Consider the following 72089-nt stretch of genomic DNA (forward strand, 5'->3'; position numbering starts at 1 on the left):
ATGACTCAGTAGCTGACTGATTGTCACCAGCCTGCTTGGTGTCTCACTGATCCACTGAATGGAGTGGATCTTGGGAGTTTTATTTGCACTTCATTAGTGTAGGGACACAGGCCCTACACTAAGGCCTCTACTGATGCAATTTCAAAAGCCTTTCAGGTCTGCTATACAGCTGCCCTATAATCCTTGCAAAATTTTAACGTCTCTCTGTGCCTCCTGTTTTCTTGAGAAAATTGCCTTATATCAGATCCTAAAAACCCGCAGAGCAGGCTATTTGTAGGCCTCAACATTTCAGTACTTTTACTGAAAGCTGTTGGAAAAGATAGATAGCATTTTTTGTAACATTCTCACTTACCAGAAAAGCTGGTTCTCATCACATGCAACATGATGTAGAGAGACCAAGTATTTTCAATAATTTTGCCCCATCATTCATTGTTCTTCATAGATAAACAAATCATACCCCAAATGAGAAGACATCCATGTAAACAACACTTTGGGTTCTCTGGAGCAGACAAGTCCCTTTCAGCCATAATCTCTATTTAGGAAGCATATGCAGTTATGTCACAGAAAATGTCCCTTCTCTCCTCAGCTAAAGATAGTGTCAAAACCGTTAAGGAGCACCTGGGAGAAGAGGCATACGCAGTTCTTTTAGCACCTCCTCAAAGCCCCTCTTGCACCCTTGCACTGTGTGGATTTCCTATGAGCTGCTGAATCCTGGGAGACTATGGGGTGGTGGGCACAGATCTGCAAATAATGGAGCCAAAGTTAAAACCTTGGTGCTTGCCAGTTGTGTGAGTCTCCTTCATCCAAATCATTATCCCCAGGACTTTCTCCCAGCCCACCCCAGTCCCAGTCCTGCCATCATGACTTGGGCTGCCTCTGGTACTCCTCACGCACATGAAGCCAAATCAACTGACTACACCAGCAGAAATCAAGTAATTTTTTGCAATTAAAGTGGTTGATGTGACTCAGAGGAGTCAATGGAGGGAAAGGTAAGCAGCAGGAATTTACAGCCAAGCATGAAGAAACAATGCAGTGGAGATGGAAGAACAAGGCTTTTCCTTCCATCAGTCAAACAGTTTACCTCACTTTATAGCCTTGCATCCTGTATTTCCGACAAAAAAAAAAATCCCTAAAATTTCAGTCAACTGCAGACTTTTTAGAGTGCTTTAGGATGTACTTGGATGAAAAAGTAGTGCAGAAATAGAAAGTCAGCAGCCTTCCAAATTTCCACATTCCATAGGGTTTCAGCTCCCACAGACACTCAAGGTGATGTTGGAAACCCTTTGAATGCATCTGCAGCTGAACTCACTGTATATCCTGATGTATCCAGCTGCACATGCATCATACATGCTGCCCTAGTCCACATGATACTTCTCCACTGATTTTATGCTACACAGCCCTCCAGAATTCAGTCTGTCTCCTCAGTACCCTCCCCTCCTCAGGCTCTGGGGCCAATAGCTGCAGTGTTACTTGTATATTTACTTAAGGCAGACTTATGATTTTCCGCTGTTGCCTTGCCTTGAAAACTTTATTACCTTTGATATTGCTTTCCAAATGAACATCCTGCATTAACCCACATGATGTTTTAGCCTTCACAACACTGAGCAGATTTGAACTCTGTGGAAAGACAGAAGATCTGGAGTTTACTGACCTTCACACCCCATTACAAAGTACACCTTTCTCTCAAGTTTATGTTTAATGAGATGACATGAAGGGCTTAAGTAATGGGATATAGTATTCATATGGATATAAACTACCCAAGCAAAGGCCTACTCCTGCATGTCTCTTCTTCCTCCTTTATCTTGCCCCTTGTGTCTCACAGCTTTGCCCCTTTGCCCTTGTTCTGGCTCCTTCCTGATCCTCCCACCAGGTGACAATTTGAATTTTAAAGCCATTTACATTCCAAAATGTGCATAATCAGATTTTTATCCTGTACTTTTCTGATGTGACTTTTTTATTATGACATCAAGTACTGACCCATAATAAGGATGTAAATGCCCACTTTAATGTCTATTAGCAGTATCTGCAGATGCATATAAAATTATAGTATCATCACATAACTACATATTAACCTCTTGAGCTCCATGACAAACTCTCCAGGGAACACTGTATTCCAATTTTCAATTACCAGCAGTAGTTCAGTGACAAGCAGTAGAAGTTGTACTCATCCATATCCTAAACACTCGAAGTACTTGCAGAATGACAGAGTAGACATATTCAAAAATAGACTAGTTCTGATGCTTCCAGTCGCCAGTTATTTGTGACAAGCATTTGGGTTCTTCCCAGGAACAAATACACAGTTACATTTAAGTATTCATATGGCTGGGATGTAACTTACCTGAAATAAACTTGTGGTTTTCACCAAAGTTGTTTCTGAGTCATATCATAGTGCATCATCATCACTTTACTCACAGTGATTAGCAGAGAGAAGATACAGCAACATACCATGTGTCCTCTTTTATGCTTCTGTTGAGCAAACAATGCACTTTGCTCAGAAAATGCATACTTAGCACAGGTGTGAGGTGTAATGTGTGAGCAAGGAATGAAGTGGACTGCAGTATTTTACTGCAAGGATAAGAAAATGACAATTGCAGTCCAGTCCCAAAATGGTATTAATAATGGAAATTCAAATATTCTGATTTTCATCTTTCAGGTTAATGGAATCTGTTTACATGAGAAAATGGGTATTCAACAGCAGAGCCTGACAACCCACATCTAAAAAATGAACACATAAAAACATGTAGAGGAAGGTTGTTTGTGTTTGTCTTTTTGTTTTTTTTAAAGATGTGCTAATTTCTCTAAATGGAGAGAACAGAACAGGATTTAGGATTGTTGAAAACAAGATTAGGATTGAAAAGAAAACATTTTCTCTTTGCACCCTTCTCCTTTTTACCAATACAGCTCAGTCAAGTTATTGATTCTGGTTCCAGAGGCATTCTTCCCAAAATATACACTATGACTTCTGATATTTTAAAACTTTGCTAAATTAGGCTTTAGAAGGCAGCCTATCATTTGTTAAACAACAGTAGACTTACATCACTAGACAATCGTTACTTTGTAGTTTAGAAAAAATAATCAAGAGGACAATACTTGAAATATCACCGTAAGACATGAGTCAAAATTCATGTCATCCTATGACATTCAGGTAAAAGTATATGAAGTGTTCCATAGCAAGTTTTCACCTACCTATTCTCTTTCTTGATATGTAGTAGAAAGTTATTTCACAGCAGATTCTCTATGATACTAAACATTTGGGGCTGCTCTTTCAATTCCTTTGAAGTTCAGGAATCGTAATATTTCCAGAGACAAAACATATCTGGAGAAATTAAAATACCTTTATAAGGAAATTCCAATACAAAGCGAATACATACCAACAAGTCCTGGCTCAAAAATAAATAATATATATACACACAGATATACATATATCTGGTTACAGATAAAAATACTCAAAAGGGAGGAAATCCCTTTTCTGCCATCCTAAGTTGTCCCTTGGTCCATACACTTTACAATAATGCTAAATCAAATGATTACACAGTTTATTTTTGAGACTCTAACTTTATACAGAGCATAGAAGGCATGCCTCCAGAGAGGTGAAGTGCAAGAACTGAAGGAGATGAGCACAAATGAGTCAGACCCAATGACAGGACAAAACAGGAGGCTGTCTGGGTTCTCAGGATGAAAGCAACTGTCCATCAGCTCTGGTGGAGAGATGCCTGCCTGCTGCCATCTCTCTCTTAGCTGAGAAGCCATAGAAAGACTTCAGCAATAAGGACAGTGCTCCTCACCTCATCAGTAATTGTGGCTGGATGTGCAGAAGCTCTGAGCACTCACAGCTGCTAAGGAAGCAAGTTGGAAATGTGATTTGGACCTACATAAGGGTACAAAGTCAGTCCCTGCAAATTATCAGTGTCTGTGTATCTCATCTTAGGCCACTCAAATTCAGAGATAACTCCTGGGTTTTGCTTCAGTCTCAAACTCCTCACTTATGAAATAAATGTGACAATAACATCCAAACTCTCAGCACACAAATTCATTAACATTCTAAGCTATCATAGCAGGAGGTACCCTGAAGATACTAACAAGGAAATTACTTCTTTCCTTTTCAGAGTGGAGTATGGATGCTGTGCAGTAAATAAAGCTTGAAGTCAGCATAAGGGGGAGAAAAAAAATCCAAGCTAGCAGCTGTACATTCAGAAACTCTCAACTGTCCAACACAAAGGCAGGAACCTCGTGTAAAAGGGGGCAGATGGACAGGCTGAGACACACAACCCTCAAACCCAACAACAAATCATGCAAGTGCCTGACTGCATTGCACTGTACATGCAGAAGGGCGCTGATTACAGCAACATGGGCCACTCAAACTGCAGCTTTGTCATTAGAACACAAATTTTCTGGTTTATTTGTTACTTATGGGGTGGGTGGGGTACTGAACAAGATTCTTATTTAAATGTCTAGATACATATGTAAGCAGATGGTTTAGAGTCATGCAGCCTATCAGTGTAGGGAGGAGGGTGAAATGTCACCTTCCCCATTTATCCCCTGCATTTTTTGAGTGCAGGACAACTGCCACACCTCATGGCCCCCTCTTCCCACCCACAATCAAATCCCGCATGGCTTATTCCCTCCTTCCTGTCTCCACAATATCTGAAAGGACCAGCAAGGGATAAAAGATTCATGAAAGCTCCCCTTGCTGTTCATGGATGGCTAGGAAAGAAAACACAGGACTTCTTTCACTCACCATACAACATTCAGCAGTAGGAGTGTCTGGCACAAAATGGGACCATGTATTTCCCCAAGGAGGAGGACTAGGTGAGTCCAAGCACTTGCAAAATATTTTGTGAAGCAGTGTGAAGAACAGCCCTAAGACAACACTGGTGAATCTTTCAGGAAGCTGGTGACAAAATTACTAGGGAAATATCAATGTCAGTGCTGGCATTAGTTTATCAGAGCCACTGGTCTGCTATCACTGCACCTGCAGGCAGTCTGTGAGCTATGACACTTTTCAGAGGAAGATTGGAGAAATCTTTAGGTACAACTCTCCAATCTCCAGATACAATTTTTAAAGTGTGTTTTGAAAACTCTATGTGCTGCATCTGCCCTATTGCAGCAACTCCTGAGATCTGTTCACATTCTCATATTTAGACACCTCCCTGTCCCTCTCCCACTAAAAAATGAATTAAATTAATGTAGTTTACTACTCTGAAACCCTATACTATATTTCATTAAAAAAACTAAGTATCTGTTCTTACTGGGAAATTGTTCTGTGACAGTAGAGAACAAAATTTGTACCCCAGATTTGAAATACCCTTTTCTTTATATGTGAGAAGTTCTCTATTAATACATAGCAAGTCTACTTGTATTCATCTGTAGTTTCAGTTTATTTTTATGAGCTGGAAAAGCATGAAGCAAGGTTTCATCATTTGAAAAATATCAAAATTGATAAATAGCATCATAGTCAGCCCTGTTATCAAACTTACCACCAGTTATTCAAACTGAACTGAGAAAATTCTCAGCCCTGGGATGTAAAATTAAGGACACGTGAAAAAGCACCATTCAGCTTTTCCTTTTTAAATAGAAATTAATCCAATTATCAGATGAAAGGCTTCATTACTCAAAATTTAAAAATTACAAAATTGCAAGTATAAGACTGAAACAGCTAATTTTTAGACATCTGAAATTTTTGACATTACCAATAATACGCCAAATCTTAGCCCTTCCCATAAGACAATCTATTGCTCCTTGTTCCAACTCCTTATATCTAACAAAAATCAGCATATTTCACTGGGAACACTTCCCAATTCTCACAGGTGCAGCTCATAGATGAGAGACAAAAAGAATCACTTTTAAAAACTGGACAACCCTCTACTCCCAATATGGTGTTAAAAACTTGAAGCCATTTCCAAAGGATCTTGATCTTCTTGTTTAAAAACATCCAGTCCACTTAGGATCTAATTTTTTTACAGTTTATTCATTAGAACAGTTGTGGTAAAGGAATTTCTGTGTTGCTCCTACCACAAATATGCATAGCTATTAATACTGGGACACAAGCATAGGCTAAAGAAAATTCAAAGTCCTCTGTTCATTTGATCTTTGAAGTCACTTATCATGGAAAAAAAGAATGATGCCAATCTATCTTAAAAGGATGTTAGTGGTGGCAAAATGAAATGATATCCATTAAACTATCAATTGAAACTGACCTGCTCATTTAAATGACATCCCATTTGGGAGTGGGCAGACCTGAAGCAGTGGCTTAGAAATGAAAGGCTATTTAAGAAATTCTGGAATTGTTTCAAATTCCAAACAGAGTGCATCTCACTTGTCTAGAGACAATGTCCTGACAAACTGGGAAACAAAATCATTGCAAAAAAACTCCAAAGAACGGACATGATAAATTACCTCAAACCCTTCACTCAGGTTTGCAATTCAAAGCAAGAAAAGCATAGAAACTCCCTACAGACCTTCAGATCACAGTTTATACTTTATACTTATGGAAACGGTCAAGGAAGCATGCAGATTAATGGAGAGCCCAATACTGTAAATCTAGTCAGATGTCAGCAAAACCTCTCTTCTCCCACTCTCAACTCAGTTCACTTTATATCAGATAAAACACTTCCTTCATATATTGATTTATTTCCAGTTTCTATAATCAGAACAGAGATTCTGCAAGAGCCTCATTCAGAGAATACACATCTTATTTAAAACAGATGAATACAAGCAGGAATCTTTCTTATTTACATGTTAACCTTAAAATAGAGTCCCAAGAACCCAGAGTCCAAGCTCTATCAAACAGCTAAATCTTATGACCTCATAAAATATTTGGGACATGCACAAGGCAGCTCTTCACAGACTTGAAGTAGACCTGTTTGTGAGCTATCTCTACGAGAGCCCTCTTTGACAGCAGGAGGAAGCTAAAATGCAACTGATGGTAGCTTTGGCTGTCTGGTGTTGTCAAAACCTGAGGGAAAATTCAAGGACTTCAGCCGTGCCCAAGGGCTCTAGTCAGGCCAGACCAGTCTCAGATCATGGCCCTCTCTAGAAATGCCTCCAGCAATGAAATCTCACATGCACCAATCTAGGGAACCTAGGCTTTAGCTCCAAGTTCATCTTTATGCTCATCTGCAAGACAAAAGATGGTTTATTACATAGTATTTCCAATGTCATAAAGGGTTTTCTATCACATAGCCATGACACCTCTGATTCTCTTCTGATAAAACTAAACAGACTGAGCTCTTAAGTATTGCAAATTACAAATATGATCAGTACAAAATTAAAATTGTGCTATAATGCTGCTAAAGGAAAGGCAATAAATTTTTTTAATTAAAAAAAATTAAAAATTCTTACTTTCTAGGACCTTGTACATTGAAAAGCAGTGGTAAGAACTTCAGATTCAGACTCAACTGCCTAAATATCACCTCCTACAGTAGTGATAGAGCAGCACTTGGGCAGCAAAGAGAAGCAGCGTATTTGGATATAGGAATATATGAAGCCTGAATAGGGACATTAGAATACTCTATAAGGAGTACCATAAGTGACTCTCACAGTTACTCTGTAACTCTGAAGAACACTTTAAGTGTAGACATTAGAACTGAATGCATATGGATATGGAATACTGAGGATTTTCATGCAGGAGTACAATTAAAGGTTAAATGACAAGTTTTACAATATGAATTTTATGAAAAGTGATGTATATGGGTTAGTGGATTACATAGGACTTGTTGACTGGGCATACAAATACCTGTCAAAAAAGCCTCATTGTAAAGAAAGAACAAGACTTTTCAAACTTGCTGGAAAAAAGCATTTTAAGAAACAATGTCAGGATGTTGATATTAGGAAAAAATATTCCAAGAGATGCTATTTACTTATAAAGAGGATAATTACTAAGAAAATTGATTACAAACAAAGATATGCTAATCCTGACTTGATGTTTTCATCATCGGGATGTGTCCTTGTGAAAATATATTTAAATCCAGTTGCAGGATAAATACTATAACCAAAAGTTCAAAAATGTTTTCTCCAGCCTTGAAGAAGTTTGTACATCTTTTGTACATCACTGGGCTGAGAAAACACTGAAAAAAAGTATCACTATATTACTGCTTCATCATCATATACCCCCCAGGTATCCAAACCAGGTCACTGTGAGAGACAGACTACCAAGACAAGCAGACCTTTGGTCTGACACAATACAGCCTTTTTCATGCTGTTCATCCCATTTCCTTCAGAGGCTACAAGGACAAGAGGGCGGCTTTGCAAAACCCTGATCATCCTCATAATACTGGCATCTCTGCTTTAGGACATTGGACACTCTAGCTCATAACACAGGGTTCAGCAATACATTTCCTGATTATTGCCTGCAAGTATATATATTTTGCATCTTTTTCTGATGTAACAGGCTGTACCAGTCTATTTTCCAGTTTTACTAATTCTTTAAGTTGGTACAAGATTTCTCTTTATATAGTATGCCAATGAGCACATCTTTTCAACTCACTGGGCTCACAGTGACAGCCATGTTTGTTGTTGGGAAGGCATTCTAGCCACATTAAACTTGAGAAGGTTGTTGAAAGTTCCCTTTGTCTCCACAATGTAAATCTATATTATAAGTCATGTGACTGAGGCCCAGCCACATGTGGGACTCCAGGCACTGGGGCCAGTTTAGTCTTCCTGTACCTGCCTGTGGCACTATTCACTTTCTTTAAAAAGAGAGATGCTTTGGTATAATTAAGACATTATGTCCTCTGTAATGAATTCAAGCCTCGTACTGGTTAAAGTTAATGGCCTAAGATAATTTTGTTTTACCTCCTTATAGCAAGTGCCCCCTTATGCTTTATGCCTTAAGAAGCATTACTGTAAGTATTTTTTCCTGCATTTGATGGTACAAAAAGATGCCACAATCACAAAACACAAACTGGAACAGAATAGTGTCTTTCTGTGAAAGACACAGAAATGAAGTATCACAATGAAAACTGAAGTTCATCTTCCTCTGATAGTCTCCTAACAGACTATTAAAATACCTTTTCTGAACAAATGTAGCATCCTTCACTTTTGCTTTTCTGAAAAGTTCTCTGGTTACAAACTGTTCCTCAAGACAAAAAAGCAAAGTTCTTATCCACTTGACATAATTTCTTTTTTTTCAATATCTAGGCACACATACTGGCTTTTGTAGCATCTTCCTTCTTCAGTACAGAAGGGGTTACAGCAAGAATCACTCCATCATGCTTCTTGCTGCCCTTACTACAATTTCCCTTCTCATTCTCTACCCACTAAGCAGGCCTCTCAACATCCACAAAATAACAGCAAGAGCATCTACAGTTTGAAGGACAGCACTAACCTACTCAATGTCATCATTCAAGAATGATGCTGACAAGACACACCTCTGCATACCACAATCACAAAGCTAATCTATCATTCAGTAGCACTAGTCTCAGCCTCTAACAAGTTTCTCTCCAGCTCCTGTTTTGCTGCTTTCTTCACTTGTTACTGTACTAAAAAATCATAAATCCATCAGGACAGAAACTACATTCTTTTAATTCAGGCTTCTGCAGTACCTACCAAACTGCACATTAAGCCTGACTAGATGTCACTGGAACTACTTGAAATGTGCAAAGAACAACTAGAAAACATGCTTCTCTCAGCTCTGTATTTCCCTTTGACTGAATGTCCATCTTCTCCCTATATACAGAAGTATGTCATTTTGAGATTGGTCACTACTGTCTATGAAAAATTGTTGCAATTGCACGAGGTCCCCAGAGACAATAAGGTGTATGTATATATACATCACCTTTCTAAAAAGACAAGAAGGAGTACTGGTGGAGTGATAGGCTAGTCAGCCCTATCTCAGTCCCCTGCAGCTTAATTAAGTAAGTTTTGCAAGCCATTTCGAGGCACCCAAAGGACAGACATGACTAGGGACAGATTAAACGATGGAAAATCAAGCCTATGAACCTGTTTTCTATGATGGAATGAGAGGCTCTGAGGATGCACAGGGGGCAGCAAACGATGTCTCCACTGACTTCAGTAAGGCTCTCAATGCAGTCTCTCACAGCACCCTTATAAGCCGGATGGGGGAGGTATGGACATGGAGGTATGGATGGCATCAAGTAAGAAAGATCAGAGAGAAACCGGCCAAGCACGGTTGGTTTGAACCAATGGTTTGAAATGTGCATGATCGCCATTTATGAAAAGAATGCCTTAGAAGACAATACTGGGATTGATTGTGTTCAGACATGATTAGTGACCCAGTGGAAAAAGACAGGACATACTCTCAACAAGATCAGAAATAATGGCATGTTGAAGAAGGGAGCCACTGATATGCTGGAGGGTGGGGGTACCACCAAGAGGGACTTGGACAGATTGGAGGAAAAAAAAGACAGAAACATCATGAAGCTAATAATTAAAATAGAATAGTTCAATTGGAAGGGACCTAAAATTAATAACTAGTGCAACTGACTGACCATTTCAGGACTGAACAGAAATTAAAGTAAGGGCAATGTCCAAAAAATGTCTCTCAAAGCTCAACGGGCTTGGGGCATCAACCATCTCTCTAGGAAGCCTGCTCTAAGGTTTGACCACTCTCTCTGTATAGAAGTGTTTCCTAATGTCAAGTCTGAATTTCCCGTGGCACAGCTCTGAACCACTCCCACATGCCTGCAACTAGACACCAGGGAGAAGAGACCAGCACCTTCCTCTCCATTCCTCCCCCCCTCAGGAAACTGTAGAGAGCAGTCTCCTTTTCCCCAATCTAAACAAAACCAAATTCCTTCACCACTTCCCACCGGATATGCCTTCCAGCTCTTTCATTGACTTACTGTTTATTATTTGCTCTGTTTTAAAATTACATCATGATCTAGTCAAGGGAAGGGATTGTCCTACTCAGATGTGCTCTGGTGCAATCTCACCTCGAGTCCCACATGCAGTTTATGGTGTCACAATATAGGAAGGATACAAAGCTATTGGAGAGCATCCAAAGGAAGACTAAGAAGATGGTGCTGCTCCTGAATATTTTGAAGAATTCCTTTTTAAAGCACATCCAGCCTTCCTAAATTCCTTTGCCCTTCAGGACTGACTCCCAAGGGATTTTGTCAATCTCCTGAAGCGGCCAAAGTCTGCCCACTTGGAGTCCATGGTAGGAGTTCTGCTGGTGCCTTTCCTTACTTCCTTCACCCAGTATTGAAAACTCTTAATATTTCATGGTCACTATGCCCAAGACAGCCACCAATCACCACATCACCCACTACACCTTTTTTATTGGACTACATGAACCCTGTGGGTCCCTTCCAACTCAGGATATTCTATGATTTAAGAGACTTTAAATGCCTTTCAGTAGCACCCAGTATGATCTCCTATATAATTTTTCCAGGTACTGGGGCCAGACTAGCAGGTCTGTGTTTCTTGGGTCTTGCTTCATGCCCTTCCTTTAAACTAGAATATACCTTTCCCAGACTCCCAAAACCTTTGGTAGGGATTGACAGAGGTCATGCTACAACAACCACTAGCTCCTTCAGTACTCTGGGATGAATCCCATCTGGTCTCATAGACTGAGAAACATTCAACTGGTCCCTTACAATCTCCATATACACAAACAGAACATCACTATTCCCACAGTAACGGTCCTCCAAATCAGAAGATGGAGCAGTCCAAGGTCTGTTAGTATTCTAAGAGATCAAGGCAAAAAAAACGGACTGAATGCTCCCACTTTTTTTTCGCTCCAATTTGTCAGGTTATCATCTACAACAAATATCAGTCCAATGTTTTCCTTAGACCTCTTCTTGCTATTTATATACTTCAGAAAGCCTTGCTTGTCAGACACAACATTGGTCAGTTTCAACTCTAATTTAAAGTTTTGGTCTTTCATATCTTCTCCCTGCATATGCGAACTACAGCTCTGTAATTTTTCTGTGAAGCTTAACTTTGCTTCCAGAGATTTTACAGTCTCTTTCTCTTCTTGAGGTTCAAGAGGAGTTCCCTGTTCAGTTAAGCTGGTCTTCTGCATGGCTTGACTTTCAACACAGAGAGATCACCTGCTCTTGTGCTTTTAAAAGGTGATTCCTAAAAACTGACCAGCACTGAAGGGACAGCATACTAGTAACGAGCTCACTGAGTCACCTAAAGTAGCTCTGCTGGTATTCAGGGTAGCAATTTTGCTGACTGTTTTCCTCATTACATCAAAAATTTTAAAATTACCCATTTCATGATCCTGTGGCAAATGCAGCTACCTACCATCATATCTCTCAAAAATCCTTTTTTTATTAATAAATAACAGGTTTAGGAGGGGATTCCTCCTAGTTGGCTCACTAAGCACTTGTGACTACAAATTATCTTCAACATACTTCAGGAATTTCCCAGACTTGCTTGTCACACCAGTATGGTATTCCCAGGTCCTGTCTGCAAAGTTGAAGTCTCCCATAAGGGCAAGGAGAAAGACAATTGGAGAGAAGACAAAACTGAAAAAAGACTGGGGAGTCCTGGTGGACAAAAAGTGGAATACAAGTGAGCTGTGTATACAGGAAGCAATAATCACATACTGGACCATCTTTGCAGAAGCACAGCTACCAAATCAAGGCATGTTATTACTCCTTTCTACAAGTAATCCACATGGGAAGCAGTATCCTTCACACTGAGTACTGTGTGAGCAGAGTGAGTTCTAAGTAATCTGCCTTAGATGAAAAAAAAAAGGCAAAACAATGGACTTATTCATCGAAGACTGCTGTAGATATTAAAAAAGTATGAAGTTACTGAAGTCTGAAGATACACTTTGATAAACACCCTGGAGTAACCAGATACATGATCCATTTAGCTTGCCTACCACTCAGGAGAATCAAATTCGGTTGAGAATCTGACTGACTTGTGAATGGATTCTAATCTAGAAATAGGAAAGACAGGGCAGCTGCAATAACTGGAGTGTCCTGGAGCTTCCAGAAAGTTGCCATGGCAAGAAGTATGGTTTGTCAAGACAAGACCTGCCACAGCTGCTCTTCACTACTGCCACCGGTACAATCAGCCTTTAAAGGCAAGAAATACCTCCTAGGAGCTTACAACCTAAGTAAGAGCTTAACCAGGTAACACTGCTACTGACCTTGATAGGAAAATCTGATAAATTCTCTTTCCCTGCCCCCTGAGAAAAATCACATGAAGCATTGCAATCCACCCCTCCACTACCACAATGAGATGAAGGCTCTTGATTCTCAAACACCTTTCTTGCAAAAGGTTTTAAAGCATCCTGACATAACAGAAGAGAAAAAAACACTCTGGACAATACTCAGAATTTAGCGAGATATATCACAAGTGATTTTTAAAAGGGAATACAATGGCTAAAATATAAAATTTTAGCTGAATGATTAGTAACCTGAGTCAGTCTGTTGAATAAACTCAGACTAAGAGGTTGTGGAGGATATTCCATGAGATCAAAACCACCCAATTTCTGTTTTAGGGAACCACTCTCTACCATTGGAACAGCATGCAGTTTAGATTACAAGGCTTCAAATCCTAAATTTTATCTGCAAGTTGTCAGAAGAACGTGACCACCTTTCTCATTCACTGTATTCATAAGGATTAGATAGTCAAGACTCTACTCTTCAGATTTACTTTCTCTTCAGATGTTCCAGATCTGCAACTCCTGTATTACCCCTTAGGCATCATTGTCTAAAATAGCTACAAATAAGACAAAGCCATGACAACTTTTAAACAGGAACATTTCTTCCTTCACAAACTGTTACAGCTTGTCCAGTAATTTAAATAGACTTCTGTATTCCTTCATTAAGGTAAAAAAGGTTTCCCTATTCTAATTACTTCTAAAATGTACCACCCAAAAAAATTAAATAAAAAATAAAGAGTTTTTAGAAGGATTTATAGTGACAGATCTGACAGTTTGCTTGTGCTGCAAAATATAAATCCAATTTGGATGTCTCTCCAAGAGTAAGTAGGTATTAAGGGATCAGACACAGTGTGTATGTAGTATAACTAACTATATTTGTCAATCCTGATTTAGCAAGTCATTCAGTTTCTGTTTCGTGTATATTATGACCACTTCCATTTTAACATTTAACCATTTTAACACACAGTTAATATAAATCACTCTTTCATATTCCCCCAATCAAATCTGTCCCTCAGTCATTTGATTCATAAGAGAGCAGAAAACTGCAAAATCACTAAAATGATGAAAATTTTGCTATCTGCTTAAGAGTGCTAAATGCTCCACCACAATCAAAATAGATTTTACAAGTTTAAATGGTCCTGTCTGAAAGCTCCAACAAGGAAAGGCAAAAGTTCTATTCATACAAAGAGATCCTATTTTAAAATTACTTAAGAAGCTGTGAGGCCACCTGTTCCTTGGCACATGCTATATAGGTACATATTCTGAAAACATAGTCCAAGATAAGCTCCAGATTTATTACAAAGAGAGAAGAAATCTTTGTCCATATATTCTGCAACACAGAAGGTAACAGCAGACCAAGCAGAAGTTCTATGAAGAGAATCTCTTTAGTGTATACTGCAGTGTAATGTGCAATCTCAGCAGGTGGAGACACCTCCAGTAGGTATAGCAGACAATACTTTTGAAGGGAGAGAAAGCATGATACAGGAGTCTGATCTATACCCATAATGCTCTGAACTCAGATGACAGTTTAAATGGCTTTTTTGTTCAATGGCATGTTAACTTCAACAAGCATCCTTTAGAAACATTAACACATTTTTTAGTTTATACACTGAGATATGGATGTTCTGTATAATCTTCTACCATACTGCAACAATACTCAAGGGTCCAGGTTTCTATCCAGGACACCAGCTTGCATATTTACGTCCAAGTAGTTCTCCCAAATCCTTATCCAGCAGGAGGTTTAAGAATGAACGTTCAATAAAGATTGAAGACATTCAGAACAAGGGAGAAGGAAAAAGTCTAATGGACAATGCTGCCAGTGAGCTAATGGCAATTTCTATGTAGACAAGCACCATATTTGCTTTGCCAGTAGCAGCATGATTTGAGTCCATTAGCACTTGGCCACAAAACATTCTGCTAATACAGGATTCAGGTTCCATGTTTCAATGTGTTAGTATTCCCTCCTCATTCCCCAGCCAAGAAAACCTTCTGGCCTGGAAGCAAGCAGAGGGAGACTCCTGCCTCCCCGAATGGCAGAGGGACTCCTATCCTGAAAATGCCAAATACACAAACAAGCAACATCTCCAGGTGGTGAATAATGATCTGAAAACCCAAAAGAATCTGTACATTACCCACTACATATGAGCTGGAATCAGGGAAAGAGATGAATTCATAATAAATACAGTGATAGCAGGAAAACTTCTAAAAGTCACTGCAGTCCCAACACTGATTATCTTTGCTTAAACATAGATTCACAAACATGACTTAGGTGTGTGAGGCACACAGACCAGTCTGGATGATGGCAGGCATTACACACCAATACTGAAGATACCACTACTGCCAAATAAGATGTTTGGTGCAGACAAACACCAGAATCAAGCACTTCCAAAATCAAGCAAGCTTTTATAGTTGCAATGCTTCCTTTCAGCTGTATCCAGGGCTCTTCTCTGGTGGCATTTTAAAAAGGTTACTGGAGGCAGCAATAGTAGATTTCTCAGCTGCTGGTGTTTTCCCAGTCCACTCAGAGTTCTGGGATCTCAAGGATGGTGTTGCTGGTAGCTCTGATTCTGCTGCATCCATGTGGACAGATAAAGTTGCTGGAATATAAAATTGCAGGAAAGGGGGAACAGAGGAAGACAGTAAGAAAAAGCAATAAAAAAAGTTAGAACAACTGACTTCATGGCAAATCCCTCATATATATAATTTAATTTATAAAGATATTGTTTATTGAATTTCTAAAAGTTTTTCATCCAAATTCCTTCGAAATAGAGGTTGTTGACAGCATTAGCAATTTTGTTCTAATTATTCACACATACAAAACTCTAAGTTCCCAGTCCACTAACTAGTTCCCTTAGTCAGAGTTCCTGTTGAAAATCAAAAGTTTTAGCTGTCCCATATTTAAAGTGAATCAATTCACAATCACTCATCTTAAAATAAGTTGGACTCCTTGCAAATACTCAATTAACCCTCTACTTGAGACTTTCAAAGTCTCTGAAGGCATGGCAAATTTGAGGTTGCTAAGACCATCTAAGGAGGAAAACATATCTCTCCTCACCCAGTAACGGCAGTACCATGAATCTCCACATATATCCAACATGGTAAATCAGCATATTATGACAAGAAACTCCTTACCAAACTAGGTGGAAATCCATTCTCATTTTCTCAATACAACTACTGCTTCAAAATGGGACAGGCTATAATACCCAGAGAGATTTGCAGATCCATAGTTCAACCCAATAGTCGCCCAAATTTCAGGAAGGATTGTCAAAAACCTAGAGATATGAGAGTTTACTCTAATTCTCAGCATCCTGAATCACTCAATCCTCACAAGTAGAACAGGACCAGGTAAAGAAAAATAATTGCCATAGGAGTCTTTGGGGCAAACAGGAATTTTTAAACAAGTAACTACTTCAATACAAAAAAACATTTCTTCATTGCAGTCTCACAAGAGATAATGGCTGTTCATGTGTTTTAGTAACAGGTTGCATCTGCTGCTCTGTAGTGGATGAAGGATAAAGAGGCCACAGCAAGCCTCAACTAGAGGACAGATTGCTTTGAAGTTTAAATAAAAAGTTGGTTCAATGCTTGAGGTTCCACATTAAGTAGATCTGGAACCCCAACAATGGTGTTTCTGGACATCCAAAATGGTGAGTCATTCTCATACAGCTACAACACAGCTGATAAAAGTACCTTGCAATTTTACATCCAGCCCATCATCTTCCTTCATCTGAAGGTCATCCAAAATGTGAAAAAAAAACCCAAAAAAACCCCGAACAACTAAGTCAGTCCTTAAACTCACAATCACCACCAATATTACACTATGTGCCCCTTACTAGCAGCCTCCCCATTTAGGGTCTACATTTTTCCTCATAAAAAGAAAAAAAGAAATGGACTGAAACTGGCTTCTTGTTTCTGAGTATGACAAAGAGTGAGTAATTAGCAAGAAACAGAAGAGGGAAAATTCACCAAATTGCTATTACTCATTGACTATTCTCTGATAAGCAGTTTCACAGGCTGCTAACTGTCACCTTTTTTACAAGCTAAGTGTGAATACATGCCAAGGCAGAAAAGAATCTATTTATGCAGATTTTTACCCCACAGTCACTGTAATAGATGATTAGGATGCCAGTTACCATGTGCACTGCTACATACATTATGAAACACATAAACATTAAAAACATGAGTGTAAAGATTGGTAGTTGTTCACCATTTATTGCACAACCATCTGTACTTGTGGCCTATTCTGACAAAATGAAGACAGACATGACAGTCTTCATCAGATTCCTTTCAAACCAGAGAATAAGAGAATATCTCCTATTTCATGAGAATAAAATTTTATGCAGTATTTCTCAGACAAGCTCTACTGTGCCACTGGGGATGTTATTCCAAATCTACTATACTGCAATGGAAAGTAACTAAACACAAGGACACCATCCTTGCCTTCTAAGTCTCAGATCACTGAAGGGTCAAAGGATCTTTACCACCACAGATCATCTTCCTCCCTATGCACTGGCTGTTGGTCACTGAATTGGACAAATCTCTGGTCTAATCCAGTACAGTCAGCCTTAACTTTCTCCAGATTTCCTTATTCTGCTGCCAAACTACACCAGCCAGATTTTTATTCTTATCTGGTGAAGGCCTCATGCTTTAGGGCTCACACTGTTCGATTGTGTAGTGTGGCAAACATTAATTTTCAGTCTCTCTGAATATTTGCGTAAGTTTGTCCAACTTAATTTTGATAAAAATCACTTCCTGAAGTGCAAATTTATTCTGAATTTTCTGCCCCCTTTTTGTTGTTCTCAACAGCTCATTTATGGTATTTAGGCCAGTTAGCCTCGAAGAGGAGCATTAATACCAGAACTTTAATACTATACCAATACAATAGAGACCCAAGGCACTTGTACAGTAATGCATTTTTTTGATGTTCATGCAAGGGTCTCTGGGAAAAGATACTGTACCAGAACTCATAAATACTCACAATTCATGAAAGTATGTGAGAAGACATGGAATAAAATTAGTTGTTTGGTTCCCAAATAAACATTATCTCTAGCTGGCTTTTCACATTTCTGCACTGAGGAGGGAAATAGCATCCACATCTCATCTGCCTTTTATTAGCATCTTCTGATTTCAGCCAAATTCAACTCAAAACTTTCTGTGGATGGTGGGGGGGTGAGGCGACAGGGGAAGATTTGTAGCTGCATGTTTAAGAAAGAAGCTAAATTCATCACAATGACAGGGGATAGTGTTGGCAGAGATTTGAGCTATTTATTCTTTTAGGAAAATCCTATAAAGAATGACACGAGGAAGCCTCTATCTGCAGTCTTGTTCATCACACTGGTGAGGAGTCCGATAACAGATGTATGCAGTAGCGTGATTTAGTGCCGGGAGCTGGCCCCTGATGTGTATTAATACAGCGGCAAAGCGGAACGAGCCCCTCTTCATCACTCATCTCTATAAAAGAGGTGGAATCCGAGATGGCCCGATGTTCGGCAGAGCAAGCCCATTTGTTCTGCTGACTGATGAAGCCAGCTCAGGCTGTGTCCTTCACCTCCACGGGGCACTCAGGTTGCAAAAAAGGAGATCACTGAAGCAGGACCTGGTCAACAAGTGAGACGAGAGCAGTTGGACTCAGAGAAGGAGCTATTTAAAGGTGAAGAAATCCAGCACTCTGTGCGTGCATGATAGGCATGGGCCTGCATTCTGATTTACCTGTGCTTCACCTTTTGCAGAAGTAAAACACCACAAACATAAAAAGCCTCAGAAGTGAAAAAAAATGAGATTGCCATGACTCCTCAGGCACACGGGAGAAAAATCTTTATCTCATCAATATCCAACAAATGTAAGAGTGTCCAATTAAGTCTACATTACTACAGAATAATATTACATATCTTTTTAGGTATTAGTAATTCCATAGCAAAATCTCCTTTGACAGAAATAACATCAGATTCCAGAAGTTTCCAAATTACATGTCCAGGTTATGCTTCAGCTGTAATTGGGAGTCTGTAGTAGGACGTCATTTAGGATATAGCTTCCGTTACCAAATCATAAAAGTTTCTTTCCACAAGTCAGTATTGCAGCAAACCCTGCCCACAGCTGTTCACTTGGCTGAGGATATTTCTAAACAGGGTCTGAGAAAGAGATCTTTACCATTTCTGACTGTTAAAGACTTTGCAGACCTTGTCTCTTGATGATCAGCAAAAGCATGCTTCCCGTACTCTACTAACTATGCTTCTTACTTATTTTGTAATACATAATAATCCTCTTTCCCTCATCCATAATAAGAAAGTTTTCCAAACCCCCGAGCTACTTTCCACAGCTAAGTTCCACTCCAGGTGCGCTCTCAATTCTTCAAAAAGTGTTCACTATACAATTTGCCTAATCAAGTAAGTACAACTTAAATAGTATTTTGAAACACGTAGGCATGGAAACAGAGACTTTCCTTACAGAAAGTGACCAGCAATGCAGTAGAGAATACATTCTGAATAATAAATAAATGGACAGGTAACAAAGGATGGTGGGACATTAATCATCACTTTATTTGGTCTTCCCCACTGTTTTCACATCTCCATTTTTCCCATCATCTTACCCACTACCTTGTTATTGGATTACAAGAATAGTTATTTAATAAACTAGTTGGAAGAACATGTGCAGTGGATAGTCACAAGATAGAGTAAGATGAAAGGACAGAAAGAAGCATCCTAAAACCCACCATGTTCACCAGATCAAAGCTCTCTCATATTCTGATGACTAATCAATGACTTCTCAGAAATTTGCCACATGAAAATAGACCAGGATTTTAATGACTACATCCCCATAACAAGAGAAAACTATTTTCATCCAGAAGAATAGGACAACCCCCAGGGAATAAACGGTTTCATCCAGTGATGATACAAAAATTGCCAGATTTTTGCTCCTGTGAAAGTGTCTACAAATACCCTGATAAAGGGCATCAGACCCACCAGCTAATGCCAGCCCAACACTGAAGGAACACACTGTACATACTGATCAACTGCCTATTACCATAAACTGCATAATTTAGGACAGTGGAAATAACACCTTATGAAGAAGCAATTACTATTCACAGTAAGGTGAAGCACTGCAAATTATATTAACTTAACATTGCTACATTGCCAAAAATTTGATTGTAGGCAGCTTTTGATGGTATGTAAAAACACATGATATGCTCTTTCACACATTTCATTAGTTTCAAACCAAAGTAATACTACTTTTGCCTTTGGCACTTTGCTCAAAAGGGACATGACTATAAAAATGCTGGCAGGTTACCTGATGTTGGGCTAGACATGGAGGCTGCAGCTGGCTTTCGTTTCCTCTTGATGTCCCTTGAACATGGTGGTCCCAGGTGGACATTTGCTTGCCTACAGAGAAAATAAAACAAATTAAACTCAGTTCCAAAATCACATTTCTGTAAGACTGAAGAGCCACCTCAAGCTCCTACCTCCCCATCAGCTTCTTGACTAGTAAGCAGCAAAACCCGAAAGTTTCTCGGGGAGTTTTGCTCACATTCTTTGTCAATATAAATGGTGCTCCTATTTCCTTTAAGAGCTCACACATAAACTGCTCAGAAGAATAATTATTTCTCAGCCTTTAAAGGATATGGTTTTGCATTAACTCCAAACTAACTCCTTGCATACATAAAGATGTGATCAAGCAGTGATATGACATGTCCTACCATTACTTCTATGCAAGAATAACAAATGTCTGCAAGATTGCTCTTTATATAAACTGTGCGATATTTGCTCCTTAGTCAGAAATTATTTTGCAATCTATTTAGTACTGTAGTCATCTTAGAATGTACCTATAATGCCAAATACCCGTGCACATTGTTTCCACTACAGTTGTAAGTTTGTAAAGTTAGGAATGCGAAACTGTCTCGTGCATTTTTAAAGTCATTATTTCCTTATCAAAGTGCTGTGTAAACAGCTGAATCTGACTTATGGCAGCAGCCTTGTTGCACCTCTAAAATGGATTGAAAGGCATAATCTGTACTGTTAATATCAAGTGTTAAGTCTGAAGCCTACCAATGGCCATTTCAGTTTAATCATTTGCCAATTAAGAAGAGGCCATTTGCCAATTAAGAAAAAAATCTGTACTGTTGGAGCCGACTTGAGCTGAGAACTCCTCCAAGTCATATACCTGTAGGAGGCAGAGAAGTTTAATTCAGAAGTAATAGTCTTTGCAGCAGACCAGAGAACTTCCTCAAATACCATCCATAATGAACATATATGCCTAATTTAGCAATGAAACTGGGTTCAAATCCCTTCTTTGTCCAATATAACAGACTTCCTTTGGCAAGTTCCTTGGTGACTCTTATTATCAGATCTGATGTGCAAAATGCAGAAGTACAGTGCAAATAAAATTAGTTAAAGACTGTGAAGAGCTTACATGGTGTAAAATTTGGAACCATATATGTTTTGATGATTAAGTGCTAAAAAGCTTCAGTATCTTCAAAGCTTGTTATTTTGATTTTTTTAAAAAATTCTTTAAATTTTAACAAACACTTTCATCATATACTAAAGCCTTTGAAATATAACAAAAGGAAAACTTCATAGGTTTTTATTTCCATGACAAAAATCTATTAAAAAAATCAAACCCATGTATTTACAATACGTATTATTTTAGATGCTGTATTTATGCAAAACCAAATTGTGCTATTGTATCTATACAGAACAGTGCAGAGACCACAAAGAAATTCTTATACAAGTCCAGTTTACAATGCTGCTGGGTCTATCTACTTACCTGAAAAAGAAGTGCAACCACAAAATAAAGGAAATACCTACTGTTCCATCTTCTCAACTAAAATACAAAAGTTCTACAAGAAGTCTGTAAGATCTGTCCTCTAAATCTGCCATTGAAGAACAGTTTCAAAAATTTTTAAATTGTGCTGCATTTCACAGCCAGTCGGTTTTTCAAATCTGGGAGCACATATTAATACAACCAGACAAAGAAGTCTCCTGAGGGGATCGATCAAGTGTACTCTCAGTAAGCTCATCAAGACCAAGTGCTGGGTTCTCCACTTTGGCCACAACAACCCCATTCATCGCTGCAGGCTGGGGGAAGGTTGGAAAGTGGGCCAGAGGAAAAGGGCCTGGGGGTGCATGTCAACAGCAGTTGAATATGAGCCAGCCTGGGCCCAGGTGGCCAAGGCCAGTGGCATCCTGGCTTGGATCAAGAATATTGTGGCCAGCTGAACCTGGGAAGGGATCATTCCCCTGTACTCATTGAGGCTGCACCTTGAGTCCTGTGTCCAGTTTTGGGCCCCTCACTACAAGAAGGACATTGAGGTGCTGGAGCCTGTCCAGAGAAGGGCAATGGAGCTGGGGAAGGCTCTGGAGCACAAGCTCTGTGAGGAGCAGCTGAGGAAGCTGGGGTTGTTTAGTCTGAGGGAAAAGAAGCTCAGGGAAGACCTTATTGCTTTCTGCAACTACCTGAAAGGAGGGTGTAGCCAGGTGGGGTTCAGTCTCTTCTTCCAATCAACTGGCAAAAGAATGAGAAGATATAGTCTAATGCTGCACTAGGAGAGGTTCAGGTTGGATATGAGGAGGACTTTCTTCAAGGAAAGTATTGTCAAAAATTGGAATGAGCTGCCCAGGGAGGTGGTCAGAGAAACCATCCCTGGAGGTGAAAAGCTTTCAAAAATACTGGCCTACCTACAGGATGCACATTCAAATCTCATGTTTGTACACTGAAGTGACTCACCTCTAAGTAACTTTGTGGAAGCTAAAAACTGCTTTTGTACATGAATATAATAGTGGCTATACAGTGTTTTAATATAGCTGTAACCATGTATTCTGAAACATCTAAACACACACAGCCTGAAGATAACATTAAGGTTTTCATTTTGCATCAGTGACATAGTATTATATTACTAACTACAAGACTACATAATTGTATATAATAATCCAATTAATTTTAAATAATATAACAATAACAACAAAAATAATTTTAAAATGTTCCCTTTTTAATTTTATGAACTTACAGCAACATTAGCCAGCTGACCCTTGGTGGAGAACCACTATGGACTAGGAAAGAAGTATGCATAACCATTTCCAAGAGACTTTATGCATTTTTTTTCCCAGCTCACAAATGTTACAGTTAGATTCTGCATAAGAGCTCCTGTCCCTCAGTTACATACTCAAACATCTACTCTTACCTGATGATTACACTAGGGGTAAAAAAACCCAGAAAAAGAGAATGAAAGAATCTCAAAATCTCTTCTTGTAGTGAAAGTAAAGGCAAAATCATATTTCAGTTGAAGACTACTAGCAAGAATGCTGTATCTAGTAGTCCTGCCTCTAGGATACAAATGCTCAGAGGTCATAAATTGTCTCTGTAACATGTTTTTCATTCAGGTTTATCCCTTATTGATCACCCACACTTCAGTTAGTAAATCAGGAACCTATTGATTACTCACTGGCTCTGACTAACCCAGTGGTAAAAGTGTCATTTCAAATGGCTGGTGCACTTTACAGGCACCATAAATCTGCATGCAGGGAATCTCCAGGTGGTACCTTGGAAGAGAGAAGAGCAGAAGACTGCATTCAGAGATGGTAGGGCTCAATAAGGCATGGACAGAAAGGATGCCTGAGGTATAACTTATGAAATATGCAGATTTTTGCTAGATATCACCCTTTTCAATGTAAATTAGAAGTCTAATTACTAACTTGCATGAAGGTCTGTATCAGTGAGGTAACAAAGTTAGTGAATTCCAGTTTAACAGCAGATTCCTATAGACTCCTACAAACACAACCACCACTAGGAAAATCAAGTCATGGATATGCCCAGCACCCAACATACCAGTGGACAGGCTGAATTATAAACCGTGAAAATGTCACAAGTTGCAATGATGAATTAGTTCTCCTTCCAAAGCTGAATTTTAACAACTCTTCTGAACAGTTAAAAATTACTCTAAAGTAGACTACAACAGGAAAGGCTGACGGAAAATGCATATTTGTGCATTGTCACAGCCCTCTCTGTGAAGAAGTTTGAGACCAAAACCCTGTGAGATGAAAGATCTCAGCCTAAACTTACAAACTAGAATAGGACTTAAGACTGTCCTTACTAGCCTTCAATCTCTTCTGCCAGGCCTCTGTGCTTTCTTCAATGCTGCATAAACAGTAATGAGAAAATAATTCCCTGGTTTCTTTTGGACTATGACAGGTTTATCATAAGAAAAAAACAAAATCACAATGCTTAGTCACAGATGGATCTGCCAGGTGACCAGAGACTAACATGAAAATGTAGTTTACAATCTAGAGATGACTAAAATTCTAATCCTGGAAGAGAAAAAGGAGAACACACTTAAAGAAACACATCGGGATCGAAAATGTGGCTGTTTTGTTGGCTGCAATATATTCAACTCACATAGCAGTCACTGCCAGGAGTTAGTGAATGAAAAATTACACATGTATAGGAAAAATGGCTTTCAACAATATGAAAAGTCTATAGTGTCTTTTTGACAGTGGTAATATTTTTTGTAATCACAAACTAAAGGAATTATTCAGGAAATACTTTTTGTCTTTTGCTTTTGTTTTTAACATAGTACTTATGGAAGCCAGTTGCACATGGAGGTTATGGTGGAGAAAAAACAGGCTTTGTTATGCAGAAAGATGAAATTCATGGTAGTCTCTAACGTGTCAGAAGTAATGCTTCCTTTCATTTCTTTTCTACATATTTATTCTATTACTTTATTTACGTGTTTTTAAATGACCAGTACTTGCATATACAGGACTCCCATCTCACTTCTACAGTTTGAGACGACTGTGCACTAGAGTTTGCCACTCTTTTACATCTACCACAGTACCTCAGCAGAAAATTAGGATTGGCAATATAATCTCTGGGAGACAACATAGAGCACAAGGAGACATCAGCCCACAAAGAATCTTACTGAACAGCATCAGGACCCTAAAAACTTCACTATCTATGAAGGCTAAATTGTAGGAAGATGTCCACTCTTTTATAAGTCAGGGTAAAAATCTAAATCTCACATCAAAGGTCTCTGAAAAGGCCATACAGAGCTAAATGTGACAACTTTGGTCTTCTTGGCGGCAAGAGGCACATTGCACACTTGTGGGTGTATGCCTCTCTCCGTCATCTCACATCATCCAGCTTGTCTGCTTACACTCTTTATTCTAACCCTATCCTCAGAAGAAGCAAAGCACGCGGATCATACAGTGAAAGTGAGAGGCAGTCATTAGCCTACTACTACCATAAAACCAAGGGATGTTATTATCCTCATGTTAAAAGTGAATATTAATAGAGACTGCCTTTTAACAAAGATACTGCTACTGAAACTCCACACAACCCAGCTGTTGCTGTTGTGATGCTCTATTCAGAGCAAACACAAACCAAATGAAAGGCTCTTTTCTCTAAGCCCTGAGGTGTTACCTGAGGCTGTTGATGGTGGCTTCACAAAATTAACAGTAAAAGCAGAATTCTTCCTCCTCTTTGACTACAGAGCCAGCTGGGCACCAGTCTAATCTGCACATAACATGTGTAAATCAATACAATTTGCTCATCCTATCTGCATGCAAAGCTCCTGCACACACAAGTGGTTCTTGCTATCACATCCCAGTGTAGATATTCCCGATGCACAGCAGTCTCCTATGCCCTGCAGAGCCTCTTGGGAAGGCTTCTAGAGCACATTTTCAGACTCCAAAATCTCTGATAGGTCAGTTCACTTCTTCAATCATCCAAATCTCACAGATCTTCAACAGCAGTAGCCTGTTCCCCAAATAAGCATTATAATGATGTGGAAATTCCATTCCTAAAAGTCTGTGCGTGGCAAATGCAAGTGAATGCATTTTCTTCTTGTTTTCCATGTAAGCACTCTAAGCAGAGAAGATGTGATCCCATATATTATATTCCCTATTTTCACACTGAATCACGCTGTATCTGTGCCAGAAAGACTCCCACTGTTTGCCAGATCTGCTGAGTACACAGATTTGAAATAGCAAGTAAAAAAAAAAATTCTGAAGCCAAGGGGAATTTATTTTTCACTGCAGAGAATTAGGATTCATCAAAATGGGTATATCAGGCCTCAGTCGACTGCATGTGACACTAGGTTGATAGCTGCTGCTCATTGCATGCCTGTCAGAAGAATTCAGTTATATTCCCAACTGGAATATTAGCCAGGCTTTAGCAAAGGAAGACATGAAAATCCTCCAGCTAAATGGAAAAAGGGTAAAGGAAAATAGGGAGAAAGGTTGCCTAGAATGAACTGGATACTGTCCTGCTCAAGCAGGAAAGTATGAAATTGCGGACATCTGTTCACTCCTTCGGCTGCCTCAGAAAAGGCCTGGCATTGAAGGCAATCCCTGTATTTCCATATGCTTGAGTAAGAGGCAGAAATATCAAGATCTCTCTGCACAGATACAGAAGTGACAGAACAGTATTTATTTTCACACAAGTATTTCTAGAGCTGAAACCAGAATTTGAGGCATTCAAGTCTGTTCAATTGAACAGCATCACCAAACCCAGAGTATGGGGCAACCAGCAGTAAATGAGGAGATCACTCACCCCTCTATATTTTCATCCCATGTCCCAGGCAAGATGACAGACTTGCTTCTAAATCAGATTAAATTCTAGATTTACAGTTAATATTAACAGAGTACATGCAAAGCAATTTTCTTTCTCTGTGTTGTTCCAAAGTCTAAGACAGTTCTCAAAGTCTCCACCTTCAACATCTACCTGCCATCTAAGGTCCACTTTTCCTATGACCTCTATGCTTTTTTTCACGCATAATCCTATTTTCAAGGCTAGGCAAATAATAAACGGCATGAGGGACAATTTATCTCCTACCTTCCTCTCTTATTCTGGCTGCCATTCAAATTAAAGGGAATGCTGGTTCTAGGCTCTTCTGAAACTCTTACCTTGCCTCAAGGGAATAGCATTCCATCAACCAACAACGTACAACATCTTTTCAGCTACAGAATATTTAATAATCAACATCTAATATGATATTCAACTTCAGCCTGTACAAAATCCTCTTAAGTAGAAGGAGCTCAACAACAAAATTCTGTTCAGACCACGCCTCCCAGAGAGGCAAACAGGCAGAGGGGAAAGAGGGAAGGATCCCTTGAGTGGCCCATGTAAGTCTCTACTTGCTTGCTTTTAGCAGTCTGCATCATGAAGTCGAAACCTTAGCAGACAAGACATGATTAGCAAACGTTTTGTGCTCTTAAAGGAGAGTAATTATAGGCATGTGAAAAAAGAAGAGATCCCTGAGGTACTCTTCCTTGCATGCCTCCCGAGAGGCAGCAGGGCCATTAAAAATTCCATGATGAAGAGGAAAAACAGTCTGGGAACAGCCAGGAGGCAATACAGCAAATTAATACACCAGCCATCCCTTGGGAGGACTGCAAGAAAGCAGAAAACTCTCCTTGCTTCACAAAATAAAATTATACCACTAATGATAACAGTCACCACACACACCAAACTGCTTCTAATGATGGGTGTGAAATTCCCAGTGCTGTGCATACACTTTGAATGAAAGCTCTTCTCATCACAGACATAAATCAAGAAAGGTAGTGTACGATTTATCCTGCCTTTCAAATAAGACTTCCCAAGGAACCTTCCACATAGGCTTGTCAGTGTCAAGGAGGAGGTTCTTTCTTAATTCTCAGCTGTGCTCAGTATTCTGAGCTCTGCCTTCAGCTCTGCTTAAACAAAAGTACTGAGTTGCCAGTCTTCCAGACAAACTGCACCAAAATCCACCAGTGAGACAAAGAAAACAGTTTCATAGCAGATAAAATACTCCACTTGGTAAATATACTCCACTGGACACACTCCATGATAGCAGAAACAAAGCAGAGAAAGGAGATTTTGCATGGCACAGCAGGCGTCAGGTTCAAGAAACTGGATGACCACAACATCAAGACCATGTCTTTTCTAATATATTTCATATTATTTTAGAGGATTTGCTTCCCTTACACACACACACCACATTCTGGCAAATTTTGGAGCAGAATTTCTCCAGGATGAGGTGCGAGCTGACAGAAGCTTCCTAAAGCACAAACTACTGAAATTTATTCCATACATGGCGAAAGCAGATGTTAACTGAGGCAATAGCTTATCTGAGCTTACAGAAATCAGCTGAACCTCCTGTAAGAAAATGGACCACTAATGAGTATGCTTGGCATGTAAAACTAAAGAACTACTACCAAGAAAATGTTTCTCTGAAGGAACAATCTCCTTTCTACGCCCTTAGCAGTATCTTTACATAAAGCAGGCTCCTTGTTCAACCCTTGCCACATACATGGGGCCACAAAACACATTCATTCTTTTCATATTTCTTTCTCCTATTGAAGTTCTTGAGCACATTTCACTATAAAATAGGAACTATTTTCTCAAATTCCAGGCATTTAAAAACACAACTGCATCTGGGCTAGTACAATTTCTCTGTCAACTCAGTAACAACTCATCAGTGATCATGTTTGTCAGGACACCAGCCACTTGTTCATTAGAGGAGGGAACCAAACATATATATTAACTGGATAACTAGACTATACACCCAGAAAAACCTAGCAAGCACAATCTCTCCAGGTTTAGAAATCCCTTGCAAAGAGCTTGGCTTTGGAAAGGGCCTTAACTGACCATCATAAAGGTAGAGATTTTGCCCAGTTTGAATTTGCAAGCAGGATTTGTCCAGCTCACTTTTGTGGAAGAGAAACTTCTATAAACCACCAAGTAAAACACTGGAGGCAAAATAAAGGTTATCCTAGCTGAAAATGAAGAGAGCATGCCATCTTCTTGCTTCACAGGCAGAAAACATCCCCAGAGTGGGGCAAAAGCACAGAGAGGAATCAATTTGCTGATGCACAATCTTCTAAATTCTTTTTATTCTCATCCAGTAGAACATTTAAGAGCTGATTTCTTCCTCCCTCCCCTTTTCCAGCTTTAACATGCTGGTTACAGCAGCATGAGGTCATGGTGCGACATCGCAAAATTCCCTGCAGAAGCCAGTGGGAAGAGAAGCTTTGCTGGGTGGGTGCCAAGCTTCTGTTCAGACACATACAACCTTAGTACATTTTTCATGCTCTATTTGCTAATTAACAAGGGAAAGAAAGCCATGAAGCTGAAAGTCCAGACATTTCTCTCAGATTGGGTCCCTGCTACAAGTACATAAGCAGAATTGTGTCCAAAGCAAGGCTTTGTCTACTTGCATGGGGAAAGAGCTCAAGGGCACCTTACCTTTAGATAGTCACCTGCAGCACAAAAACAGGAGTCACCTCTAAGGCCAACACTTGAATTTAATTTAGGATTAGTCAGCAGAAGGTGCCTGACTAGTATATTAACCCGAACTATGCAGCCTCAAATATACCTAACATCTGGCCAAACCAGATCTAAATCTCAGCTATTGCTGTAGAGAGATATCAAGCCATTAGAGGTCACTTCAGGTGAGTTCTTAATCTGCTCAGAGGGTCTGTATTAGACACCCAGGATACCAAAATGCTTCAGCATGTCGCCCACCAGTTTGTCAGCATTTTCCCTCTTATCTTGTTTCAATTTTAATAGTGGGCAATGATACTATGTCCATCTGTACCTATAAAACAGATTTGCAGCAACTCATTGCACGTTTTAGAACACATTACAGTTATTTCTAAAGGAACAGTATGTTCTGCCTGTCATACACCGTTTCATATACTGTAAGCACTTAGTCCATTGAAACTCTCATATAAATGTCTCTGCATTGCTACATTTTTGCTAAGTTTGGACATGGGCTGCCCAGGGAAAAGTGCATTTAAGTTCCAGGTCCATGAGGACTGTTCAGATCACACAGCACTACTGAAGACATTCAGGAGAGCGAAGTGAGACAACCCCGAGAGAGCAGAGCAAGGGAGTTACCTGGCAGTGCAGTGTGCTGGTGAGCATCTTCGGTGGGAAGCATCAGCAAGCACATCCAGAGAGTACAGAGGAGATAATGGATTGAACTGGAAAGTCAAGAGATTTTATTTAAGCAAAGCATTAAAAGAAATAGTGCCCAGATAAAGCTCCTCAGATCTGTTCTGTTCACACAGTATAAGCAGACCTTTCTAGCACCTCAAGGGGTAAAGACTAGATGAGAACAGGCTCACACTTCAGACAAAAGGCTAGCCCAAAGGGTGAAACAGCAAATCTCATAACCACCTTCTCACAACAGACAGCCTCAGCACACTCGTCTTCCAACGTGCATTATTAAAAATGCTGCTTGACTAAGAGCATAAGTGCTCTATTGCTGCATGCCATGAGAAAAAAGTCTGCTTCTCTTTCAGAAACCATCTTGTCTACCTTCACATTGCAGAGAAAAAAAAGTCACTGTTATGAGTTGTGCCAGCACAGAACTTTCCATGGAGCAGTTCCTGTATTCCCAAGGGTTGTGTATATCACTGAAACAGACCTCTAGAAGACTCAGATCGACCAGGTTAAGTTCACAATGAGCACCCAACTCGTTCCATGGTGAGTTGCTCCTTCCACTCCCCTCCAACCTCACAAGCTGTCTTTGCAAACTGCTTAAAACAAATTTTTGCAACAGTGCATGGTCAGGCTAATGTAAGATACTCTTTTGGACATACCCTCAAGATTTGTCTAGTGTATCAAAGCTGCACATGACAGCTTACTGTAGAAAATACAACGGTCAGGATTTTTGATGGTCAGGACAGAAATGGAATAATCTGGTCAATCAATGCATGGAACAAACTTTGCTCAATATGTATATAGAAGCTTTAGACTGGTAGTTTCTCTGGGGTACCTGCTTTATACTTCCATTTGGCATTTCCTCTTCATTTATAATTCACACCTCAAGGCAGGAAATGAATTTCCATCTGCTTTGCAAAGTACTAGACCAATCTCCTGAACACTCTTCTTTTATTACTAAGATTACTGATGCATTCTTAAATAAGGACAAAGGAACAATCCACACCTATAGCAGGACTCATCATACAAGCTATCTGCAACTTCAGAACTCAGTACTAGGCCTTTACCCTCCACCTTTCTGAGAAAGAAGATGAACCACAGAGCTGCTGCTATCAGGGAGCTCCTCCTTAAGTGGGACTGCTCCTTTACTGTCAGTGAAGTAACACTGCAACTGCACAGTAGGGGGAATCACCAAGAACCCTCTGTTACTGGAATGGCTGATTCAAATTCATTTAAGAAAAACTGAAGTTATTTACTTTTGGTCATTTTAAAGCTTATATAGTTACTCTTATCTTTAGCAATATAAAAATAATCTGTAAAATGTTCTCACTAATGGAAAATACACAATTGCATAAAAGCTTGAAAATTATTTCTTGCTATATACACATTTTCAGTCACCTGAAAGGTAAAAAAAATTCAGTCCTACTGCTCACCAACCACAAAACAACTCGTGTAGGAATAGAAAGGAGTGTGCATGGCCAGGAGCACTGTTACAACATGACTGCTCAAATGGGAGAGTGCTTTTTTTCGCTTTTTGCTATTAAGAACCTCAGCTTTTGTATCTTAAAGTAAAAAAAAAAAAAAAAAAAAAACAAACCTAGCACTGAAGCTATGAAAGACTTATTTGGAGAATATAAAAGTGTACACACAAGAGTTTCAGTCACAAGAATGCCTATTTCTCTTGCTTATCACCTCTTATATTTTCTTGTTACAGCTGCTATTTAACTACATCATTTAAGCTCACCATTTTTCCCTTCTCTGTGGATGAGACTATCAGGTAGAAGCCTGAGCCAAACAAGGCAAAACAAAGCATTTAAAAAGAGAAAAATGTTCTAATTCTTATGGAATTTTGAGGGGGCAAAGCTCCTCCTGTCAAGAGGCATTTTCACTCCCACTCACTGTCAGAAAGGACGGCCTACACTAACCTGAAACGGGGAGATAAATAAAAGGAGTTCCTGAGCTATTCAGTTTAAATAGACAACACAACTCCTGAGAAATGGGTTGTGTTCAAAGCCCAGAAGACATCAGTTAACAAAATGAGAAGGGACAGGACTGCCTTACCTCATGTGCAGAGTGTGGGAAATCAGAAGCCAGCATTATGTTATTTCTAGAGAGAAGGAAACCAAGAAAAAAAAAAGGAAAAGCAAAGTCACCTTACCTGGTTGCGATCTCTCTTCCCCATGGATGGTAACCAAAAACTGGAACGAGGCAGAGTCGAAAGGACAGGTAGGAGCAATGCCAAGGAACGAACATGGGGGGAAAAAAAAGAGGGTTGGGAATAAGAGAAGGGGAAGGGAAGAACAAAGATGGAGGGAGAAGGAAAAAGATTAAACATCATCAGGAGTCATATTAAGAACAAGAAATTTCAGATACACGGAAGAAAATTAGGCATCAACAGCTAGTAAAGGCTGGACGCACTGCACTACAGTCAAGATGTGCCATCCTTACCTACCCATTCCCCAGAACAGCATTAAGGAGATGCCAAAAGATAAGCACCATGACTATTTCCAGTGCTGACTACAATTTAAATACACTAACTGGGGAAGGAGACATAACACCAAAGAAAGAAAAAGTAATTTCACACCTGCCTTGTCAGCATCACTTCTGCAATCTGGGTATGCACCCATAGTACAGCTCCACAAAGAAGCATTTAAAATAATTAATATCTGGGGCTCAGTCTTCTCCTAATGTCCAAAAGATCTGCAGTTACTGCAATTGCACATTGTAAGGGAGGAAGAAAAAAAAAGCTGACTGCAAAAAACATCCACACACTGGGGCAGCCTTATATAAACACACACACATATATATATATAAAACAAAGGGGAAGTCAGCAATTACAAGTAAGAAAACAGAGAAGCCATCAGTAGAATACTGTCTCCCATTCCACAGGGTACCCTTAAATGTTCATCCAGCTCTTCATGTCCTTCACTCCCAGAAGAGAAAAGGATCCTATAGCTCTTTTTCCCCTCTCAAAGTTCGATACAACAGCTGTTAAGGGCCTTACTCTTTCTGACGTGGATCACTAACAATGTGACCTAGCCTCTCGGTGCTCAGAGTGCTCATGGAGGTCTCCTGAAACACAAAGACAGGCAAAAGGTTGCAAACTCTCACACAGTGAGCAGAGAATAGCTTGCTGCTGCCAGGAAGAACAAGTCTTATTCCCTTGGGTCATATCCTTTCCTTACCAGCCCATTTGCAGCTAACATGTTCACTCCTTCCTTTTAGAACTTCACCTGAGATGATTTAACTTATTAGAATAGCAGAAAATCGTGCAATTTTATTTCTGAGGCTTGTTTTTTATTTTTAGTGATTGCTTGCAGAGGGGCACACCATAAACTGGACTAGAACAAAGTATGCAGCACAAGGATGCATGAGAGCAGGGGAGATGGCTGGGAAGTGCTTCTTCCATGTTACTGGGGTCAGTTGGGCTAGAAACAGGCTGAGCTAGGACACTACACTGTTTCATTAACAGTGGGGATTCACCAACCACCAATGAATAAATTAAGGAGTAAAAGCATGATGCTTTTGCCCTTACTGAAAACAGCAATTCAGCAGCAGGACATCTAGCAACTAAAGACAAGGTAGGTCCTAGGAGAGAGGACTTGCTCTGGGAGCATGTTGCTTCCTGCGAGATGCTGCCCTGTGTATGTACTCAATGCTGGCATGCACGTACATACACAGCCTGAAGCACCAGCTGTTCACATCTGCATAGCAACTGCCTCCAAGAAAGAAGTACACTTTTCATCAAGGGACTGAAGATGAGGGCAAAAGTCTTTCACAGGGGAGGTTTGTTTGTGCCAGGTACATAGACAAAACACACTCAAAGTTTGGGGGCAGTTGTAGCAGCAGGGGCGAAAGACGGGCTATTTGTTACAGCAGGAAAATTATTAACTTAAAGTGCCATAATGTTTAAATTTACGGTTTATTACTGTGTAAATTACAAGCCATACTTTTGGTAATTAGCAGCTCGCTGGCGGGGAGCTCTGAATGAAACTCATTATTTATGATTACAATTTCGAGAGAGATGGGGAAGGGGGAGCAGTGACCTCCGCAGCAAATGACAAAGATCCCTTTAAGGTGATGAAGATAAATTAAACAAGTAAATATTATCCTTCTCATTTGGATCATTAGAGGTGTGCCGCCAGGCCCAGTCACTTGCAGGTGGCCTCAGGAACCCTACGTAAAGTCAGTTTCTTGCCAGCTGAGGATTCATATTTTGAATGCTGGTTACAATTAAGCAAGGTGAGTGGAAGAAAGAAGAGGCAGACAAGGATCTTTCAAGTATGACTGAACAGAAGGCAGCTGTCACACTCCTCTAGACTCCTGGCCCCCCTAACACACCTTGTTATCAGACTACGGCCAACCAGCTCAGAACTTATGCCAATGTTTCCAAAAGCACAGAGCACATACTAATAAAAAGAAAAGCCAAATACAGCCAATACCTTCCCTCTCAGAATCACCTTTTACAACAAACAGCAGCACTCAATAATTCAGACCCAACTAGGTGTGCCCCTCTCTTCTAGACAAACATCTGCAAAGTATCTTTCTATTACAAAAGGGACTGATATTTTGTTTGGTGTTTGCCCTACCTATAACAAAACTAGTCAATGGCTTTGGGGAGCTTTGTCTGCATTTACCATTTTACTCTCCTGTCTGCCCACTAAAAATGCAACTGCTAAAACCACCTTCCAGTGCTGCCATTCATACCAGTCTTCTTCCCTATACAAAATTTGGCCTTCCTTCACCTTTGAGCCACCTCTCTGCCCTTGTAGTCTCAGATGAGCATGCACAAGTCTCATGCCATCATCATTTTCTCCTATATTCTGTCTAAATCTTCTTGATATTTATGCTCCCTGTCATTCTTCTTCAGGCCTCCTTTCATACTGCTTTCAGTGCTGATCAGCTGTCTTTGCCACTCCAAATGTGCCTTAAAATCCACTTAGTCACTCAATCATCCTCTGACAGTCAAAGCAGTTAAACAAATCAAGCAATACATGAAACAAAAAATATACAGGACCACTTTCTGCAGAAAACAATTTACATGGTATCTTCAAATAGTACTTCAGGACTGATCAGAATTTGAAATACAAAATTACCATCTTTCAAAAGGGCATACCTTGCCGACCAGCCTCCTCCGACCTTTACGGAGGCAGCGGGCAGCAGCTCCTGGAAGGCGATTCAGGCGAGCATGAAATCCTGAAAACCAAATGCAGAAAAACTGAGCAATGAATACAGAAGATTCTTCCTGACAAAGCCACCAGGAAAACTCCTTAGTTCAGTAATCAAATCAGATCCTCTGTCTCTTGTTTGTCAGTCTCAAAGATGTAGATATGCCAATTTATTCACAAATCAAATAAAATCCTTACTTTTAAAAAAAGGAAAACTGCCAGTGGGCAGCTGGTATGACTATTTCAGTAAACTTGGCAATAGTGCAGCTTTTTCTTAATTGGATCTTAAAAAACAAACAAAACAGATCACCAATACCAGTTTAAATGCAACACCTATGAACAGAACCTACTCATGCCATCACATCAAAAGTTCTCAAACACAATTCCTTATGGACCTCACCTCTCTGAGCAGGCCGTGAGGGCAAAAGGAAGGTGGAAACAGAGAGCTTATCCAGGCCTGAGTCAATCCTCTCCACTTCAGAGCAGTGATCAGCTCCCCACTTGGGAAGAAGGTTGGGGACAGTGAATCCTTGAACACATTCTCCTTCATAAAACCAATCACTTTGCTCATCATCTCCTAAAGAAATAGGATGGAATTAGCCACAAATAACATCAATGTACCCTGTGACAGTCCCTCAAAATACTACAAGTAGGCATATCTGAATGTGAAACAGCTGAAGTCTCATTAGGAATTCGTTCTTGAAGAGCCTTATATTTGTATTCTGTTTCAATGATCCTCAGTAACTATGGGGCTTACTAAATGCTTTAAACTATCCAACTCATCAGTCTCCAGAATTTCCCTATAGAACAAAGCCTCTTTATAGACCTGCCTAGGGCAGGTTTAGCACTCTGTTGCTACTGCATCTCATCAACCTTAGTTCAATGTTGTGTGATGTCTTATGCAGAACTCTTTCTCTGAAGTAATTACTGCAACACCGGTAGAGGCCAATCATTTGGCACATGTTATAGGCTGTCACAGAAGAGACTTCACAAGAGGGGAAGACCAGGCTCACAGGGTAAACAAAAGAAACATACTGATGAGAAAGACCCCTGGTCTCCTAAGACAAAAACATGTAACTGTCAGAAATGGTCACTCTGAGTGTAAGTATTAACCATGCTGTGAGTTGCTCTCAATCAAAATTTCTTAGAATCTCTCAGAACTACAAGCCCTCCGCAAAACTAAAGCAGCAGCAACAGAAGTCATGACCAAAGTCTACACAGAGCTGGGTTGCTGTAGTTAATGCAAATGCAGTCTAAAACTGAACTGCATCAGACACTGTTCATAGTAAATCTGTCTGGCCAGAAATTCCCCGAGAGCAGTAGCACACATGAGCAGCATATGAAAAAAAAAGCAGGAGGAGAGCTAAGAACCTGACACACGTAGCATTTCAGCAGCCCAACTCATAAACAGTGCCATGTAATTGCAAGGTGCTCCATCTGCCTTAACAAACTAACCTGCCTACCTTAGAGTAAATTCTCATTTGCCTACCATTAAGTCTCAACTCAAGCAAAAAAACAACAAAACAACAACAAAAACTACAAAAGAAAAAAAAAAAAGGCAAGAAAGAATACAATAAAGTTAAAAAAAATTATCCTAGTGAGAATGCTGCAGTCTTGCACATAACAGAAGAAGCAACACATGAAACCAAGTCTGAACAGCAACAGGCAGGACAGACAGAACACTTTATCCCAAAGCTCTGACATTGTTTTTCTGTCATGCATCAAGTTGACTTACCACTTATATCTTAAAATATAAAAATCCCATCTCCACTTCACAGTAAATTAAAACTAAGTAACGTTGGATAGTTCCTCTAAGAGATCATAATTTGTGCTAAACTACTCCTAGAAATTTGGGTCTATGAACATAGTGCCCTGTCGTACCTCAAATCACTACTTACACAAGACCAACTTTAACAATCAGCATCATATGCTAACATGCAGTAAGTTTCACTGTGAGAGATCCCAGTGCACTTAACAAATATAAAACCAAAAACCCCACCTTACAAACAAATTATGAACTAGGATCATTCTCTGCTCACAGAACTGTGCTGGTATGTGCAGTTGCAAAGACGATTTATTTAATTAGCAACAGCACAAATATTACATGATGCGACCTCAAAAGAAAGAGGGGGAAAAAACTGCATTTAAGAATGCTGTCAGTTTAAATTTCCCATTATTAAGCTTGGAATTGTGCTGGAAAACTATTTATAAGGTGATGATCTGTGCCAAAAAAACCTTAAATTTTGTGCTCTCTCCATCTCACTGACATGAAAAGCTGTTGGTTTTTTATTTACTTAATGATTAAGAATTGCCAAGGAAAAAAAAAGGAAAAGGAGATATTTTTATTTAATCTGAAAGAGCAACAATATTTTTAACCCTTTTAATGTAACTGTAAGGTAAAACATCTTTGCCAGAAAGCTATCACAGTATAAACTGTTTGAACAGAGAGAGACCTGATGACAAGGATGTCAAACCTCTTCTCTTACCTAGACAGGGAAGGCTATAATTGGACTTTATTAATTTATCTAAGTCATATTTCTACATGTTCCTGTATATTGAGCATCCTACTTCTAGTAGCAGCCAAAAATTACTGTCTAAAACAGGGTATAAAATCAGGGCGAGTATATAGGGCAAGCATATAGACAAGTATATATATACACACTACCCAGTCTCCATCAATCGTGTCTCAGGTGATGAAGTAAAACACTTCAGTCACCACTCTGCTTCATCATCTGATATACAAGTGCTCACTAATTTCAGCTCCCCCTGAACAATCATCAGTAAAAAGAGAAGGCAAACAGTTCTTCTGTTGCCTTTGAAGAACTAGAGTCTGGAAACAGTTATTTTTCAGCAAAGGCCAAAGCTGATATTTGAAATCCCTACTCTTAAGAAAGTATTATATTCCCCTAAGATCACAGATTGGTCCTACAGCTGAAAATACCATCAGAAAACACATAAGAATGTTTGCTATCATTGTGTTGCTTTACACAGGTACCTGGGCCATTAACAAGGTAGTGGAAACAGCATATCCTATTGAGCTACTGGTGCTACTTCCTTTAGCACTCGTATATTCCCAGAAGAGATCTCATCCAAATCTTAGCTTGTGAAATGTGACAGAATCAGACTGCACAGAATTGCTGGTCTCTAGGGTCACATTCCACATGCTCCAAATGTAATAGTCCCCAATGCCTATGTGCCAACTACAACCTATTTCGCACTTAACTTCTGCCATATCCCCTATCCACTGAACACTGTGCTGTGGTTGATAAATAAAACCAGATTGCACTTCACACTCAAAACTCCTAAGATACCATTTCTACAACAGACATTCAAAATACCACATTCAACTAAAGCATATAACAGCAAGGGAGGAACGCACATTTAAATAAATGAAACCTATCACATATTACCATCATCTCATTAGCACAGTCTATTAGGTGACTTGTCAGTATTAAGTTATTTTTTTTCCCATTTTCTCTTCCTGCCCATAGAGAAAATAACTAGCAGATTCAGGCACTAATGGTATGTAGACAACACTTAAAACACCTAGAGAAACAAATCATAAGCTGCGCTTCTTCATTATGAAGAGCTCTCAAATTCCTCCTGTATCTCTGTGCCTTTCCACAATAACAGCTTCTTATATTGTAAATATTATGGATCTGATACACAAAGTATTTCATTAGGAAAAGTGTAGTGTTACGAAAATCATACATGTATAGCCCTCATCTCATTTCTTAACTTCTAGCCACTCCCTGACAGTGGTGTTTCCTCACACACTTCTCTCTCTGTCTCTCTTCAAACACAGATCTTCCTTTGCATTTGTAAAGAAAGTAAGAAACTCCCTAGCAGCACATGAGGAAAATCACAGGACACTTGTTACCTTGGCGGCCTTCATCATTGGTAAACAGGCCCGTATCACTGCTGCTGCAAACACTGCTGGTTTCACTGGAACAAAAACACAGAAAAAAAACCACATGGTTACAATTGCAATAAGCACAATACAAAAACCACTCTATTACATTTTACTGACCAAAATACTTTATGCATCTCACAAAAACTGAATTTCAGATACATGACTGGCTCTAGAACAGAACATAACTGCTTCCCATTAATATTTATAAATGCTGCATCACTTGAAAAAGAGTAGAATTCTGTATCTAGTTTAAAGTTATCAAGGAGCAATTAATAAAATGGCATTTGTCTCAGGTACTAGAATTAATAACCCTAACCATGGTATCATCTGGAATACTCTGTCCTTGGGTTACTTAACAGCTACTGAAAACCCTCTTAAGTTTTCTACTTCAGATTTCTTTACCTCAAAAATGTTACACTGTCACACAAACAGCCTTCCCCTCCCAATCTTTATTTTATATGGAGCAAAGGGCAGCTAGGCCATTTACAACTCTCCAGCTACATACCTTAGCACAGCATGACTTGCTGCTGCTGAATGCAACTTTGTCATAGCATGACATACATTTGCTGAAGTAGTTCGAGGAAATTTAATTCTTGAACAAAAGAATAAAGCTAGACATTAATGTGTAGAAAGCCATTAATTGACTGGAAAGCTAGACAAGTATTTGTAGCAGAAGTAAATGCTCATGTCAGTCTGAAGCATCAAAAGGCTTTAATGCTGACTTGAAATCATTGGACACTTCAGGCAATACCTCCTCTGATTTAGTTGAGAGATACTAGGACAAGCAGAAACTACTTACTGCCTACTCCCTGAGCACTAACACTTTAGATGAGAACACCAGGTGTAAGTCAGCAGTAGAATCAGTCTCCAGGCAGGGAATGCTGTTTGAAAGTATCTCTGGATTCCACTTTTCCAGGGAAACGGGATCATACTAGAGACCAGTATCAACTGGAAATCCCTTGATTTACAAGGCTAAATGATGCGGGACCACAAAATGTGTCACTCCAAAGAACTGCAGGCACAGAATAAAACTCTATTTTGTGAGCATATTATTGTTCTTAGAAAATGAACTCTGAAGTACAGCCAAGTCAATTCATCATGCTGGGTATCTAAAACTCTGCATCTTCATCATTGTATAAAGGCCATTTATACTTAAAGGATGAACAATCTGTACAGTATTCTCACCTTTCAGCATGTAAGTTAATATCAAATTCCAAATTAATCCATTATAAAGCTTGGCCATGAATTCATCCTCCCACATATATACCACAGCAATTAAGGCTAAGGACTGAGAACCACGAATTAATTGTTTCATCCCAAGCTCTCCTACCAACTCACTGTATGACCCTGGATCAATCTCTTAGAGTGCCTGCTTTCCCTTTTGATAGCCTGGATAAACAATCCTCACAAGCTGCAGATGTGAGGACTGAGTGACTGCTTCATAAGGGTTTTAGCATCCTCAGAGGAAAGGTGCCTGAGAAAGGAAAAAGCACTGACAAGAATCCAGGTCATATTAACAGTACTTTAAGCACCCTGTTGCACTGAGAACTCTTTAGTTCCTTATAGATAAGCATCACTGCCAGTGCTTTACAGGAACAAACTTTCAGGGATTTCACTCTCTTCACTACCCTTTTTTACACTGCAGGGCTGAACACAAACTAGACTCCTATGCAGGCCTTTCTGAAGGTCCAGTAAGCACTGATTAATGACCTCCACTTGCAAAGGAGGCTACTTACCTTAACCATGAAATAATGAATGCTATTGATCCGACAAGCTACTGCTATAGAGTGTTATTGATCACCCAATCTTTGGTTAAAATGGTCCTCATTTAGCAATTTCACTGTCGCAAACACCTGGAGCAAAGCATGCTTATAATTAAATAGTTTGGGGGAGTTAAACTGAGAGGTGATGGACAGAGATCTCAGGTTTCCCCCATTTATTCTTTTGCCTGAGCTATTGTTTGTGTCAGGAGGGATATTGATTTTCTATAAAAATAAGAAAACAAGAGGCACCGAGGGGCTGCAGAAGGTCAGGCTGGGCTGGAGAAGGAGGGGAAGCAGAACACTCTGTCTTTGTCACTTGCCTTCCAAGAGAGAGGATAATTTTTTTTTTTTTTTTTTTTTTTTTTTTAAATGGAGAGACTGGCCTCCAATTCATCAGCTTAGCCAGACTCATGAATGCAACTGCAGGCTGTCATCAAAGCAGCTCCCTTCCAAAGGATAAAGCAACTTAACTGCACATTCAGAACGAGTGATGGTCACATTCTCAGGCCAGAACATTGTACTGGTTTTGGCTGGCACAGAGTTAATTTTTTCTCATAGTAGCACTTTGGTTCTATGGTTTGGATTTGTGACCAGTGTTGATAACACAGGGATGCTTTAGCTATTGCTGAGCAGTGCTTACACAGTGCCAAGGGTCACACACTGCCCTGCCAGTGAGCAGGCTGGGGGTGCACAGGCAGGACAACTGACCATGACTAACCACAGTGATATCCTACATTATATAATGTCATGCTTAGCAATAAAAGCTGGGAAAAAGAAGAATGAAGCCAGGGACATTTGGAGTTGTGGTGTTTGTGTTCCCAATTAATGTTACAGATGATGGAGGACTGCATTCCTGGAGATAGCTGAACACCTGCCTGCTGATAGGAAGTAGTGAATTCCTTATTTTGCTTTGGTTGCACACATAACTTTTGCTTTACCTACTACGCCAACTTACCTAAAGCTAAGAGTTTTCTCATTTTTACTCTTCCATCTTCATCCCTCATACCTGCAGTGGGGGTGAGCAAGCCAGCTTTATGAAGCTGAGCTGCCTATCCAGGTTAAACCACAACAAACACATCAGCACTAAACCAGTGAAATCTCACAGCATTGGTGGGTCAGTAGAATCCCAGGTTTGAAAGAGTCACAGTAAGAGTTTTGGTACTTGAAAACAGATGAGACCAACTGCATATCTTTCACAAGCAAACACACTACTCAAAGTGATTTTTTGACAGCTCTTGTACTATGGTTTGTTCTGCCCTCAAACCAAACCCAGACCATTCTGGAAGTATTTAGACAAACAAGAGAAAAAACTTCAGCACTCAATACATAATTTGCCTTTGTTTTATTATGGCTGCAGGGAATCTCAAAACATTTAGGGACAGAAAGGTATGTTACTTCTAACAGTCTTAGGAGCTGTCACCTTTGTACAAATACACAAACAATTGCTTAAACTAAAACCATTTGTTTCCTTTGTTGTTTCCACAATTATTTCTAGATCAGGTACTGGGTCATGTCATTACCCAATTCAGAACCATCATCATTTCCTCATCGTGTCCCTGCACATCCATCCTTCTCTCAATTTATGTTCACCTTTTGCCACATTTGACTAACAATTTCAAAGATTTCATTACATGCACGCTTGAATCACAATACTGCAGCTCATCTTCCTCCAGGAATGGATTAGGCACAGTCCCACAAGCAAACTAGAAAAAAATACTATTTCCTCATTAAGAACCCATATCCAAGACTTTCTCCATGAATGGGAGTTTATCAACTGAATAAACAGGTCTTTGACCTGACTTAGGGTAAGAAGTCTTCTAGAAAGCAGAGAAAATAATAGGTATTTTAGCATTTACAGATTCATTCCTGTGTAACAAACCGAAGCAATTGTCAGCGTAGGGGAGGAAAAAGAAGGTTAAAAAAAAATCCATTCCAAATACACAACTTAGTTTGCCTGAAAACCCATTTCGTTTTGCCACATCCCCTGCTCTTAGAGGAGTGACCAGTAGTGGAACCAGTTCAGTATAAAAGTTTTGTAAATCACCAGATCACCACAGATTGCTTCCAAGTCCCACAAGCAGCATCAGTCACCTTTCATCTCATCAGCTTGTGATGACAACCACACCATTTGCTCTCCCAGGCATCCAATTTTCTTCTCCCTTCCTCAGGATATGCCCTTGTCATACATCTGTGAAAAGTACTTCTCTTAATGTACCAGAAAAAAACAGCTAGAGCACAGTGGGAGTGAGGCAAACACAGCCACTTTCACTCTGCTCCTAGCAGCTAAGTGCTAAATTTAGAGCAGTAGAGACCAAAGCATGATCCTTCACTGCTGTGAGGGAAACTCTGCAGTGAAGAGGGCTGTGTGTATTCCTGCCTCCAACTGTGGCCCTCCCTAGTGAGTCACAGCACAGATCACACATGTGGTGTTGGAGAGGTCAAATATTCCAAGCACTAGCTTTCCAGAGAGAATCCCAAGGATTTGGCAGCAGATGGTAAGTGTCATTTGATGCATACACTTGCACAATAATTAGTCTGAGAGCAAGGGATGACTGAGACAGAACAAAGCCATTTCCCAGCATGGTCCTCAAGTAACAGTCTGGACATAGCTCTTTATTTACTCTTTCCGAGGCTGGCACAATTAAAGGCTGGATGAAAGCCTGCTGGTTTAAGTTCAAGTTTGACATGATGGAACAGACTCTAACTGGTGTTAAAAACAACAACTCAAGGAACACTGTCCATCACTGCCACATCTAGTAAGGGTATTTCTCAGTCCATCACCACTGATATGCACTATTCAGGGGCTACTTAGCACACTACTTTTCCCGGAAGTAGCAAACAGCCCTGAGAAGATAAAACTACTTTAACAACTAGTAACGAAAAGTTTCCATTCATAGGTTTCTTGTAAAGCCCCACTTTGCACCCATTTTTAGCAAGGACAGCCACTCTTAAAAGAAAAAAGGGACCACACAGTAAGAGTTACATGCTACAAATCACAACTGACCCAGTAAAAACACAATAGTGGTTTCCTGGACCACAGTGAGGACTTACTACAACCCAAGCTATCACAGTGTCCCAGAAACCACTACTGAGAAGTTCGCAATTCCAGGTATTATCCACAAAGCCGTAATAATAATGAAGTGCCAACTGTCCGCTCTGACAAACTGCAGGAGCAAGACTGTCACAACACTTAACTGAACCTCAACATATGAACAATCATACTGTATTGAAGAGTTAGACTTTCTCCCAAATTTACTCTCCTCTGACAGTGACTGTTAATTACAGTGCCTGAGAAAAGAACATGACAACATGACAAATGCACACTTCTCTGTATGTTTCTCTAGCTTTTAGAAGTCAGCAGTTTAAAAACTTTCTGAGCAGGATCTTTCATCTCTGGGCTGTAATGTTTAACAGCCCCTGATATATCTAAGCTCCACATCTCCCTTTTTGAATATATCTAAATTTTGACCTCTAAAATGTTCTGCAGTAGAGTTCCAGACCTCATGTTTCATGAAAAAGAATACTTTTTGTTTGTTTGTTTTAAATGTCTCCTCAATGTCTGCTGTTCTTACACAATGGTAATTAGAAATTCAGCAATCACATTTGGTTTTTGTATGCCATTCATTAAGAAATTTCCTCCATTTGATTCTTAACAGTTGCCTCTTTTCTAACCTGAAAAACCTCTTTGGACAGAAGCAGTTTTATGATCCCAAACCTTCAACAGAGAGAATAAAAGTCACACTTGGGGAAAAAAATTCTCAAGGGCAACGCAAATTTAGACCATGACATTTACATGTCTCATTTTAATCCCTTGTATGTGATTCTGCCACAAATTCACTGAAGTTCTCCAAAACTGGACACCAAGACATCAGACTCCATTGTTTGCACAGGCTTATCCTCTAAGTAACATAAGTTCCCCTCAACTTCTTCGTGGTCTCACCACATTCTCCCCAGAGCTAGGCTTTGACAATCAGACCAAGAGCAGAAATGTAGAACTACAAGCGAGGTTAGACTGAGGTTCACACAGCACCTGCACAGAGGGCTAGCAGTAATGATGGAAGATCTAATCTGTTATCCACTACTACTTATAGGAAATGCTGAAAACAAGAAACTGAGATCAGTTCCTATCAATCACGCAACACAAGTGCCAGCTGTGGGTTTACTCCCCAAACCATAGGCCACAAGCATGGCACATCATAGCTGCAAGGCCACAGACATTTCAGTGGACTCCTTGTGCAACAGGAGCCAGAAACCTACCAGCTTGCCAACTTTTCAAGGAAGCATCTTGGGTTATCATACAGTACTGACAGGAAAGACTTGGTAAAACTCTATAGTACAGAAGCAGCTGAGATATTTCTCATCTTCAAAAAGAGAGCAGCACTGAATATTTTTAAGAACTTCAAAAACAAGGCACAGCATTTACAAGTAGCTGCAAGCAAAGCGGCCATCTGACTAGCACAGAGAAGAAACCGAGATCTCACCATTCCGACATGTTTTCATCTGAACCTTGTTTCTGATCATCAGCTTCACGCTCTATCCGCTCCTTCCTGCCCCCGTTGCTGAGGAAGGGCCTGTTCTCTCCTGACTCGCAAAGGCCATGACTGGATGATGTCCAAGGGGCATTCTCTTTCCAGCGTGAAAGACGCTGTTTCTTGGCTGACTTGAACCTGCAGCCCCTCTCACAGTTCCACTCTGACACCCTGAGCTTTTGCTGGAGACTGGCAGCCACCTCTGATGTCACACGTTTGACCTTCCGTCGGCGCCTGAGAGGTCGACAGGGTGCATTCTCTGTAAAGGAGTCTGACTCATGCCACAAGTGTTGCTTGCTCCTCAGGGTGGCACTAAGAGCTGGATGTCGCTTTACCACTGCCATGTCATCAGAGTCACTGAAATTAGCTGTCAGCACCTCACGGCAATCTTTGACAGCTTCGTCCAAGCTCGACTCTGAGGCCTCGCTGTAGCAGCAGGCATGTTCTGCCTGATGTGTGAAGTCTGAGCGTCGCTTACGACCCCGTCTCTTGCGAAGCTGACGCCGCTGCTGCCGTGGGCTTAGGGCCATCTCTTCCCATAGTTCATTCAGTTTGTTTTGCTCTGAAGTCTGCTCTAAAGCTGAGGCCAAGTCATGCACCAGTTCATCCATTGGCAATGCCTACTAAAAAGGATAACAAACAATTAGCACGAGGCATAAATGCTGCTACCAACACATCACTGGACTGTAATATGCCACAGCCTTTGTACCTTTGTAACATTAATGGAGTTAGACACTTACTTTGAAGTTACCTGGGAGGACCCAATGCAGGACAACTGCCACTTCCTGGACTAACACTCGCTTCTTCTTTCTGCAAGGGTTAAATCCCTCTTCTAGCCATGGTGGCACAGATCTCTCTCTACTGCAGCAGTTGGGCTGAGTGGTCTCTGTCTGAAAAGGCCTTAAGGTTCATCTTCTGTGTTGAAGCAGCATGCTCAATTACACATCCCAAAGGGTACTGAAGCCTGCAACTAGTTTTTGCTACCCAGCGTCAGTAAAGCCACAGAGAATGATCAGCCTTCTTGACAAACAGATTGAGTCTTCCAAAAAGTAGACAAGCAGCGAAGCTGGGAGTAAAACAGACGGTAAAACAGGTAGTTTGCAAGCCAGCGTCACTTCAGCAGCAAAGCAAGGTGCGCAGGACCCTGGGCTCCTTAGAACAGGGTGTAGACGACCAAGCCTCAACTCCCACTACCGAAAAACACCACCCCTACACCTCAGGGCTGTCAGTGTGCCAATCCCAAAGTCGTGGCCAAATCCCTCACCTCACAACACCCCTGTCCCTACCCGTGCCTTGCAGGCGTGGGATTTCTCTCGCCACCAGGCTCAGAAACACCCGCACCCCCAGCCCGGCGAACCGCAGGCCGCCTCCCTTAGCCCTCAGCGACCCGGCCGCACTGACTCCCTCCTCTGGGGAGACGCCGCTGTTTCCGCCCGACACCCCCCAGCTTCCCCGGGAAAAGCCGGGAAAACTGCCCTCGCCGCCCCGGAAGCGCAGCCTCCTGCCGGGCCTCCCGAGGACCCCACTCACCGGCCAGCGCCCCGCTCCGCCAGCCCCTCCTCAGCGCCGCTTCCGGCCTGCCCGGGCCACTTCCTCCGCCCGCCCCGCCCCGCCCCGCCCGCGGGCGGGGCCGCCGCGCCGCCGCCGAGCCCTGACAGCCCGGCCCGGCCCGCCCCCAGCGCGGGTGCTGTGCTCCGGGCTCCCCTCTGCCGGCCCGGCCCGCCCCCAGCGCGGGTGCTGTGCTCCGGGCTCCCCTCTGCCGGCCCGGCCCGCCCCCAGCGCGGGTGCTGTGCTCCGGGCTCCCCTCTGCCGGCCCGGCCCGCCCCCAGCGCGGGTGCTGTGCTCCGGGCTCCCCTCTGCCGGCCCGGCCCGGCCCGGCCCGCCCCCAGCGCGGGTGCTGTGCTCCGGGCTCCCCTCTGCCGGCCCGGCCCTCCCTCAGCGCGGGTGCTGTGCTCCGGGCTCCCCTCTGCCGGCCCGGCCCGCCCCCAGCGCGGGTGCTGTGCTCCGGGCTCCCCTCAGTGTGTCTGCGCTGTGGCCGCTGCCGGCACTGGAGTCCTTACAGGTCTCTCACCTGCCAGCGGGGCAGCCCTTGCCGTATACGTGACCTTCAGCTGCTCGTTTATCGTATTTCCTTCTTAATGGACAACAAATAAACTTGGTATCAAAGCTCTTCCATTTCGTTGCTGCCACGCTAGTTGTGTCTATACTAAATTAAACTTCACAGTGCTGCTCCCCTCTCCTTTCCCATCATGACAATTTACACATCACCAGCAGCCACCAGAATCAAGCTAGGTGTGAACCTGCCACCATCCAGTTTTGCGTAACATTCCGGTTTATTTCTCAGATTTCATGATGCTTCTCTAGGGTTTTTTTTTTTTTTCATCGTCGGGGGTTTGTTTGTTTGTTTTCGGGTAGGGTTTTTTGCTGGGGTTTTTTGTTTGGGTTTTTTGGGGTGGGGGGGTTGGGGGTGTTTGGGGGTTTTGTTCTTTAGTTTTGGGTGGGGGTTGGGAGGGGCTTTTTTGTTTGGGTTTGGTTTGGTTTTATCTTCTGTTGTTTTTTGGGTGGTTTTTTTTTTCAGAAGGATATTTGGAGTTTTCTTAACCAACGTAGCTGCACTCACATTCAAGCCAATACTGGTTCGTTTTTCATGTAATGTTTTACAATGCAGGATATTGAAAGTTTTGCCAGACTCCATATTTATATTATGTTTGAGGTATTCTCTTCACTGATTTTGTAAATTAAATCAAAAGAAAGTAATCAGATTTATTTTGATGTGATTTATTCTATAGAAATATATACTGCTGCCTGCTGCCTAAGAATCTCTTATCCTTTATATTCTTACTTTTTCCCCTCATTTCTGTTTATTCCATCACGTTTCCAAGAACAGAAGTTACTCTGAAAGAGTGATACTTGCCAAGACCACTGCTGCCTCCCTGCTCCCACCACAAAAGACCAGCACTGTGTTTGCTCTTCCTCAGTCCTCTGGCACCCTCCTTAGTTTGTCAAGACACTTCAAAAATAACTGAATCCTTGAGTTTGCCATTGATTCCTACACCCCAATAGGACAAGCTTCATTTAGCTTTGCTGAGCTTTCTTCATGCTGTTTATCTAACCAGTCCTTTATTCCAGTCTTAAGCTGTCATGTTAACATTTTCATTTCCTTGTAATTCTCTATTACTTCATTGGAAAAGAAATATTAAAAGAAGAAAAGCAGTCATTAGATAGACTTTTTTTTCATCCTACTTCCAATAGCTGGCTTGATTAAAGTTACTTTATGTGCACCAATTTGTCTGTGAAAATCTGTCCTTTTGGTTTTTTAACCCTTTCTGAGGCAGTAACTCACCTTACTTGCTAGCAGCATTTTGTTTTCCCTGCCAGTTTCCTATTTCCAATACAGGGGTTTTCTTTTTACTCTCAGATCTGAGAGAAAATCCCTACTAAAATCTAATCCTGTTTCACCGCTGCAATCCTTTTTCATGCTTCAGGATATAAAACAGCTACAAAAATGTCTGGGTTAGAGAGAAACTCCCCTGATGGGAAGGTTATTCTGTAAACATCACTTCAGAGCTTCTTACCCCTTCATTTCAAGCACTCAATGCTGGCTGCCGTTCCAGGCAGGATAACAAACCAGACAAAAAACTGTGTACAAGAAATCCTGTATTCAGATGTCCTGGGGAGATGGCAGCAGATGCCCACTCTAATTTCTCTTCCCCTCATTTCCCAACTAGTTCTCTGCTGTTTCTGTAGGTCAACAAAATGTTCTGCAACTCGAATAATTTTTACTCCACCTGTCCATTATTTTTTTCCACATTCAACACTCAACCCCAAATTTCTGCAGATGTTGTCAACATTTGGCCTGAGTGAAGACAACATACTGGCATGCAGGGTCTGTTTTCTGTAAGAGAGATAGGGCAAAGGCAAGAGACGGGATAAAAGGGCTCTCGCAATTGCAGGAGTCATAAGAACTAAAAAGGGTGCCACAAAGGAGCACTGATGTGTATGAGGGAAAATCAGAAAATTTGAATTAAGAGTTCAAGAAACATAATGAAGCAGTTGGGATAATCTGGTTTTGAGCAGTTTATGGTATTTCTATCCAGTCTTACAAGGTTCACCCTGACACGTGTCAGCAAAAGCAAATTTTGAATCCTTGCCTGCATTCAACTTCATCCCACATCCCTGGCAAATTATTTACTCTCTGTGCACTTTGTGGGTTGCCTGAATGGGAACTGGCCCAACTTCTCAGCACTAGTTTTGCTCATTAAATGCTTCAGGGATACAAAATGTTCAGCACTCTTATCCCACATGGATTGCTATCCATCACTGGGCTTTGTAATGATGGGGGTATTTCCTGCCCAGAGGCTGCAGTCACCTGCGCAGAACTGCTGCTGGGCCCGGAGGCAGGAGAGGGTGTGTTAGCAGTGAGGGACATTTCTGAGGGAGGCAGGAGAGGGTGTGTTAGTGGTGAGGGACATTTCTGAGGCAAGCAGGAGAGGGTGTGTTAGTGGTGAGGGACATTTCTGAGGCAAGCAGGAGAGGAAGCTTGGCTGGATGCTCTCCGCTGGCCGTGGCAGTGTCTTGGCCCAGCTCCCTCCCCGGTGGGCAGTGCAGCCATACAGCCCAGAAGGATGGGGAGAGCAGCAGGGTCATTGCTCTACCCCAGCAAATGCTCTGCCTAGTCCCATGGCAATTTTCAGCAAAACCTTCCAGGGGTTAAAAGGAAAAAGAGACACAGAAAGGGGACAAGAGACAAAGGGAGGAATAAAGTCAAAAAATGTGCCGTGAAGCTTCTTGCAGCAAAATGCGGAGAAAGTCATTTCCAACTTCTTTCATCTCAGAGATGAAGCCACTAAATAAAAGGGCAGCGCAGAACACAAGGGCTTTTAATCTGTCTCATCTCCTTCATAATAACTGCAAATTTTCCCTGGGCTCCTGGGAGTGAGCCTCTTTCCTCTGTCTTTGCCTTATCTCCCCCCTCCATATTTCACAGCCGGCTCGGCTCCCCTCACTCAGCTGCCCCCGGCCTAGTCTCCGAGAGGCCTGTGGGAGCCGCCAGCTCCCAGGGCCTCATTGTTCCCGGCTTGGGAGGAAGCTCAGGGAGGGAATTGAAGGCAAGTCAAAGGGAAACGGCATCATCGCTGCTTCATTAATGGGAACCTTTCAGCAGAAAACATATCAGAGCGAGGTCTTTTCAGAGGCAGTAATTAGCAATTTGGAGCCTTCCCCCCTCAGGAGATGCAGCTGCGATCTAACAAGTGGGAGCAGTGCTCGCCTCCTTTTACGCTTCATATTTATTGTTTTTCATTTTCTCCATCTTCCTTCCATTGTCCAGCCTCCTCCTCATGGCCAGATAAGGGCCCTTTATTAATCACTCTCTTTTAATTCTTCATTAATGATAATAACTTTCTCTGGTGTGCGAAGAGGAGTTAATCTTTCCTGGGTATTGAGAAAGGACAGGGCTGAAAGGAAGGGAGGGAGGGAGGGAGGGAGTGAAGGAGGGAGAAGTGCACAGTGGACAAAGCTGTACTGCCATTCTTCCTTCCTGCCCCACCACCTGGAAGGAGTTTCTGAAGACTTTGGCTATCAAGTTGCAAGTTGCCCACTGGAAAATCTTGGACTGTCAGTTTGGCTCCAATGTGTGGGTGTGGTGGGATGTACCCTCTCTCAGAGATCCAGTCCTTACCAAAAATAGGTGTACATTGGCCAGAGGAAGAGACCTTCTCTGTGCATCTTTGCCAAACACTCACCAGCATCTTGATGTGACTAACTGGATGTGTCTACTTGTCTTGGAAGAACGCTCCCTCAGATGCCTTCAAAGCCCAGTTTTCGAAGTCCAAGTTGAAACAGCACCTGAAAGTGACTGAAATGGCATCTGGGAGGATGTGCACATGTCAAGACCCTTCTAGGAACATCTCCCTGGGAGCTAGTACGGTCTGCCTTGGATTGTTCCCATCTGGAGGTCACAGTCCACCAACGTGGATATTTGTGTGAGATGACCAGTGCCAGGCTGGCTCAGCATGGACAGCCCAGTGACAAAAGCTGGGTGAAAATGGCAAGGAGGAGGAGGAATCTGTCATGGAGGCTTTGGCTACGTGTGTAAGGCAACAGTCACTGAATACCAGCTCCAAGAACATAGCTAGGGAGGATCCAAACACACTTACAGAGCTCAGCTTCTTTTCTTTTGTACCACTGGGTTCATACAAACCCCTGCTAATAAAGTCCATGCAACCTGATCTAGTAATAGCTTTAGTGGTGGATCTCATGGTAGCCCTTTCTGAGTAACTGGGCATGCCACTATCAATTAAGAACATTTTAGAACTACCAAATATGATGAAAAAGGGGAAGAATTCCCCTGTCACCTGGATGGGTGGTTCCACAACATTGTGGAGGATTATCAGTTTGGTTTACAGTGAGAAACACTGAGGGAAGAGAACAAATGACATGTGGAGAACCCAGCAAATTCAGTGCAGAAGCTCAAGCAAATCCTTTGATTGCAGAGAGAGCTTTGTGTCCTTCCCTTACAGAGTGGGTCATATCCTAGCTTCACATTCCCATATAATTCTGTGGATGCTGCCAAACAAGCCAGTAACAGTTCAAATCAGTGACTCCCATGGGCCTGGAAATAATGAGTCACCACATGCTCCTGTGACACAGGTTACCCCAACACCACCAATATCACTGCATGCTGATCAGAGGCATTTGTTTGGCAGCACTGGGAAAGGGTGAAAAAACCAAGCTGGTGAGGGAGTCAGGGCTGGAGTGGGGAGAGACAGTAGGAAAAAAAAAAGGAAATTTGGTGTTTTCTCTTTGGTGTCATTTGCAGGGCAAATATCCAATTATTTTATAGACCACAGCAGTAAACACTTTTTTCTCTACAGTCAAAGCTCTTGCTTTTGGCTCAGCATCAGAACTCTTGCCAGAAGCTGTGGAACAGACAGGGTCAGTTTATTTCTGGTTACTGTTCTACAAGCATCAGGTGGTGTTTCCCTAATATGCTCTGGTTCCCAAGTGTCTTTGACAGCACAGTGAAACTGAGGCCTATATTTATATAATCTGCTGCCAGCATCTTTGGTATCCATTTCATATGGACATTAAGGATTCCTGATAATCCTGATGATTAGGGATGACCTGTATTTCAACATCCTTTAACAGAGCTGTGCCTAATTTCCAGTGTCTCTAATACACTCCATGGAGATATCTAAAAGAACTTTCTAGCTATGAACGTGAAGTAATACAGAAAGTGGGGCCGGCTTGTCTGCAAAAGTTGTATTTTAATCTTGCAGTGAGTCAGTCTAATTAAATGTGGACTGGATTTTTTGTTTTCCCACACCACCTCTACGTAAGGCCAAAAGACTTCACTTGTGCCCAGCAAAAGAAAGAGGTTTTCCCACTGTACAGCAACAAATTGATTTTAAAACATGTGTCTTTTCTTCAGACTCACTGAATCAGATCTTCTCTGGTCTAACACTGCTCCCCTGCACTGGAAGGCCAGTAGGGTCTACCGAATCCTTCTCCACCCTTTCTGCCCCAGTAGATGCTTTGGACCTTCTGGGACTCGTGCCTGCCTGCACACATGTGGCGGTGGATGGACAAAGTCTGCATGGTGGAGACAGAGTGAGCTGAAGTGAGGGGAGCCAGAAGGTGTGTGGGATCTGATGTGTATGAACCCTCCTTCCAGTATTGTTTGCTGAGCACTGAATACCGATGCGGATCCTACCTCAGTGAGGATTCATTGGGACTCCACCACTGCTAGCAGCTGGCTGAGCAATTACCATGGACAGGATACAGTGTTTGAACCTGTGACAAGGTGCCACTCCTGCTGATACAGGCAAGTCAAACTCCTGATTGCTCTGAAGAGTACACTAAATATAGGTGTGAAGCAATGTAAAACAAACGTGATTGTTGCTGTGACAGGTGAGAGACAAGGTGTCACAGATGCAGAATTCCTCTGGAAAGAAATTAGTAAAATGAAATCAGCTTTACTTGGATTCTTCCATGGAAAGGACAGCAAGACGGATGTTAATGCTGTAACTTGAAAACAAGAATTAAATATAAAGAGAAACAGAGGGCAAGGAAGGCAGGAACTAAAGAACTACTAAATAAATTGCAGGATTCCCTTCAATCTTGCAACAGAAAGTCTGGTCAGGAAGACACTCATCTCTTATCTAGCATGTTGTGTTTTACAATTTTGCTTTATTTGGCAGTTGATCAAGGACTTCTGTAGGACTGGAATGATCTGGGTTCTTACTGGAGTTCCTGTCTACCTGCCATTGCTGGTGTAAAAACAGCAGCCTCAGAGACACCCATAGTAGTCTACCAACCAGCCACAGGGAGCTGACTAAATCCCCTGAGGATGCTTTGATGCTCAGAAAAGAAATAAATATTTGCCAAGGCAGCAGAGAGCAAGCCGTGGTACCAGTGATGCTGGTGAGTGCTGAAGCACTGTGGATGCTAATGTGGTTGGGCAGGAACTGAGTGCTAGCTTGCCCTCAGCAAGAGCAAGCAGTGCTTCAAAATCCATAGGCCTCAAAGCAACCCAGCAGAGCCAAGTGTGGGGATCACCCACAAGGGCAGGCAAAGCCTCAAGGAGGCTGGAATTATGTCTTTTGCAGTTAGAATGATTGCCGGTTTTGCTTCCTGAAAGTCCTCTACGGCCTGTCCTGCTCATTCCTCTCCTGTTGCCCTTGCATCTTGTGATTATCTGCCTGTTTGTTTCCGTGCGATCAACTGGTACAAAGAAGAACAGCAGGTCTTAGATATAGATAGATCTGCGGGGCATGTCACAAGTCTGCATGAAGTGGGCAGGCTAGAAGTTGCTAGAAGGCCTTATTGACTGCATTGTCATTCCTTATTTTACGGGAATGCAAAGGTGTCCTGTTCCATGGGTGTGTGAACTGGGCTGGGTGTTTCAGCCAGGAGTACACTTGTTGGCTGGCATCTGTAGGTTGGGCTGGGCCAGATGGCCTGTTTTTAAACATGGAGCTATTTTACATATGGGATCCATAAATGTGTAGTTTTAGAAAGCAATCAAGAGGACAGCATTTTCTGAGTCACATGCAACAGCAACTGCACTCCTGCCCCAGGCTGTACTTAACATCTCCCTGCCCTCCAGACCAGCCTGGAGCTAGGGCTCGCCTCCCCTATCTCCATGTAGCTGTTTATTCCTCTACCACTGCTTTCTTTCAGCACAGCATATTTGTATTTGTCGACTCCTTGCCTCTTGTTGCTCAAAACCCAAGTAGAACTGCTGCAAGCCCCTGCCTCTGGAGAAGATCCTGTTTGCTGTCTTTCCTGGCTTTTGCCTGCTGGCCTTCCACAGCCATTCCCAGCACTGAGCCCAGGCACCCCCTTCCCCTACCTCATACTGCGGCTGGGGGAGCCTGGGGTGCTGACATTGCCAAGCCTTTCGGAGGGTTGAGAGCACTTCGTGGTAAGGAAGAACGCAACAGCATAGATCTGTGGGGAGGGGGAGGGGAGCAGTCCTGACAATCCCCTTCGAATTATAAACATATCCTCTTTAAATACATTTCTAAGGATAACATTTGTATTACTGCGTCCTGTGGCTGCTGATAGGGCCCTGCTTATCGCCTCGGTCTCTCCTCCTTTCTCTGGGCTCTGCTGGGAAAGGTCCCTATCTGGAACCGAGCTGGCAATCCTCCGCCAAGCAATTGTTTCAGTCCAGGGGAAAAATTAATTTCTGCCTATCGTTAATTGAGAGAATTGTGTGGAGAACTGAAAGGGGGGTTGATGGGGGAGTGGGGGATGGAGTGGGGAAGAGAGAGATCGTGTTATTAACAGTGTCCCTTTCATAACCAAATACCCTGATTTCCATCAGTGAGATGAGAGGCTCATTACAGCAAGAAGGTGATTAAAGAACTTGGAGGAGCTATCAGGCTAAGCAGGAGAGTGGCAGGGAATTCGGGAGGGACTCCCAGCAGAAGGGCAGCTGCACCAACCAACCATCCCGTCACCCTCACTGCCATCTCCTCCACCCCTCTGCTCCATGTCAGCACCAGTGACCCCGTACTCACATCTGAGGAAAAAGCAATGAAGAAGTTCCACAGATCAGCAGTTTTAGTGGCTGAAGAGTGCTTTATGTGGTGGCAGAACCTGCACATTCTAAACAAAAGCCCACTGGAGCTGTTCGGCTCCTAAAGGGCTAGCTGACAGCTCATCTTAAACGCCTTTCCCTGATGGCCAAGGAAGAAGATGCACAAGTGTTGGCCTCCCTCCCAGCTACATGAGGTCATGCATAGCTGTTCAGAGTGTCTCACATTAGCTGATCCCTCAACAGGTGGCTAAAAACTAGGACCTCTGACTGAATCACTCACAGAAATTACGTACAAGGGGAGGAAAACTACCCCCTACTGTACTGTGATCCAACTTTTAGACTCCTCTTTCTGTGTGTGCCTCCTGAGGTATTTCCTCTATTCTAGAGGTATCAGTGCTGTGATATAGCCCACCGGCCCCCAAGCCATCTCATGTACCATGTTTATGTCTTCATGAATTTCCTGTCCTTCAGCTCACAATCACTCCCCTGACAAATAGCTACAGAATCCCCTTGATTCCTGACATTGCTAGAAATAACTTTCTCTCTCTTTGTGAAGGTAAGCAGCCTTGAAAATTCATCCAGCCCACATAAACACTAGGGGATGAGACTAGGATCAAAAGTTGAACTCCCACCTTGAATGTGAACGATTCTATGAAAAAAACCCCATCACTTTAATTTTCATTCCTTTATCAATATAAAAATTTGGTATCCCAGACAAATTTTGAGTGGACAGGAAGATAATAATGTTTCTGCTAAATTAGAGTAATGTAACCTATTACTCTTATAGTTAATACTAGTTAATGCTTTAGTTATTATGATTTTTGATTGTTAGTCTATTGCCAATAATGTACTTAAGACTGTCAAAAATCTGGTTTTGAGATGATAAAGGGTCTTTGGCAAGGTCCATATGAGAGAAAAAAGCTGCAACAAAGAAGTCAGAGTGTCGACTGAGCAGCTGCAGATTGAAAAAAACTGTGGAGTCTGAACTCTCCTCTTCCTCTGACAAAGGCCTTTCCTCTAGAGTCAAGATGAGGGGCAGATTGTCCCACTCTATAGGCTGCAGAAAAATCAATCCAGTATAAGACTCACAATAAATTGATGTAAAACCAGAAATACTCCTCACCTGGATCACACTGGGGACCACGAAGGCAGATAGAAGTGCTCACTGTCACAGTGTATAAGGTTCTGCATACAGTAACACAAATCATCTTTCCCAACTCCCAAATCAGGGAGATCTCCTACCCCTTCTTAGCTTAATCCCATCTATGCATGACCATGTCTTGAGTTCTATTAATCTCCAGCTCTTCAGGGTGATCCAGACAGGAGGAGAGAGAAGCAGACCCTCCACATAAGGGAAGGCCTCCCATTTAGCATCAAATCTTATTGCTGACAAATAGGAATGGACATGTCCAGGAATATATGGTCTCTTGAAAAGCAAGCTGGAGGCATGGCGATCACCAAGATCCATTCAATCCTTAGCAAGTTCTCTTCATCCACTTATTCCCATAAAATTGTTGGCAATGAGCAAATCATTAACAGACAGTTAAGAGTAAGTCCAGAACCAGAGTTAGAAATCTTTGAAGCCAGAATGATTTATGGAAGTCTGTATATTTAGCTTTTTTTAATGAAGTGTACATTTCCTGCTGTTTTCTTGTGCAAATCACCAGTAAAATGGAAATGGAGAAGAATGTTTGCCATAAAAAGCCTGTGTGTTGAAATTCTGGGTTACTCATGTTGTCTTCTTCTAATGATGCTGACGGCTTAGCTTAAAAATTCTAGTATCACCAGTAAACTAATTCATACAGAATCTTCCTCTTAATAAAGAGGTAGCTCTGGACTGATAAAATTGATAATAAGGCCAACATAGGCTTCATGCCAGCCCCTCAGCTACTCTGACCTCTGGCCAGAGGGGTTCTGGAGACAAACTACAACAGCACAATAGACAGTCTGATCCAGGGGCTAAGCACTCTGTCCTCGCAGTTGAACCCAAATGCCCTCTCACCAAGCCTTAAACAGCTGAGACTCCACTGAGACTGCTATAGATTGGTAGCCTCCAGCTTAGGATATCCAGTCTGAACTACCATTCTGCACTCACATTGCCCAAGTTCTCTTCAACTGTGTAAGTCTAGGCCTTGCATCTCAAACAGAAAGTAATCAAGTATTTGAAAAACACTTTGCTACTATCTGTTTTCTTCCTTAGACAGTATTCTGTCACCAGCTTTGCAGTATTTTGTCATCTCAGCAATGAGATCTGAGGGAGAGCTTGTATGGCTGCTTCTCATCTCTCCCTCTCTCTCTGTTTGTCTCTCTCCCTCTGTAGCCCATCAGAAAATAGAGAAGGAGAGAGATTGCATGGTTAGCCTCCAGCTAAATCTATCCCAATTGAAGGCTCCGCACTGTCAATTCTATGACTAGAGTCAGCTTTAAAGAAAAGAGCATAAGTGAATGCCACCAAAGCATTTGGATATATTATAGCAAGTAAGAAGAAAGCTCCCCCCTGCCCTTCCTCCATCCAATCCTCTGAAACCCTTCCTGGTGCTCACACTGCTTGGAGACTGCTGGGTGATGTAGAGGCCCCAGCAATGGTTAGGTGAGCCCTTGGAGAGAAGGGGATAAGGGTGGTAGTACTGAAAATTAGTCCATAAGGCAACTCCATGCTCTGGTGACCTCTGCTATTCCAGGAAATCCCAGAGCAGGGCAAAGTGGGACAGACCCTATTCTGACATTGGGAACATGCCTTTTCCAGCATATTTCTTCCAGTTTGGTCCAGAGAAAGAAGTGAGATTAGCCAAAGTTATGGAGTGAAAGAAGGTATGACACCCATACAAAGAGGGAGAGGTAAGTAAGCAAAGAATGTGAGAGAACTTCAGGAAGAAGAATTTAAAAAACAGATATGTGACTACAAAGGGAGAAGAGTAAGGGTGAATTAGACAGAGAGAGATGGAGACATGGACTGTGTTTGGAGGAAAGAGCATAACAGGAGAAAGGAGGGGGCAAAGTCTGAGGCACTCAGTGAGTTCAGAACAATCTCTATTCTCTACAGCACTTTCTGTTTAAAAAAATAAAAAAGGAATGATGGAGAAGGGGAGAGAGTCAGACAAGTTTAATGATGTGTGTTCAAAGCTCAGATTGGAAAAATGACAGAGAAAAGCAGCCTGTTTCAGCTCTAATAAATTGTTCTTTGCTGTAAGAGACGCCTGTCGCAGCATTAATACAGGGCCCTAATACACGGGTCAGGGTTAAGTAATTTTCTCCGGCAACTTAAGCGAATAATGAAGCTGGCAGCGGCTAGTGGCGCAGTGGGAGAGATGGCCCGGGCCGCCGGCACTTTGTCTTCATTTATTATGCCAGCTCTCATGATTTGGGTACTGGCTGCAGCGACGGGAAGCCTCCGCCGAGGAGATATCGCTTCATTTCGGCAAGGTAATGAAAGCTGGGATGGGGGGAGGATAAACCAATTTGCTGGCTGACATGGGAAGGAGTGATTTGCAGACCTGGGTAGGGGAGGGGGGTGACCAAGCAGGAGGAAGCACAAGGCTAAACCAAGGGGGGTGCTCAAGGCCCTTCCTTAGATAATGGCACCATGTGTTTATGGGGAGGGCAATGGAGCAGGACCAAGCAGGAGGGGATAGTGGATCTGGAATGCAGCAAAAGTCAGGACCTGAGAGTGTGGGGAGTAGGGAAGAGCCACCAGGAGGAACAGTGGGTGCAGAAGAGACTGATAGAGGAGGAAGGAGCAGGTACAGGTCCAAGGGCTGATGGAAGTGGTTGGTGAAGTAAAGTAGAAGTTCATGTAATGGTGGGATGATGGAAGACAAGCAAAAAGCAGACATACAGGGGGAGGCAGGAACAAGAAGAAGGATGAAAGGGAGAGCAAGGAACATTGTCCTGTTACTGTGGGGAAGGGAATGCTCACAAGCAACTTGTTTAAGGCATAGATACTCAGGAAATACAGTACTGGAGCTTACTGAAGTCTCTCCCCACTTTTACATCAGTCTTCTCATGAGGATAAAAGCTCCACATGAAGTCGAAGACAACCCTGCAGCCACATCTGTCCAAAAAGAGAGGAATTCACTCTCTTGCATTCCATCCCCTCCACATGGACATAGGAAATCCATCTCCAAGTGTACTTCCTCAAAGCAGATTAGTAACAATTTTGTGGCTTAATTCCCAAAGCGTGTCACTCTGACACAACCTGGGCATACTATTTGCATGCTCACAGTTCCCTCTGATTACCCCTGCATTTCCATCCTCACTTCTTAGCCTAAGAGGTTACATTCCTAGGAGCTAGGATGGCATCTTAGTCCCTGCTTTAAAATACATGGATCATTCAGAGAACATCCCTAAGTCCTTCAACCTCCATGCACCCCACTCCCAAAACATTGAAGGGAAAGGAGGCATCAGAGCTCTGGCAGAATCAAATCTGGAACTCTTACACTTTCCTTCCCTCCCCCTCTTCTCGATGTGGGTTAAGGATTTCCAAAAAGGACCAAGTGTTGAAGGCTTAACACTGCAGTCTCTGGAGAAGCAGGCCAATTTCACACTAATCTTCCCCATGAAGGGAGAGAGCATAGGAAGCAAGAATTACATCAAAGGGAAGTTAATGCTGAGAAGCAGATGACAAAAAGGAGCTGCTTTCAGTTTCAAATGAATACACACAGCTGGATTAAGAGATCATGCAGCTCAAAGCCTGTATCACAAGCTTTGGTACCCAGGATTTAGCCAGCAGGGAAGAGTTCTGATCTGGGCACTCTTTTGAAAGGAGAGGAGAGTCTTTATGGAGCACTGCAGGTATTTGAGAAGAGCTGGGAAGAAGACAGGAAGGCTGATCTCTTGTTCTGGCCTCCGTTGACCTCTTCTAATAGATAGTATGTCAGACTCAGGTAATGAGGTTTGCACAGCCTACATAACTCCTGAAGCCTTTTGGTTAGTGAACAGTTACCCCATCATCTCCCCCTGCTCTGCAAACCCCTCCTTCCCTCTTTGGTCTGGGGCATTGCAGGTTTGCATGGGGAATAGCCCTCCAGGTGCTGAAATGCAGGCAGTCCCTTCCTGCATAACAAGAGGTGTGTTCAGCTTCAGATTCAACTCACAAAGGCAGCTGAGCTCCCTTGTAATATAAAACACACCCTCCAGAGGACAGGGAAGCAGAGGGTGATTGCAGTAATGTGTCTGTTGTCCCATTTTAAGTGGTGCCAAAGTGAGTCCCAGCGCACTCCCCCCGCGGGAGGCTGACAGGTGTAAATCCTGCGATGAATGAAGGCACGGAGCCCTATAAAGCTGGTGTCTCTCCACGCATCTCCGCTCTGATTGACTTGTCGGCTCTCTAAGGCTGACTCTATCAGCTCCTTGCTGCCTCCAATTCCAGGCGTGATTTAGTTTGGAGATGAGAGGTGACAGTTAACATTGGTACTCGTCAGTGTAGATCAGACACAGTCACGCTGTCTTCTCCTGGCTCACTTCCTCACCTCCTCCCCCATGCTTCCCACCCCTCTGGTGTCTCCCACTCCTATCTGTTGCTCTCATTCTCCCTGCCTATCATCATCCTGTTAACCACCATATCCTTTTGCCTCCCATCACTACTGCCAGAGCTCATCATCAGTAAATTTTCCTTTTCACTTGTCTTTTCTCCTTTAGAATAAGAGACTCCTAATGCCTTCTTCAAGGAAACGTCTTTTGTGCAAAGACTAGGAACAGGTGTTTTGGCATGTCCTTTCCAGTCCCCTGTAAACCTAAGTGAGCAATATTCAGCAAATACTCTATTTGCCAAATTTAGCCCATTTCTCCACTGACAGCTTGTTTGTTGCAGTTGAATTCTCTCAAGTGTATTCGCTGTTTGAAATGCACCAAATATTTTTGAGGAATGAATCTGGGGTTTAAGACTAAAGAAAAAAGGGATTGTGCACTTAGCATACAAGATTACAACTGATTTGTTTGGTGTGGAAGAGGTCTTTCTAGTCCATATGCTGTAATAACCTAGATCAGCCCTACAACCCAGGTTTCCAACACAGATACTCAGATTTCACATCTGGAACTCCTCCTTGATTTAAAATTTTCAGTTCATCAAACATTTTCTGCCAGTGTCACTACCTAGAACTCTTTTAGAAAAGGAGGACAAAGAATCACACTTTTTGTATTAGAGTTAAGAATTGCAAATTATCTAGGATGCATTCACACAGGTTCTTTTAATCCAAGTAACTTTCTACTCTTTCACTTCTGTCTCGTATTTCCTAAGCCCATTCAGTTTGAGTCCCTACTACTTTAAGCGACAAGATTTCTTTAAGCCACACGAAAAAAGTCATCTGTTCCAGCATCACCAAATAGAAGGTGACTCAGTGGACACCATATTGGTCAAGTTCGTCCTTTTCAGTTCCCAGTTCCCACCCTTCAAATTTTTGGTATCTTCTTAGCTGATTTCCACTAAAATATAATACTTTGCTCTAATCCTTGTGCTCTCCTTAGTGTTATTAAAGTCTATATTGGACTTCTTGGCCCTTCCTTGTTCCTCACTCTTCACTGAAGTTCAAATAGAAAAGCACACAATCCAAAAGGCCACAGGAAAGTTAGAAATAATGGTCAGAGATCTAGAAAACCTGGCCTGCAGGGAAAAGGCTGTAACCAGGTTTGTTTAGTCTAGAGAAAAGAAGAGTGCAGGAGACATGAGGGCAATCTTCAAATCCATAGCAGGCTGCTTTGAAGAGGCAGGGTCTTTGGAAGGTAGGAAAAAACTGTAGCCTTAAACTCCATCAAGAGATGATTCAGAAAGCTCAAAGATTTTTTTATTGTATATGTAGTAAAGTCTAGAAATAATTTGTTTAGAAAGTGTATATTTTTTCTTGAAGACCAAGGTAGGGAAGAATTTGGAAGGAATCATGTAAGCATATTTTGGCTGGATTAGATGAATTTTTAGTATACCTTCCTTCTATATTTTCTCTGAATCTGTAAATACATTGACAACATTCTGCTAATGTAACAGAGACTACCCATAACCATAGTCCCTTCCAGAAATAATCACCTCTCTGAAAACCTACAGAGGAGCCACAGTAGCACATGAATGATGATAATAATATGAGGCATTAACTAAGTCCTGTCTATGCCTCCCAGCATGGCTGTGATGAAACAAAGCAGAGAGAAGAGGCACTATACACATACCATGATACTGCTGAGAATCTGAGGGAATGTGTCTGAAGGAATGCAGGAAATGTTAATTTCTCTGCATGAAAGGCAAAGATGCCTGGCAATTTGGAGCCTGAAGATTACCTACTGCAAATATTGCTGAGTTTCTTTCTAAGTTTAGGTAATTTAATGATAAATTAAGTTTTGAGCTTCAATGAGGTGTGACAGTAATTCTGTCCAGAGCTGGCAAGAAAGACAATGTTTAGAATACACTTATCTTTTAATTCAGACTGCATGAATAATATTTACCCTAGCTTACTCAGTGATATTTTTCCTCTAAACATAAATTATTTCTGGCCAATGGAATTTCACAAAAAAGTTCCATCTCTGCCTCTGAGAGACAACTAGAGCAGTGCCAATGTATATATTCACCCTAAGTATGAAGAGATGTCATTCCCTGTACTGTCAAAAAGAGTAATCAAAGGCTCAAAATGGCACCAGGTACAGCTGTCCACATCACTATTATCCAACTACAAAAATGTAGGGGAACACCTTAGTGATGGGGCACAGTGCCTGTCTCATGAATCTTGCTGTGACTCACAGATGACAGCTTCCGTTAGAGGATGGCCTAGATGAACCACACCTGCCTATCCTACTGGGTTATTCCTGCATCTCGCAATTCTGAGGGCATGACAGCACTGTATGTCCTTCACCACCTTCCCAGGCACAGTCCAAGAGTCTAATGCTAATCTTCAGGGTTATAATGAGAGATAGCCATGCTATTCTGTGGCTCACCAAGATAGCTTAAGGCATCAAAATCATGGGAACTGGAAGTGGTCTCATGTATACTCTTAGAGGTTAAGAGAGTATCTAAGTCCTAGCTTAGGAAACACTTTGATGACGTGGTTCCCAGCTACAAGACAAAACTAGAAATTCAAGTTTAAGCAGTGGAACCCTCGAAGGCACAAAGAGGATCCATAGCAGAATTTTAATACCCTGAAATTACCTAAGTCAGACTAGAGGCAGAAACAGTGAACTGTCTTCTCACTTCTTGCCCCAAGCCTCAGCAGTGCTGGAGTCTAACCATACTCAGAACTATGCCCACTGCTAAAATAATTCTAAACATCATCTTAGACTCTCCAGCCCGTATCTGCCAGCCAGTATTCTTAATCTTCCCATTGTCAGAATCTAAATTATTTCTCTATTTATACGGCTTTATGATAGTTTTTCTCCCGTTCCATCTAAACTCCTCTTTTTCAGGCCAGAGATATTTACCTTTCAGTCTGTCTTCAGCTACTTTTTCCTCATTATTTGCTGTGCTGAAGATCTCACCTCTACCTTGGGGCTCCAAGGGGACATGTGAAGACTGCATGGTATATCTGGGAGACTATTTATGCAGAAAGCCTCATCTTGTCCATAAAAGACTCCAGACAGGGGAATTGCAGAAGGAAATGAGCAGTGCCATCACAAGGCACTGGGTTACTGAGGCTGCCAGTTTCTCCATCAAATCATACCCAGAAGAGCACACATACATCTGATTTTTGAATGTCTGAAGGCACTCTTGTCTATGGTGTGTTGTCAGGGTTGGGATGCAGCAGTGGAAGGAACTTAAAATATTTTTAAGTGGCCAAAAGCCTCTCCAAACAGAGGGCTGGTTCCTCATCTCAGCAGCTTTCCAAATGCCCTTTCTGTCTTTCAGCAGGGAACAAGTTTTCAGTTTAGGGAACAGCCAGGGCTTTACACTTTCTGGTTTCTCTGGTTTCAGAAAGCCCCTGCCTCCTATAACCCTACTGCCCACTCTTGCCTTGTGTCCATCCACTCCCCCTCCCTACCTCCAGCCCGGGTGACGATCCATGAAAGCCCCCAGCAGTATGTCACAGGAGTGATAATTACATCCCCCCGCTCACATCATACCGCCTGCTGCTGACCTCTCACCCCTCCTCTCTTTTAATCACCCCCTGGCATCAGTCACTGTGACAGGGCAGCAGCACTGGACACGTGACCTGTCAGCCCAGGGACATGACTTATAGGGCCCGGCTGGTGGACAAAGGGAAGGGAGATAGGCCGCATAAATCTCCAGTACGAATAAAAGAGAGTGATGGGGCATTCTACCGGGGCCTGCGTTAGCAGATTCTCGGCCTCTTGTTATTCAGCCCAGAGTTATGGTGATGAGGAAGTGGCCGAGAGTGACACGCGCTGGTCCCAATCAACCTTGCGAAACCTGCTGAGACCTAGAGGAGCCTTAATGTCACACATGGCTGGAGAGCCTCAACGAGGCGGGTGAGGGCCAGGGGAGCAGCCAGAGCTGTCCCCAGCCACCAGGGGCATCTGACCAGGAAAAGCTTCGGCAGTCGGTAAGGCACTAAGTCACGCAGAACAAGGACCTTCTTCATCTCTGCCGAGCACGGTTGCAGCAGGAGTTGCACATCAGAGCACACACCATTGGCTCAGGATGCAGACTTCTCCCTAACTGGCACATTCCTCCAAGCCTCCCACCAGCCCTCTGCCCGCCTGCAGACTGCACTGCCGTATTTCTCTTTTCCATCTACTCCCTTGCACTCATGTGTTGCTTGGTAGGATCAGTCAGCTGCTTCCATCATGAAGCTACAGGACATGTGGAGTTTTCACCAAGGATCGGTCCTCCATCACATCTCTGCTGGGACGGAATTGCTCCTCTTGGGGCTGCAGAGACCTTTAATTTTATACAGAGCAGAGGAGGGAGTATGTTTTTCCACTAACACCTGCTATGACAGGTGCTGCAGCAGACAAAGGGCACCAGAAAGATCCATGTGGATCATCAGCTCCGTCCTATCACGGTCAATACCCAGGTCATCTTGTTCCCCTCATCCATGTACTCTTCAGGAGGGAAAGTGGCAAGGGAGAGCTGATGTCCCCAGTAGTGCTGTAACTCCTCTAGTACTTAATCTTCAGAGAAGAAAACTAAGGAAATTAAACCTAGAAGGAGTAGAAATGAGAAGGAAGCCCAGAAAGAAGGATTGGGGGCAGTTTTGAATATACTGGAGAAGAGATTAGGGAGAGGGCAACATGTGGGAGGAAGACAGGGAAATTTTAAGTACATTTTCTTTCTTTTGTTTGAAAACTGAAAGTAGTATCTGAAATTATAGCTCTTCATCTGAAAGCCAAATACTTTGATGAGTTTCCTTTGGGCATCATGAAACAGAGTGATGAAGTCCCTTTCTAGCTTTGGGTGCAGCTGTTCTGAGTGAACATAAGAAAGGTGAATCCCAGTAACTAAGAGGAATTTGGTTCCATAAACTTCTGTATCTGAGAACTACCATGTCTTGGGTGCTCAGAAATGTGAAAACACTGGGGGCAGAGTGGGAATGTAGTGGGCAGACCTTTTACACTGGTGCCGTGTCTCCTGTCCTGCACTGGCAGTGGCTCTTTAACTTCAGGTCTCATTTACATAGTGAAAACATCAACAACCAACTAATCTTGGCTCTTCACTCTATGCATAAGCACCACCTCTTGACCAACTTCTCCTACTCTTCCCTGAGACCTACAAACTCTATCGTTATGCCAGATATCTCATTTATACAACAGTTCCTAAAATGAGAAGTATGTACAGACAGCAATGGGTGAGAGTCTGCTCATCCCATTCCCTGAGTCAGAGCCTGCTTTTGTACACTAAGATGTCCTCTCACACGTCACAGGTGAGGGGCCCTAGAAAGGGCTGTACAAACCATACAGCTCAGTGCTGGTGCCACCACTAAATAAGAGAGTGAAGAAAGGTGCTGAGACTTTTCTTCTTGACCAAGCAGCCACACCAGCATCCTACACAAATGCTCCTCTCCCAGCAAGTACCTAGTGCTGCTGCCCTCCTCAGTTTCCCTACCACTGCTTGTAGCCTCCCAGTCCCTGCACAGCATGAGGCAGGTAAGGCTCTCTCTCACATAGAACAGACTTTATTTAGGAAGCTGAGGATTAGACTGAACGGGGCCCCACACTTCCCTCTCCATCCTCCCTGAAGGCTTCTTCTCCACTAGCAACTTCCTTTTGGGCCGAGGGCAAAACCCTGGAGCCCTCAGCCTCCTCACCAGCTGGGTCCTACCCTCTGAGACAGGAGCACATCACTCCCTACCCTCCTCCCCTGCATCTGCCTTTTAACGATGATGGAAGCTGCTGTCAGCATGCTGCGACAGTAATAAACACTCTTCTTAATAACACAGGGTGTCCCTCTTATTAAAATGAATAGACTTCAGTGGTAAAGCCAGGCTGCCTGCCTCACAGTCTGGTGTGGACAGCAACCCTCAAGCAGAGCAGTTTATCTGCTGTAATTACTACAGCAGCCTTGGCTCCAGGACATTCCTGGTTACAGCACTGTACTCTATCCCCAGGCAGAGACTCGGGTGCATGGAGATGCTACCAACACATGAGCACACAGAAAAATGCAGGCAGATAATTGCCTGTGTGCCTGCAAACATGTACAGTAATCTCTGAGATGCAAGGACACAGCAGAGCAGTGTTAAATATATCTACAGTCAGGCTTTTACTTCCTGAATCCTGTTGAAACCAGCAGCAGCAGCTGCTGTCACTCTTTTTGCTTCTCTCATACATAACAGGTATATTAATACACCTGTGCAATAACCACACTGCACTGAAAGCAGATAAAGAAAGGCAAGTGCCTGTTCTGTGGGTGGCAATCCTCTCTTTCCCCACCTCACAATATATCTGCTCAACTTTTCCAGTTCCCTGGTGGATGAGAGGTGGCAGGATAAATATATTCAGGCTTTACATGCCAGTGCACCACATTAAAAAGAACTGATGTGGCACATTCCTTGTGTCTACCTTTCCTGGGTCTTGGATCTCAGTTAATGTACTGGTTTCTCTCTCTTTGGGAAGCTGTCCATTTCCCATGCAATGGATTCACATGATCTTTGTATCTCAAGCACAGACTCCCTTTCACTGTGCATACTGTAGCCAAACACCAAGTTTAGGATCCACAGGACAGTGAAGGATACCATCTGACATGATGTTTTGCCAGAGGTTCTGTTGGAGGTATGTTTGAACTGGCTATTACACAGTGGCCTCTGTGCAAGAATTCTTGCCTGGGAAACCAATACACTTCCCTCCTCTGCAGATCTAGTTTATGTTCCTAGCCTTTACTAAGCTGGCTAATTCTGTAAATGTGCCCAATGTTGACCTGAGTGAGGCTACATGTATGCAGAAGAAAAGCTGTCCTAGGAACCATTTTCCTCCTTTTGAGCTCTTTCAAACAGAGATTATCCAAGGGGAAAATCTATCAGAAAGACAAATGACAGTAGCACATCCCAACTTTCACTCTGCTTCCAGCTCAGAGGAGTTCTCTGGTCTGCAGAGACCCAGCAAGACCAAATCTAGTCCACTGCATCTCACCTTTTCAGGAACAAGCACAAAGGAGCAGTGCACAGCTATTGCATCATTTCTCTCCCTCTTCAGAGCATTAAGACAGGTTTCCACATCACTGTCACCATCAGGCCTCACACATTTACAAGGATTCTAGCATTCAGAACACCTAACTCCATCTCACCTTGCAGTGCTCCTCACAGAAGAGCCCACAGCAGGATGCAAAGATAGCAGTGGGCAATTCAGGAAATTTGCCAAAGGGGTAGAATAAAAATAATCAATTCATGTACAGCTAGGAGAAACAAATGGCAAGACCTCACCACAAGGAACAGGACTCAGGTATGTCTACCGTTATTATCTATGAGAGACAGGCATTTGTTAGCTCTTCTTAGGAAAATACTCCTGGCATGCAATATTACAATCTCACTGGCTTTGCTGGCATTCAGCACAGCATGAGAGTAAAGGAGAGGATAGTAAAAAATGAAAAAATTGATGAATGAATCAGTCTATTTCAACCATTGTCTCGCTGGGCTCAGAAGTCCAATGCATCACAAGAAAGCTGCAGACGTGCTGTTTTGTCATGTTTCCCAAGTCACATCATGTTTCCCAAGTCACTCATATGCCATGTCATCAATTGTCCATCTTTCTGCTCAGTGGAAGGTTAGCAAGGATACATCATGGGAAGCAGATGATGAATGCAAAACAAGACAAAGATCTAATCTAAAAGACTTCCAAAAGGCCAGCAGTATTGCAGAATCAGTATCTCTAGCTTCATACAAACAGACTGCACCACCTGTGTCTATAGTACTTTCACCTTTCTAGGCCATGGCAGGGATTCTCTGAAGTTCACTTCCCACCACCAGGCCTAGATTTCCAGATCCACATAACTTGTCTTGCTGAAGCACTGCCACCAAGGGCTACAGGTCCTGTTGGGGGAGGCTGGCAGCAAGGCTGCTAGTCTGGGCTTTCAGAGCTGGAAGCCTGTGTTAATGAAGAGGGCTAAACCAGCAGTAAGCAGCTCAGAGGAGACTGGGAGCACTGACAGAGCTCTGAGGAGCAGCCTGGCTTTGCAGTCTACCTCATGCTTAAATGTCTTACTTAAGCACCAAATGCTTAAATGTCTTACTTAAGCACCAACATTTCATTCATTTCTCACCTAAAAAAATAAAAATAAAAAAAAGAAGGAAGAAAATAAAGGAGAACCTTGCACAACAGCTCAGCACAAGAGCTGGGCAGAGCTAGGAAAAGTTGCAGCACATCCTTCACTCCTGATAATAGTGATTTTATTTAGGGGACACGCAAGCTCAACATGCAGCAGTGTTGAGGTAGAAGCCACATGAAGTCTACTTGCACACTCCTGGCTGCTTTTGGCATGTCCAGTGCCTACAAGGCCAGGCTAGCTACTGCCTGCTAGGAGTCTAGTTATGGGCTGGGTAACTCCTGCCCTTGACAAAATCACCCTGCAGCAGTTCTGCAGGAGTCTGGCTGCTGCCTATCCGTCCATATGGAAAAGAAAACACAGTATAGAAGCAAACTTTCCTCCTATGTTGAGAAAGCCGTTGAAGCTTCATTCATCACAGTCCTGGGCCCAGGCCCTCACATCAAAGGGAAGTGCTTGTGTCTGAAGTTGCCATGCTGAGGCTCATTGCCTGCCACCAAACAGTTCATGCAAAACAAGCCCCAGTGTTCAGACCAAAGTGTTTCTCATAAAAGTGGATACTCCAGCTTCTTGAGAAGGCCTTGTGCTCCAGGTAGCCTGCAAAGCAAAATTTTGTTTGAGGATGTGGTTCACCAGTGCTACAATGAAGTGAGACATAGGAAAGCAGACAACCAGTGATTCAAAAATCTTAGCACTAGTCACACAGTTTCCCTCCTTCCACTGCTGTCAACTCCAAATAACATCAATATTTTGCTTCTGGTGCCTTTTGCTGGGATGCTGGAGGACTTTGCAGCACCTATCAGGTACACAGGAATTGCAGAGGCATGGGAACAGAAGGGCAAGCTGGGACACTGCTGACAGTCTGTCAAAAGGGTGAAGAGTCAGGAAATGACCAGCTCTTCACTAGATCCTAGACAGCTCAGACCATGGTTCTGGCAAATCACTTCTTGAGCCTGGGTGGGCTGACCAAGGGTAAGGGCTATCAATACCACCCAGCTGAAGAGCCCTGAAGTGCTGAGAAGGGTGCTCGGAGAAGATGAGGGCTTGGGAGAGCTGATCAGCAGAAGACTGATCCCAGACAGAGGCACTCTCCAGAGAAGCTGAGCCAAGGAGAACTCAGCCCTGTGACTTCCTGGGCTTGCATGCTCTACGGGGCTGTGACATGTCAAGAGGCAGATAAAGAAATTATTCTGAGCAAATGTATTTTTCTCCCACTGGCCTGCAGACAAGCACATACAGATAAAGAGAGACCTCTAGTGATGCTGGAGGGACTCTGCCTATCCTCCCTCTCTGAGCATCCCTCACAGCCAGAAACAAATGTCATGATTGCTCTGACTAGTGCAGTAATAGCTTTACTCCTGAGTAGGAGAAAAACACAGGCTTATCACAATAATGTCTGCTCATCCATGGAGAAGGTAGAGGAGTGGTATTCAGATTCAGAGGGATGATTATGCCAGATTTTCAGAGTTCAGAAAAACTGGCAAAGGCAAGTGGGATAGGCTTAGGTCTTGCCCACACCCTCTCCAGTTGCAGCTCTCTGAGCTCCAGCATGGTCCATGGGATCAGGCATATGATTCAGCATGCGGGGAATGGATTATTGCCAGTGCTGGGAAGTGATGTTCATTTTGGTGGCAATGTGGAACATGTGATCTCAGTGGCTGTCAGCTCCGTGTGAACAGAGGCAGGAGGAAGGAAGAGCAGGTCCCTGTCTGAGCCCAGCCACACCAGGAGATGTCTTATCCCCCTTGTACAATCCTGACAACTGCAGCATCTTGCACTCAGCTGCTGGAAGAAGGAATGATTTTGGCTCTTGCTGAATTCAGCCTCAAAACTCCAGTGTCCAGATGTGAACAGAAAGGATGATGGAGTGTGCATAAGTTCATGCTCATGATGAGCATCCCATGCCCAGCACAGGGAGAAGGCAAGTTGTTCAACATCCCAACTCTTTGCACCAAGGGCTGGACACGTAGACAAGAAAAGTGTTTGTTAATTCAGATAAACAACTAGTTTATATTCAGATATATAACTAGCATATAAAACTTTCCAGGCATGAGAAAGGCTTGAAAGGAAACATGAGGAAAAGAGGCAAATGCAGGGGCAGACATGGCTATGGCAGAGGCACAGCAATTGTGCTATGCAACATCACAAACCAGATACATAGACCTGTCCTGTTGCTCTCAAACCCATGGTGAGAAAAGAAATCAAGGGCTCCTGCCAACCAGGAGAGAAGGTGTCTCTTGCCTGCTCCTGCCACCTTCTCTGCAGCTCTGAGCTGCGATTACTCAATTAGCAGCTCCCCTAGTACCTTCCTTCCACTCAGCAGTCTCTCCTTTTGCCCAGCCAGCACGTAAATCAAAAAGCAGCAGCTCTTTCCCTGGGCTTTCTTTTTCTTGTGCTAGCCCAAGCCTTGGTGACCTCCCGTTGAGAGAGAGGCAGTCATATTTTGCTGGAATGCTTTATTTTCTGAGCTGCATGAAGAGTAATTGTGGAGAGGAGGGAGAGCGCAAGCACAAGAAAGCATGTACACTGCCAGCCAGGCCGATGTCCTTGTCCCACAAGGTCGTGGATCCATTTTAGCTCAAAGAATAATAATAATAAAGCCTCATAGAAGCAAGGGATTCATAAAACAAAACATGAGCTGGGCGTTTGGCAGCAGCTGCCCACAGAGTGGGAAGCACACATTTAAGTTCAGAGGTACAAAAACACTCAGATTTCTGGGAGCTGGCAGGGTCTGTGATAAGGTGTGCACATGTGTATGCAGAGAAAGGTGGCACAAGCTCACTTTCTCTTTCCCTGCATACTTCATTGGTGGTAATTCAGATAGTGCAGCAGAGGTGCATTCAGACTGAGGAGCACGTCTGACCCAAACAAGAACAAGTGGCAGGTGAGTGAGGGAGTGAGTGGCCTGTGTAGTGAGCCCTCCCTCTACCCTACTGCACTCCACCACACTTCCCCACACAGCACAAATGCAGCTTTATGACAGCTGCATGGGACACTTGCACTGAACATTTCTCTTCCCTATTTAGAGGACAAACATGAGGCACAAAAC

General features: G+C 42.4%; 1 protein-coding gene across 11 annotated transcripts; it reads right to left on the reverse strand.

Annotated features, from left to right (window-relative positions):
• Nucleotides 1-12724: 12724 nt before the first annotated feature.
• On the reverse strand, nucleotides 12725-46985 carry GPATCH2L (G-patch domain containing 2 like). Of its 11 annotated transcripts, XM_083864120.1 has the most exons (12): nucleotides 46902-46971; nucleotides 46112-46437; nucleotides 45324-45994; nucleotides 39047-39111; nucleotides 35567-35743; nucleotides 35115-35194; nucleotides 33003-33070; nucleotides 32157-32196; nucleotides 29951-30036; nucleotides 20372-20463; nucleotides 18636-18683; nucleotides 18510-18538 (listed from the first exon to the last, which is right to left on the reverse strand). In XM_083864120.1, exons 3-11 carry the CDS (start codon nucleotides 45980-45982, stop codon nucleotides 18649-18651), a joined length of 1302 nt encoding a protein of 433 aa, XP_083720246.1. In that variant the 5' UTR covers nucleotides 45983-45994; nucleotides 46112-46437; nucleotides 46902-46971; the 3' UTR covers nucleotides 18510-18538; nucleotides 18636-18648. The 11 variants fall into 11 exon arrangements, 10 of the variants coding, with proteins under 10 accessions (XP_083720243.1, XP_083720239.1, XP_083720241.1 ...); XM_083864117.1 differs by lacking the exons at nucleotides 18510-18538; nucleotides 18636-18683 and adding an exon at nucleotides 12725-15684 and having other exon boundaries at nucleotides 45324-45991; XM_083864113.1 differs by lacking the exons at nucleotides 18510-18538; nucleotides 18636-18683 and adding an exon at nucleotides 12725-15684.
• Between the last annotated feature and the right edge of the window lie 25104 nt (nucleotides 46986-72089).

Source organism: Zosterops lateralis (assembly GCF_965231275.1).
Source record: "Zosterops lateralis genome assembly, chromosome: 6".
Lineage (NCBI taxonomy): Eukaryota > Metazoa > Chordata > Aves > Passeriformes > Zosteropidae > Zosterops > Zosterops lateralis.

Excerpts from the sequence above, each read along its gene's own strand:
- GPATCH2L (XM_083864116.1), bottom strand. The coding sequence starts at position 45,982 with ATGGATGAACTGGTGCATGACTTGGCCTCAGCTTTAGAGCAGACTTCA. Across the intron at positions 33,071-35,114 it reads GGAGGAGGCTGGTCGGCAAG|GAGACCTCCATGAGCACTCT; the intron begins GTATGCCCTTTT and ends TTTGTGTTTCAG. Across the intron at positions 30,037-32,156 it reads GGAAGAGAGATCGCAACCAG|TTCAATCCATTATCTCCTCT; the intron begins GTAAGGTGACTT and ends TTGACTTTCCAG.